This window comes from Microchirus variegatus, assembly GCF_963457635.1.
Source record: "Microchirus variegatus genome assembly, chromosome: 5".
Taxonomy (NCBI): domain Eukaryota; kingdom Metazoa; phylum Chordata; class Actinopteri; order Pleuronectiformes; family Soleidae; genus Microchirus; species Microchirus variegatus.
In genome coordinates, this window is record NC_139806.1 from 27855537 (window position 1) to 27909139 (window position 53603).

Genomic DNA, 53603 nt, shown 5'->3' on the forward strand with positions numbered 1-53603 from the left:
CACAGGAGCAACACGTACCAGGAGACAACCCTGGAAAGCGTCACTCCTCCTCTACCTCCTCGGACACAGTTTCTCATGGCTGGTATGTCTTTACTTCACCACCACATTATCACAACCGTACACAGAAAAACCTCAGCGCACATCTGCCATTTGACAATGAACAAACATGAGTTCATCACTGGTCACAACTGTCTGTGAACTGGACCCAGAGTTAAGACCAAACCACATGTGTGTTTTTTGTGCTCTTGTTACTAAAATAGATTCACTGTCAGACTTTTATCAGCACATTTCAACCTAACATTAGCAGTGGTTGTTGTACTTCCTTTAGATATTTTTGTTAATTCAGTGTATGGTATGGACATCTTAATGCTTTATAAAATGTCTTTTTTCTTCTCCTTATGTGTTGTTGAGTCAAAGATACGATTCATTTTAAAAACAAGGTTAGCGATATTGGATTTAAGCATATGAGACACTCTATACTGCACATTCTTATTATGTATTTTTAATGGTTTTTATTCTAATGATATCTGTTGTTTCAGAGGCACAAAGCTATGAGAACCTGGCTGACACACCTGAACAAGGAAAGACCAAGAAGACTAACGACAATAAACAGCTTGTTGATGACTACGAGCAGGCCCTGAATGACAACCAGGAGCCTAAGGATGACTACGAGCAGCCGCAGGAGGAATATGTGCAGCCTGTGGATGATTATGAGCAGCCGCAAGAGGAATATGTGCAGCCTCTGGATGACTACGAGCAACCTCAGGAGGAATATGTGCAGCCTCTGGATGATTATGAGCAGCCGCAAGAGGAATATGTGCAGCCTCTGGATGACTACGAGCAACCTCAGGAGGAATATGTGCAGCCTCTGGATGATTATGAGCAGCCTGAGGAGGAATACCTTCAGCCTCTGGACGTTGGCTTGCAGTCTGAGGATATCCTCTCTCCTCCGTTCAATAATCCAGCTCCATCCATGGACAGTGTTTCCATGGACGACTACGACGACATCGGAGTTGTCGACGAGAACCAGAGTGAAGAGGACTACGACGATGTTGGTTAAACAACCAACGAGAGACTGGGAGTTTGACCCGAGTGACCCTTTGTCATCGAGATCCCGCAAGAGCAGAGAGACGAGGACGACTTCACCTATTATTTATGAACGAGTTGAAACGACTGGGGAGAAAAGCACAAAGAGCTGCTTTGAAAAGAAAAGAAGCACTAGATTGAAATGTGCAACCGGAATTCAAGCCATATTTGTTTTTATAAAGGTGACCTTTGAGTGAGCATTCAGGTTGTTATTTAGTAAAAGAATAAACCTTATTTTTGCCTGATGAATGCCCACTGACAGCTGTAGAATTCTTCTACTGGAGAATCTGCCTCTGAATGAGCAAAGACTGCTGAGAGAAGCTCCTGTGGCAGCTGCCTGGTTGTTGTTTTTTGTTTTTCATTGAAAAGGAGCATTGTTCGTTAATTCACAAAAGTGCATATCAGAACAAAAGTGCTTGCTTTTTGCCTGACTTAATTTTATTACCACTTTATTAGTGGTAGTCACAATACGAACAAAACAAAAACAATTCAACTGAGACCAATAGCAATGATACAGTGTTTTTTTTATTTTGTTTGTATTGTGTACATATATTATTATTGTGTACATTTTATTATATACATATAAATTTACATATATATATGGTATAAAAAAAATATTTAGTGCCGCCATTTGTTGTAAAAACTAATATTTGCAAATTGTGAGAAATGTTACAGTTAAGTACAAATGTTTCCCTAAAGTTCAGTAAAACAAAACAATTATGTATATATATATATCTATATATATAGATATACTACGTAGTCTGTAAGCCTGAAGTCTGAAGTAAGAATTTGAACTTGTACTTTCCAGGAAAGTTGATAATTAAATATCATAATGCTCACTGGAGGATGTGGGGATCGATCCGACACCCAGTAACTTCGCTAATACCTAAAGTAAGCCCAAAGTAAGCCCACATTCGACCAATCACGTTCCTCCCTTCATCAAAGTAAGCCCACTTTCGACCAATCACGTTCCTCCCTTCATCAAAGTAAGCCCAGACCTGTATTTCGCCACCTGCGACAGAGAGAGATAAGAGGAAAAGCAGCAGACAACCACAGAAATAAACTCTCTATTCTCTAAATATACTAAAATAATAAACTAATATAACTATTAATAACTAAAAGTAAAAAATAAATTAAAAGTAAAAAAAAAAACTGGAGGATGCGGGCATCGATCCCGCTACCTCTCGCTTGCGCTAAGAGCGCTCTACCATCTGAGCTAATCCCCCGTCGTAGGGCAGATCGTCGATGATGATTATCTCTGTAAATCAAAAAAACCCCAGTATTTCTCTTTTTATATTCAAACTAAGATCGTCACTGTCATAAAAACAGAGTCAATAAGTCAGTAAAAGGAAATAATAAGCCTATGCATCCAAAAACGTGTTTTTAAGAGTTTAATCTTGTAGACATATTTCTGGCTTGATTTATTTAAATACGACAGAAAATTCATTTTTAATAATAAAACAATACCACTTGTTCACTATTATTTATGTACAATCTTTCTTCCAAGCATATTTTCACTATCTTCTTCACAATATTTACCTTGGGTGCCCCCTAGTGGCTGTGAGAGCCCACATAATACTAAGACTGGGGGGGTTTCAACAATTATTTGGTCAAGTTTTTTTAAGAAAAACACCCAAAGCCAACAGTTTGTTGACCTACATTCATGGAGTGATTCCTCACACAGAGACCACATAATAACATAATATACAACACCATAATAACACAGTGTCTGACGCTCTCTCTTTCTCTCTCTGTGTCATCGGCTGTTTTCATGGAAGGGATCTGGGTTTGGATGCAGGGACTGAGCCACAGTTTAGGTTTTTGTTGTGAACTCAGACGTGACGATGGCCAAAAAAGTGGGTGAAAGTTGTGGGGGAATTTACACCCAAAACAGCTTAAATGCACAAAAATCAGATCAGCAAAAAAGAAAAGAAAAAGAAAAAATCCAACGTTCACTTCTTTGACCTCGTTTTTCACTTATAAAACAGTGAAAATAATGAGAATAAACAGTTTATTAGCAGTTACCTTTTTATTTATTGAACTGCTCGTTTAATAGAAGCTGGCAAATTGCTGTATTTGCTGCCTTTTAAATCATAATACTGTTCTTTTATCTTTAAGTGACCTATTATTATTTTGTTGTTGCTTGAATTAACCATTTTATATACGTATTTGTAACGCAAGGGGTCATTGAAAAGATCACATTTCCTTTTATTAAATTGACTTTAATCATATTACCTTAAGTGCAGCTTTAACTATGTTTTTTTTTATTTATCACTATGTTACTATTCATACACTTTATGATTGTTTTGTTAACGTTTCTAGTTACATGTTATTATTATAATTTAGTAGAAGTAGTAGTCGTTGTTGTTTTAGAAGTAATAGTAGGAGTAATAGTAGTAATATCAAAAGTTCTACCATGGGTAAAATGTGTGTTCTTATTGTGAAAGAGTTCACCGGAAGTACAACAGTTAACTGCATCCGCCGGCTTGACTCTCCATGCGGACACTTCGCGTCTCGCACTCCGACGGCAGCGGGATGTAACCGCTGTTGACTTCATGTCTCCGAGCCGCGTTTTGAAGGAATAAAATGTCACTGGTGAAGGAGTCCGGCTCTTGTCCTGACGGTTACCGGGCTCTGAGCACCAGTGAGCTGCGGGAGCTTCTCCAGGACGACGACAAAATGGACCAAATCATTCGACTGAATGAAACGGTGGGTTCCGCTGCTCTGTTCCCCCCCGAAGAACCCGGGGTGTCCGGAGGAATCTGCTTGTTATTAACGCTTAATTACGTCCCTTTTATAGCCTGTAACGACACAGTTCCTTCGTTTTCACTCTGCGTATTTTGTTAAAATTCTCTCTCGTCGCTGAAAATGAGTGTTTATGTATTTTGTGTCATATAACATGATATGTGTAGCAACGTAAATCCGCTTATTACATGGCTCATCGATCGTTTGCGTGGCGAGCGGTCGGCGTTTCCAGTCGGGTTTTTACGGACTTTTTTAATATTAACGTTAATTCAACAGATGCCGAATAGAAGATTTAAAGCATATGTGTGGGTCTGCCTAATATTTGCATGCTTAATTTGATCTACAAGTGTTCGTATTCGCACAAAAGGCATCGTGGTGTTGAAGCCGCTACGCGTTTGCAGTGCTCACGCCAAACTCCCTTTAAATATCTCGCAAAAAAGAGTTTTTCCATCTCCCTGCACTTTGCAGTACAAATTGGAAGATTATTTAAGAACCCGTTTTCCTTTTTATAACACATTTTTGATTTCGGCATCAATTGAATGTATTCAACATCTCCCATTTGAAAGAAATGTGAACTTTTTACAAGTATTCTTTTTCATTCAAAGGCTGTTCTGACGTGCTTATGTATCTTCAAGGAGAAGTGTCATGTTATTGCACTAGGTGAATACATTTGTGCCGAATTGAAGAGTGATGTATAAGCTTTTGTAAACAATGAATTTGTGTTATTTAGTCAACGTGGTTTTGCGTATGAGCATAGAAAGCCCCCAAAAATGAAGGTATTTTGAACGGAATTCCACGTGCATTACACTGCATTAGTCATGCCATTGATGTGTGTCTCAGGGCTACATGATAAGCTTCCTGTGTCAACCAATACTTCTGTACTGACACACACACACATGCATGGGCCACATTTTCATTAGGTGTGCCTTGGGGGTGTTCAAACAGAACAGAGTCTCTCCATCAAGATTCAGTGGGCTATAGAGTTTCATTGCTTTTCTCATGGCTGTGGGTGGGGGTGACAACAGCAGCAGTGTGTGCACTCAAACAGTACCAGTGTGTGCTCATCACCATCAATGCATGTTCTCGCCGTGTTAATGTGGAGCACGTTGAGAAATTGGAATGTTCGTGGAAGAAAGAGGTGCTCCTGGAAGACGACACCTTTTGAGTTGACGTCGTCCTGATACGTTGAGACAGCAAAGGCTGAAAGTCATGTGATATTGCTTAAAAAAGAAAGAGAAAGGCATGACTTTTGTTGGCGACGGGTGTGACATGTGAAACCTGGCTCTTGTGAGTGAAATGGTTACGATGGAGCCAGAGCGCTTGACTCTCCCAGAGAGGTCATACAACTCTTCCCCTGGGAGTCTGTTGAAATCCACCCAGTGTGCCATTAACCTGTCATTAGCTTATTATATAAAACCCTGTGGCATTTGCTTCCAGTGCTTGGTGCAGCTGTATTATACTCATGAAAGTGTATGTTCGCCGTGATCATTTCCCAATGTTTTGTATCCGTATGAGCTCTTGGAGCACAGCGCTTCATTAATCTCATGCAAATTACAAAATGTTATGTAAACTGCTGGGTTTAATCAATCATAATGTCATATATACTCTACAGCTTTCTTGGCCCGCGCTCCGTCTCGTCCTCGTTTGTAACCGTCAGGACAAGAAACGACATGTCCGCCGAGTACAATAATCTGACACATCAGGTTTTTGTCACCGGTGCCACAGCTGCTTCACTGCCGCTGCTTTGTTTTGATCCCAAACAGGCTGGCAGATAAATATCCATCCAGATAACTTTTATTTATGCAAAAGCACCAGTTTAGATGATATGACAACAACACACAACAACTCCGGAGAGCACTCATCAGCGGTAACGTCAGCTTTTTGCTGCCATGAACAATAAATAGTGGTAAAAATAATGGTGCGAAAAGAATGCATCAACTATTCTGTTTGATGAATGTTGAAACAAAGCTTTGCCATAGACCGACAATAACACACAACAGCAGGCGTGTTTGGCTCTTGATGGTCGTGGCGGCTTTTGGAAGTTACTCAAACAGTCGGCGTGTTTACATGCATGTTAAAAGTCCGATCTTGGTCAGACTAAGACATTCATTCAGGTTTTAGTCCAATCATAGTCAGACTAAGACATTCATTCAGGTTTTAAAGTCCGATCTTAGTCAGACTAAGACATTAATTTGGGTTTTAAAGTCCGATCTTAGTCGGACTAAGACATTCATTCAGGTTTTAAAGTCCGATCTTAGTCGGACTAAGACATTCATTCAGGTTTTAAAGTCTGATCATAGTCGGACTAAGGCATTAATTTGGGATTTCTTAATGTCCTGTTAACACGTTAGACAAACATCGTGCTAGTTCTTAGTCTGAATCTGGATAGTGCGATTCATAGTCCGATTACTCCTGCATGTGTACGCTTAGTCGGACTGGAGTTGGACTTTTGTGCATGCACCAAAATGTCCTGAAATTTTTTTCCTGTGACATAAAAGTCAACAGACTCAATACAAGCTAGCTCATAGAGCGATACAGCGCCATCTATGGAGGCAGAGTCAGACATACACAACCAATAAATCGATTTTCGAAGTTGTCCGATTGCCTCTCATAGTCGGACTACGGCCTTAGCTTGATTAAACTTAACATTTCATTGTGAGAGCTGCTAGTGTTGCAAAAGTGATTAGCCAAACTGCATCTCAATTTCATTTGCCAATGAGTCTGTATTCTATGTATTCTATAGTCTATATTCCTTTAATTCAATGCAGCTGCGACGTTACACAAAGAATTCTCTGTCATGAAAAAGACTTCTCTTCTTGTCATCTGTTTAATTAACGCATCTGCCTGGTAGAAGTCTCATTAGCTTTGAGTCTCACGTCAGAATAAAAGAAAACACCTATTCACTGCTATTTCATGTGGCCAGACACGACCACAGAAAACAAAGGTCGGCACGGGCGCTGCTCTTTTGTCTGGTCCAGGATCTGCGTCTCCTGCTCCCAGAGTGTCATTTATCAGCGACGATAAACAATATATCAAGTGTGTTTTTACAGCCTGTGCATTGCAATTCAACCAGCAGTTTAGCTCTCAACAGACTGTGTCAGTTGTTTGATGAGTGCTGTACACAAAGCAGGAAACGCAGTGTCCTGTTTAGGGAAACTTGACGCACGATTGGGTCAAAACACGGCGTGTTATTTTTATTCTTGTGAATCAGACGTGTCGTATCTCAGGCCCTGTAGGTTTTGACCACAGGGCACATTCTGGGAATTCCACTGGACTTTGGACTTGTGCGTCCCTTTTTTGACGACAAATGACATAAAATGTGAGCCCTTTGCGTCCAAAGTGAGCGACTGCTGAAAGGAGAGCAGTTGAAAACCCGAAATGTATCCGGCTGGGCAGAGTCGCAGGAATGCTGAGTCTGATGGAGTGTTCAAGACAAATTTTTTTTTTCCTTTGTGCAGCGCTGGAGTTCACAGAGTGGCTTTGTGTCGGAGTGTTTGAGACACTTTAACTGTTTCTGTACAGTGATGCTGTGACTCTGCGCGTGTTGGCAGCACTGAGCTGCTGCTGCTGCAGCTCATTTGAGTAATTTATAGTTTTCCTGCGGTCTTGTGACAGTGTGACTTTCCCAACCGCTCCCCCGCACGAGCATACCTCACCCAGCGTGGTGCCTTAAAAGCCATAAAAGCTCGGAAATGTGACTTTCCCCAATTTAAATTGTATGAGTAAAGGTTTCATCGGTATATAAAACCCATTTTTGATTCCATCCCATGCAGTTTTATGATGTCAATATTCATTATCATGAGATAGATGTTCCACGATATCTGTATGTGTTCACAACATAGAGAACTAAGTGCATTAAGGCTATTTATCGAATGTGGATGGGCAGGTAACCAGTTTTCCCATTAGATTAGATTAGATAAGGTAAACTTTATTCATCCCCTTTGGGAAATTCAAGTATGACAATGAGATTCTTCCAGATTTGTGTGGAAATAGTCTAAATAAAGTAAGTGCTGCAGTCCTGCAGTGCAGTTTTTCCCTCCCAGGTCCAGGCAGAATAAACATGATCAGACACCTCACCTCACTCTAGCTGTGCCAATCACCTCACCTGGTGCTGAAGCTGCAGCTGTGTCTTTAACAGCTGACAGAATTCTCATTTTTAAGGCAAAGTTATTCACTGTTATTTTGTGCAGCTTCTGAATGTCTTTGGGTGAGTCATTTATCAACATTTATCACTGTTTCATTGACATAAGGATCAATTAAGGTATCGACTCCCAGATTAGGGGATCTAGAGAATATGCAGTGATATTCTGGAGTTGTCTTAGAGGAGTCCACCTTCCCTGCACGAGAGGAACAGGAAATAACACAACACAACTTTCCGAAAGCCACGCGATGGCTCGTAGAACATGAAAACACAGGTGGTGCGCTGCAAATATTGTTCCATTGCTCAGGTGTTTAAGCAACGCCCTCGTCCTTCATCAGGTGCTGTTTCACCAGCAGCAGAGCGTGGAGAAACACAGCTTTCACACACACAAACACACACACTTTTTGTTATATCTCAGTGAGGACACATCATACACATTCTTTAGCTCCTTAACCTAACCCTAACAACTCTAACCCGAAAACCAAGTCTTAACTCTAAAAAAGCCCTTTAAAGTTGTGGCGACCAGACAAAATGTCCCTAACTGTCCCTCACACATGTATAAATACATCTACACACACACACACACACACCTCGCCTCTCCTTCACCCGCGAGTCCCTGTGTTCATATGAAGTCATGCAGCTGTGGTGGGTGTAACCCCTGTGCTCCCTGCACGTTTGAACACCATGAGTCATTGAATGCACCACGATAACAAACACGTTATGTGATTTCTTCATTCCGGAGCTTAAATCGGCATCTGTTTTAAAATTGTTGACAAAGTGATGGTTTTATGGTGAGTTCCGTTTATATCCGAAGTTAAAAAAAGTTTCTACGCCAGTGACGACCGAATTTGTAAGTTTGTCGACCTCATGCACAAGTGATGACGAAGTTTCTCTAAGCTCATCACACCGTGTTCCTTGCATTACTTTTACTTGCTCTCATGCACTGGAGTTTTGAATATACAACAAATATTCTTCTTATGGCAGTTTGCATTCAAACAGTGTGGGAACACCTCTGCAGTCATGGCAGCTTGCTAGTTTCATGGATTCATCTCAAGAGAATTATACATTTATTAACGAGGAACGGAAAAGAATCTTCTAATCAGAGTTTTTCCTGATTTTCTCTTCAGTTCCAGGAGCTTCAGGTGGACAGGGAGACGCTGCTGACCTCCAACCGCAGCTTGGCTGAGGAGAGCCTCGCCCGGCGACCGCGTCTTAATAACGGCAAACTCCAGCTGGCGGATAAATACCGGGAACTGTCCAACCTGGCAACCACGTGCTGGGAAAAACGGAGTCGGCTCGGTGAGTGGACGAAAAGGGAGGGTTTGGGTGGGTGGGTGTAGATCGGGTTCTGGTTTCATGCTGGTAAGCGATCGCTATGGAGACACAAATCAAAAAAAAAAGTGTGGTATTGGTGGTGGTGGCAAGGTCACCGGTTCAAATTCCAGGAATGGATTAGTGAAAAAGTCCTTGTTTTCATTTTGCCAGTGACAGCGTTGCTCTGCGTCTGACCTGAAAACAGCTGAGCATCAAACTCACGTGGGCCTCACAGCAGCCTGTTTTTCACGAGCTGCAAATTAAAATAAACAAAAGAGGAAGAAGAAATCACGAGCAGTGTTTGCACCCTCACCTCTGAAAGTTTAGAGTAATTACACATGAGATCCCACAGTGGCTCCTCATTGTCTTCCCCTGTAATTGCAGTAAGACTTTCCCTGCTACACCATCTCAGGCATAGAAAGCAAAAAAAAGAGACTCCTCAATCACCTTTGACTCGCTGCAACACTTTCCGTTCACTCGCAGCGTTTGAGGGAAGTTTCACATCAGAGCTCAGGAATAAGGCTTTCGGGGTGTCAGCAAGACGAGGCTTCGACTGCTCAGCGAAAGCCTCAGCGTGACTGTGCTTTGGTCATGGGAACGAGACGGAGCGTATCAAGTGCCAGCAGGAAGCTTCCAGCAGTTGTCAAGGAATTTGCCGGGTGGAAAAAAAAGGGGGCCTTGTCTTTGTTTAGGCAAGTCAAGCTTGTGACGACGCAGCCACAGGGCAGCGCCGGAGGATGTCGTCTAAGCCTGATCGGCCTGAAATCTGAAAGCCTCACAGACAAACTGCAGAAATTCCATCACTTACAGCAGAGCCAAGCCGAGAGCAGGTGATAAAGTAAATCTCTCTGCCCTTCATTTCCCACGACACATTGTCAACTGCTGCTTGCGTTAAACCGCGAGTGCGAGCTTTAACGGAGCAGCTCTAAGTGCCGGCTTCTACCCTCGTGAAAGGGCATCGGCCACATTTCTGCATCAGCTGCCGGGCCACTGATGGAAGTTAGGAGGAATGTTAAACTTCCTGTCAATGTGTGTGTGTGCGCGTTACACAGATGCTGTCCCACCATCCCAGCAAAGCAGGATGGGCGGGGGTCCGTCCTTCCTCTGCTAAACATCTGATTCTGGTTTGGTGCAACGAGGAAAGAGGAGGGTAAAATAAGGGGTGAATGAAGATGGTTTTGTGAGCGGAGTAAACCGAACAGAGACAAACGTTGGAGTGGATCAAGGCCGACAGCTGCATTGTTTCATACATCCTGCGACCAGTGAAAGCTGGCAGAGTGAGTTGCGGCTCCCAGGTGGTGTCGAGGCCTTGAGTTGTTCTTGACATCCACTCTGAACAGTTTCTCACAGATTTTGTTGGCATCAGAGTTTCTCTGGTTCTTCCTGCTGCTGCACTTTTTATCAATCACTGGCTCCGACTTTTAGACTTTTGAATAGGGACGTCAGCTGAGTTCCTCATCAGGAGTCAGGACTCATACTCTTTTCGTCCCAATTTTAAAATGTAATTGTCTGTGTTGTAATGATGACTTGTCATTTTTATACAAACAGACATTGGATGATTTATTACAAATGAAGCATTTTTGTTTTCAGGAACTTGATAAATATAAGTCGCGAAAACTATTAGTTCATCCTATTAGAGTTGCAGTAAAGACCTCAGTAAAACAGCCAAATCCAGCATGTATCCAAGACCATGACCAAGACCACAGTCGACCCAAGACTAAGACTTTTAGAAACCAAATCATGACCAAGACTAGACCAGATTGTACCCCCTAAACTAAGACTTTTAGGGACTGAAATCAAATCATGACCAAGACTAGACCAGATTGTACCCCCTAAACTAAGACTTTTAGAAACCAAATCATGACCAAGACTAGACCAGATTGTACCCCCCTAAACTAAGACTTTTAGAGACTGAAACCAAATCATGACCAAGACTAGACCAGATTGTACCCCCCTAAACTAAGACTTTTAGGGACTGAAACCAAATCATGACCAAGACTTGACCAGATTGTACCCCCCTAAACTAAGACTTTTAGAGACTGAAACCAAATCATGACCAAGACTAGACCAGATTGTACCCCCTAAACTAAGACTTTTAGGGACTGAAACCAAATCATGACCAAGACTAGTCCAGATTGTACCCCCTAAACTAAGACTTTTAGAGACTGAAACCAAATCATGACCAAGACTAGTCCAGATTGTACCCCCTTAAACTAAGACTTTTAGGGACTGAAACCAAATCATGACCAAGACTAGTCCAGATTGTACCCCCTAAACTAAGACTTTTAGAGACTGAAACCAAATCATGACCAAGACTAGTCCAGATTGTACCCCCCTAAACTAAGACTTTTAGGGACTGAAACTAAATCATGAACAAGACTAGACCAGTGTACCCCCAAGACTAAGATTTTAGGGAGCGGTAAACAAAACAATCAGGCAGGCCAATATTTTCCATTTGTACTCCACAAATTGTGCCTTTTTGAGGGTTAAGACCTGGTTTAAGGGTTAGAGTTGGGTTTAGGTCAAGTTTAGGGTTACAGGTTAGAGTTAAGCACTTAACCGAGATGGTTGAGGTCAGGGTAAGGGGCTTGGGAAAGCGTTATGTCAATGAGTTTCTTCACTAAGAAAGAGTATCTGGTAATCTGGTAAAGTCTCACAGAATATTCTGCATTGCTGCTCTGTCTCCGTCGACACTGCAGATGGAAAAGGCTTTATGTGGGCTTTAAAGTATGTTCATCATTTTTGAGGAGGCTGCACATCGAGTTATATTACATTATACCGTTTTCATTATTTCATCCCTTTCGCCTGCCTGTGCGTCTGTGATATCCTAATACAAACACAATTTCTCTAAAGCACAGAGATTTAATCTCGGAGATACTCAAACTGATAAAAATGCGTGAAGATGACTTGCTTAGTCGAGGCCCACATACATATTTTTCACGCTCCAATGGATAAGGACAGCAGATCACTGTGAGATATTTACAGCGCAGCTGCAGTGCTATTTAAAACATCAATACATGCTGTCAAATTGAGTGTCACTGATAAGAAATCAAAGAGCTGCTTTCCAGACTTTTTTTTGGCTCTTGATGATATCCAGTTAAACATGTACAGTATGTTAAGAGGTTCAAAGCAGACGTCACTGCAGCCAGTGTTTTTGAGTCACGTCCACGATCAATGGCACACACCGGCGTTCACTGCACTGTTTTTGTATTCCCATGCGGCTACTTAAGATTCCTCAGTGGGTGTTAAAAAGCAGTGTGTTACTCTGCTGAAGTGGATGTAGGCGAGATGTGGAAGCTAAACTACATCGACTGAAACAGTCGGAGCTCGGCAGCAGTAACCAGACACCGTGTCAAAGTCTGCATTTAGAGGGAAATATGCATGAAGCTGCAGTAACGGAGTCAACAATACAGAATAGTAACACACAAGATGCATCTTGAAAATGATATTATAGAGAAGAGACAGACCCATTTACAATATTTCTGCATCTCCACCTGTTTTTTATTGGACTTACTCACATTCTTTTCCACTCCAGACATCTTCACTTCCTGTGTTCTCCCATCATTGACTTGACCTGCTCCTCCTTAATTAGGTTCAGCTGTGTCCAGTTAAACTCACCTCAGTCGATAGCCACCGCTACCCTTTCAGAACCCCCTCGCGCACAGCAAAAGGAGTCAGGAGAATAATCACTATTTGGCTTTTTATCCTCGTGGAACCAGCGTTTTTGGGAGCTCTAAAATGCTATTTCTGGAAACGTGTCCCAGCCTAAGAAAAAACGAACGTCACTCTTGGAAAACTCATGCGCTTGCATTTCCGGTTGCCATCTTCATTATCTTTGTCTTCTTTTTGTGTTTGGAGTTGTTATATATTGCACAAGCTTTAGCCGTACTTCTTCTCCGTGTTTGGTGTATTTCTATGTTAGCGTTACAGCGCCAACTATGGGCCTATACTTACACATACATAAAATTAGGGTGCATTTACACAAGCCCTTCTTAATCGAAGCCTTTCTTAGTTCGTTTGCTTGGAAAGTCCGGTTTCCCCATATGCAGGAAGCAGACTGCAACGCAGGGTATTGTGGGTAAACACACCCTATACGTAAACACACCCAATACATACGCGTGTATAGAAAGATAGCCAGGAGAAATTGCGGTCAGACGAAAATATATTACAACTGTGAGCTCTTTTGTAGCGGAAACAGAAGTCGCCCTGAGTGACTTTTCTTGTTCATTGTTTTGTCTTGTCTTCTCCTTCAGTAATTCTTGATGCAGCGCCGCCTCAGGCAAGGAGGGGAATGCATTATTCAAAAGGACCGGCTGAGTGTTGCAACCCCCCAAATTGAAGCAAGTCCCCAATCGTACCCAGTCTAGCGTACAATTAGAGGTCCTTGTGTGGGGGTTTGTGTGTATGAAGACATTCTTGAAAAGATGACCCCTCTTGCTCTTCCAATGTTGGCGTTTAGAGATTTTTTCACTTTCACTATCACTCCCAAAATGCCCGTTCTGTGAAGCCAACAAGGCACAAAACTTCAGCGGACTAGCTTTCTGGAGGTGCTATCAAGAAGGTTGCTGGGTTGAAAGACTGACCTTGAAGGACTTCAGAGATATGCATCTATGGCAACTGTCATTAAAACTTCAATCCACTGATAACGTCAGTGAACCTTTGATATCAGTGTCAGGTTGAAATTTGAAAGGAAATCAATACTTGTACCATCATGAAAAACACGAGCTACGCCTTTGGCAGCTCTGTAACTGATTCAGCACCATGTGTCAGTTTTATGAGAACGACATCCTGGCATCACTTTAGTCAAAGCATTGTCAATTGTCTGACTGTGGTTCAGCGTTTGATGTTGTTTAGCAGCTGTTGTTTGTGGGCTGTTATGTCTGTGTGCAACACCCAGACTGCACCCTTTGTCTGTTACAGTTCTTCTTTAATCTCCTGTAATCCACAGACCAATCCATGTTGCTTGTCAATTGTGTTCAAAACAAATGTTAATAATAATTTATAACAAAAGAGTTGAACTCTCACCCCCGGGCCACACAGTAACTTCTCTTTACACCCACGAGTTCGGCACAAACGTGGGTTCGGCAGCTGAGGAGCGTTGTACAGGACTGTACTTGCTGTGTCTTATTGTCACACCTTTATTTGCCATGTCAGGTGTCGTCATCAAATCGAGATGCTGGACTTTGTTTTGACTCATCGCACCAAAAGAAGAGGGTTTTCATGCTCACTTCCTGTGAGATTGTATCTGTCCACCTCCTCTGTTGTCAGAGAACAAAGTGCATATGTGTCTGTGATGAAGCGTTTCTGTCTGGGACTTTCCATAGTCGGAGTGAAATAAAAGGGGATTACACCCCTTTGAGTCAATGTCAGCAAGTCACTTGTGGTTTCTGAGGGTCTAAAAGATCTGAATGATACGAACATTCATGATGTGTTTGTGCTGTCAGGGCAGATTCAGAAAGTGAGCCCAGTGTGTGATACATATTTTAAGGATTCAGAGTGAGAGAAGATGCTGAGCGAGTTGCTCACAGTCGGTAGCAGTTCAGGCGAAGCTGTCAGACAAAACACGGGGTTAGAGTTTCCGTCTATACTGCGGCAGAGACACTTTCAGCTCGGCTGTGCAGCATCTCAGTGAACACAGCTGGCCTCGAGACGTTGCATTGCTTTCATTTGGCTGTTGTTTCTTTTTGGTCCCAAACCACCTAAGTCAATAGGATTGAAAGCATAAGGAACAAGAGCTCCATGTCATCTAAATACACATTAAAAGCATGTTCAAACAGCTGCAGTGTGGAATAATGAAGGCAGGAAGGAAGTCATACTACGGTCTGGCATTTGGCTCGCAGGGATTATATTTCCATATTCTTCTGTTAACCAGATTGAAACAATAGTCTGACTAAGACACGGCCACGTATATAGCATTTTCTGATACTTAAACTTGAATTGGTCATACTCCACACTCTTAATCATATTATGTACACATGTATATGTCTAATTAGATTATAATGTCCTGTGTATTGTTGTCACAGTTGTGGATTTTAATGTAGACATGAGTCATGATCAGATTAAGCTTGGTAATGGTGCTTTTGCACGCAGCAGGAAGCCATTTCATCGTCTCTGGATCGTTTATGTTTACTCTTGATAGTCACAGCCCTTTACTGCTCGCCTGTGGCGAATGCGACACCAAACCAACAACTGATGATGACTTTAATCAGGTGACACATTTTTGAGAATTACCAGGTAATCCAACTTCTTTGCTCATTTTCTTCCAAGCCCTTTCTTGAATTTGAACTCAAGTTTAAGTAATTACACCTGAGCGACTAAAGCATTTATGCATGATTCACATCAAAAATTCCATCTTCTCTCGTCTTTTCTCGACAATTTGACTTCCCATTTGGTGTGAATGCATGAGAACGCACTGTAACAGGATTATGGGTAAACTATTCTGTTAGCAACCCATGTAAACATAGTTTTGATCATGCTAAAACAATTACTAAGTGTTTTCTTTGAAAATTATAAACAAGAAATCATTAGAACTTATTCATTTTTGGTTTGTGGAGAATAACATTGTTATTTCCAGGTTCCAGGTCCAGGATCAACATTTTTCAAGATTTTGTACCAAACAAAAACTCAATTAATTGAGAAAATAATCAGCAGATTCATCCCCCGTAGTGTTTTAATCAAAATAAAGGTAAATAGTCTGATTTTTGGTGACCATTGTGTCTCTTTTTGACAAACCTTTGACCTTTTCCTATAGTGCCACCATAAGGTTGACATGCGTAGATTTGATTTGACATTCAGCTGATACGACGGACCACCCACTAATCAGAGGCTCGGTTGTTCAATCCTAGTCTTTAGTAAGACCCGGAACCCCAAAATCACCACTGATGTCTGTTCCAAATGTGCGATTGACATTAAAAGTCCAAAATTCAACCCGTCCAATACAAACTACATTGGATTACAACAAATTATTCAGCAAAAATATTGGCAGCCCGACCAACTCCAGCTGTATCTCATGTTTAATGCTAATCAGTGAATGTGCTTACTCTGAAATGAGCACTCCAAAAAAAAACGTGTTTGGCATCGTACACTGCATGCTTAGCATCAGCTTGTTAATATTTCCAAACTACAGCTTAACACAGCTGCTAGCATGGCTAATGCTCTTAGTCGCGTTTTTTTTTTATTTTACAGGAATTGCATTGAATTGTTTGCATGTTCCTAATGTTTAAATCTGTAGAGATAGAGTTGTCAGAATCGTCAGAATTGGCAGATGTTGTGAAGTGAGAGAGAGAAAAGGAAACTTTATAAATCCTCAAGTGTCAAGTGTCAATGTAGCATGAAAAAGAAGGGAAAGGATGAGTTCAGTTCATTCTCTACAGTCAAGGTCCAAGGATGTATTGGTTGGACCGATATTTGTCATTTTCATTCATCGGCATTGACTGATTATTATGTATTACATGGTCAATTCATCCAAATTTCATCCCAAAAGATCTTTGTTTTGCTTATAATTAAACTGAGGTTAGGTGTCAATGTCTGTTCTTTCCCCCAAAATTTAAATCATAACCATAGAAAATTCCTTGTGATCTATTTTAGTCATGTCTGGTGTTCTGTATCAGATACACAGGTACAACGTCCTTGCACTGGCCTCAATGGACATCATACTTATGCAACATCAGCCCTTTCCTGACCAACTGCAGAGTTACGAGATGACACAGATGAAAGCACATGGTGACGAGTTCTTTTCCAAATGGGAAGAAAACAGGAAAAAGTCCCTTAAAATAGACTGAATATAAATCTGTCAGATTGTAGGAAATGTGGGTTCTGGCATTAGACAGCTGGTTTAATAGCAGAGTTGATCCCATGAGCAGTGCTGGTCATGACTGAACAGACACAGGAAAGCTCATCAAACCTCAGAACAACGCAACGTCAAAGGAAATAAGATGTCATGGTGCTGATCGCACGCTTTGATTTACGGGACTCAGGAGAGCGCTGCACTGAATATAAAAACAGATAAACGCTTCCATTGTCGTTTCAGATGAAGCTTTCTCGTAGGAGGAGAGTAATATTGTATTTAAGAACAACACGCTAACAACTTTAACCAAGACAAGGCAGGGGAGAAGCCAAGTCGAGATCAAGCCAAGAACACTGTATTTCATATGTCCTTCCTTTTGGTCACACTGCATCTAACAGCTTTGATCTTGGATACACTCTGGTCTTGGTCATAATTAGGTTCAGTTCCTAAAGGTTTTGGTCTTGGGTACAGTCTGGTCTTGGTTGTCGCCTTGACTTTGTCTCAAAATCGTCTTGGGTAGAATTTGGTCTTGGTCATGATCCAGTCTCATTCCTTACACATCTTGGTCTTGGGCACACTCTGGTCATAGTTTTGGTCATGATTTGGTTTCAATTCTTAAATCTTGGGTACACTAAGGGCCAATTCCAATTCCTATCTTAACCCTCAATCTTAACCCTCAATCTCAACCCTAAATCTTAACTAACCCTCAAAACCAAGTGTTGAGGGTTATTTTATCACTTAGAAATGGGACACCCCTTAAATGCAGATACGTCTTCAGACTGTGGGGGGCAGAATAACGTGAAAGCTGCATCCAGTCTGTCAACTCCAAAAAAGAAGAAGAAGAAAACATTTACGTCACGATTATTTATTTATTATTGTATTTCAGTCAAGTTATTAGGTTGTCAGTTAGTTATAAGATGATACTCATACAAATACCACAACTACGGACATATTCAGCTGACAGTTACCGCACACCACGGCTTATTGAAGGGTAAACGATAGCAAACGATCACTTGTCTGCACCGGCCGGCTATTGACAAACGATCGTAAAATAAAAATAAATGTTACGCAACAATGACGTCAGTAATCCATAATATGGGCCTAAACTAAGATAGTGTAGCGCATTCGTTTCGCTGCATTCGGCGCCATCTTTGTTATGACAAAACAAGCAATGCATTCTGGGTAGCCCTTGCTCCCAAGGGTGGTCTCAGAAATCAAGATTGAGGGTTAAGCAAGGAATTGGAATTCACCCTAAGTCTTGTCATGATTCAGTCTTGGTCCGTAAAGATCTTGGTCTTGGGTACACTGGTCTTTGTGAAGACTTGGTCTGAGCTGCTAAAACTGTTGGTCTTAGGTACCCTTTGGTCTGGGTCTTCATCACTTTCCATTTTCAGTCCCGAAAGGTCTTGACTTGGTCTAAGCCCCTACAATTGTTGGTCTTCGGTAGGTTTTGGTCTTCATCTCTTTCCATTCTCAGCCCTTAAACATCTTGGTCTTGGGTACACTGTGGTCTTGGTCACAGTCTTGGGCACATTCTTGGTTTTTTAAGTGCGGTCTTCACTGAAACTCGAGTGGCTAGTTTGGCTGATACCCCTGAATGACCTTTGAGAAAACGGCCAGTGTTACTCCCAGTTCACAGCTCATCACAGCTGTGAAGCTGTAATCACACTTGCTGTAGATATAACACGGACTCCCTCAGGTTTTTATGTGCTGACATAGCGGCAGAGACGACAAACGTGAGCGCAGAGCGCCGCAGGGTTTCAATTCACTGCTGACTCTCAAGCCTCGGATACATCCGTGCCCTGCGTGGCCCCAACTGTAAAACCATGACCTATGTGTGCATAATCGGTCGCAGAATGCTTGCCCAGCATGTTAAAGTACATTTATTCACTTGATTTTTCACAGCTATCCAGCACGGTAGAGTTGGCTGCTTTTCTTAGGGGGGAAGGAATGGTGTCTCTCATTCTTGAATTACAACATTTCCATGTTGGTGTTCTTTCCAGCTGGCTCTTGTTCAGTCAGTGTAGCAGCCTTTGACCAGGGACGATATTAGCCACAGGTGAGCTCATTGTTTACCTTTCCCACATCAAATATTTAATGTTTTCCTTCACTCACTGTTGAGTGAATAAATGAATGAATGAATTGTGATGTTTTCTGCTAAGACAGGCAGCAGTTTTTCAGCAACAAAGCCAGCAGAAAACCAATGTTTCCTTCTGCTGCACACAAACACAGTGTGCACAGTGAGGCAACATCGAGGAGCATTTAGCAGCTGAAGACGCAGATATTTCCCTCAGGGCTTTGTAGAGAACAAAAACAGGAGCAATATCAGATTGAAGGATGATGTGTCGACTTGTTTTTCACGACCCTAAAGGCAAGATCGCTCGAAAAACAGTCGAGAGTCTCATCCCCAGATCATTAAATGCTAACATTTTACGATAGACGGCGTCTATATGACGTGTGCTCTTCATATAGGACAGGCTTTTTCTCTCTGAACGTCTGCACACATGTGTTTAAGATTTTTTCCTTTCTTTTAAGATGTAGGTAGTTGTGAACAATGTTAAAATCGCTCTCTGACGTGAGCTGTCAAATTGGTCTTAAAGTCTTTTTATTATGCGATTATTGATCAATAATGCCATAAAATCTTAGCAGTAAATGGTCACAAATATGCAGGAGACTAACTCATTTTACAGTTTAATAGAAAGTGTCTTTAAACAAACAAACAAAGCAAAATCAGATTGGACACAAATTATTATTCAAAGCATATTTTGACAGGGACAGGATTTTTAAACGATGGCCTTTTTAGCTTTTAAAACTGACGCTTCTGTTAAACATTCATGTAAATATCTGACCTTTAGTGAGTGACACAAACCGAGGCATGATGTGCATATGAATCGAGTTATAAATAATGTACAAGGTTAGGCTTTGTTGCGTCGTATGTGACCTTTCAACATGGATTCCCTAATTAAGTTACGTAATGACAGAAAGTCTTAAGGGTCTACCATCAGCAGTACATGTGCACATGCAAAAATGAAGCTTTGCATCGTCTATACTTGAATTCCTTCGCTTATTTTGAATTCTCTGATCGTGTAAGATGTATAAAGGGACAGCTGTAACTATGTAAAGTGTATTTTTGCCCCATTTTTTAATGGACATTGCTCAATATTAATTTCTCTCAGTCTTTGGTGTAAGTAAAGGACAAACTGCATATAGAGATCAGGGCTGAGCAATATATCCATATTTTAGCTATTAATCTTAGATTTTTGAATGCCATCATATCATGATAAGGTATCTGTAAAGGATGTTGCAATACATTTGTGAAATACTCTAAATATTATAAATTAAATATTATATATATATTTTGATTGAAAAAGTACATGGACAAAAGGTAATAACTGTATTTTAAGCAACAGATATTTTACATTAGAGTGCATTTACAGTGTATTGTCACTCTTACTCGAAAGAAAACTTTCCATGAGTCCAGAGAAACAACCTGCAGCTTTATATCTCCACATATCTCGTAAATTTGGGGATATACCATTTAACTACATCAATACATTATTTGTTAGCCTTAACAGAGACCCTTTTACAACAGAAGCAGTGGATTAAAAAGCAGTGACGTGGACACAAATGGTCTGATTTCAGTGTTTGTTTAACCTCCTCGGTTAGAGACGTATCTCGGAGTTGACTGGGAGACTCTGGCGAAGTCCATTAACATGTCGACATCAGCTGTTTCGCTGGGAGGCTGCTGCTCAGCGCGCCGTGCTTTCACAGCGACTGTCACATCGATCAGCGCTTCACGCGGTGGAGACTCCGCCGAGACGATGTAGGTTGTGACTTCACGTTGTCTCGGCTCACGCATGAAAAGGTTCTGACTCTGACCCTGACCGGACCGGACACCTTGACAGTCGGGGATTTGAGGAGGCTTCGGTGCCCCGAAGGTGGATTCAATGATTTTGTCACCGGGAAGAGTGTCTTTGGTGTTTTTAATGACTGCATGCCTGTCACAGAAGAGTGTTTGATGTGTTCGGTCCAGGTCTGGAGCTGTGTCGCAGAGTGCAGGACTGAAACATGAGATCAGACCTGGCAACTTTACCTCCAGTCTATAAATATGTTCTGTGTTGAAAGAAATATACAACTATGGCTGGTACTCTGTCTCTGAAACTTGCGATACTAAAGCGTGACATCAACAGACTGTTGGCCACCTGAAAACGTGTCAATCTCCAACATTTAGCAAGGAAATATCTAAAATCTACTAAAGCTGATACATTTACCAGCTAGCTATTATAACATGCAAAGGACATTTGTCATGACGGCATGTTCTATTTGCTCAGTGAAGCATTCACTTCATGTTTATAAGTTTATAACTTTGAATCGCCTCCGTTAAAGGTGAAGTAAGTAGTTTATAGTGCCATCTAGAGGAGAGGCAGAAATTTACAACAAAGAACTGCTCCTCTGCTCACCCCCTCCCTTCCCTGAGCGCTACGGTATCCGCAGCTGGCCAAATGTCGTCCTCGTCGTCTTTCTCCGTGTCAGCAGATAAGGTTCGTGAGGCGAGGAGAGGGCGAGCTACGGCGGCCGTAGCAGACGAAGCCGAGAGAGTGGAGGCGGGACTTCCGCTGCAAATAAAGAGACGCTTGATTTGTTCCCTCGCGTTTGTCCTTACAGGCTCCGGTAGAAACATGGCGTCTCGCTGCTAACAGTGGCTATGCAACCGCGGCCCGCGACCATGTTATTTTACATGACTTTTTGAAACACTACGAAAACGAAACAAAAACTATTATACAGCGACTAGACAATGCAGGAGCACATAATATGTATAAAAAATTGGATTTTGGGTTATATAAACCCATAAATACTACACATTGTCCCTTTAAGCTAAGTCAACCTGCGCAACACGGGAATCAACGGTGTGTAAACTGTTATGAACGTTTAACAACAGAGCACAGGATGTGTCCACGTGCATCATAAGGATGTAGATGTGACTATGAAAACAACTTGGGCGACTCCTATGTCCTGTTTGTAGCATCAGACATGACGAGCTCTACGGCACTAGACGTTGCATTTGCAGAGACGACCTGTAACCTGGACAATGTGATACATGCAAATGCACACAACAAGAACAGAAAAATGCTCGTGACACAAAGATTCACGTTTGGCGTACAAGCGCAGCATCAGCACAGTCACGGCGACACGACCGCCCCGACTCCTCATTGTCTCATATCTGCTCGCAGACACAGTTGCGTTACACCAACAGCAACACCATGCTCCTCGTTCGACCCCTAAAGGTTCTTCTGCCATCTCCACCTCCTCAAATGTAGGGCAAACGTGGCTTCTCTGTTTGCTCGGCTGTCACCTCACATTACTCCCCCATCTCCCAACAGCTGCAGAGCGGGGTCACGGAGAAGACCACTCCTTAGTGCATGCTTGCGTTTTTTTACTACATCGATTGTCCACCACGCAAGACACATGGATTATTAATGTTGAGGTGTCTGAACCTAGTGTCCTTTTCAGCCTTAAACCAGACATTTGGTGCAGCCATTATTTCCTTTTTTTCCAGTCAGTCTGAGCTCCAGCTGACTTATTTGATGGCCACACCACATCATCGTGCTTCACTGACAAGCAGGGAACATTTAGAGTGAATATCTTGAGGTGCAGCCGCCTGCACACACTGTCCATTTCCTCTGAATCTTTCAAACGGGGGGGGTAGAGATTTCCCTGGAGGGTTCACAGTTTATTGGAGTCGTCACTGCGACCTTTCTTTGCCCCTCACTTTCCACTGAACCCACTCAGACTTGCAGGGATAGGAGGGGTGGGGTGGGGGTGGGGTTTTAGCGTGGCTGTCACAGCGTCTCTTCACAGGGACAAGACGCACTTTCCAGTCAGCTGGGTCAGATTTGTTGGTAATGATGAGCGACCGCCGTTCCCCAGGAGGTGAACAGATGCTGCGCTTGTGCTCTGTGCTGAATGCATATTTAGACAGAACAGGCACAGGAAGTGCTGCGTTCCTGCTAGTTCACATTAGGCCTTTTTAGCACATAGCTTTAGCTGCATTTCCTGTATGTAAGCAAGTGTTTATGTTATTTTTCAACAGGAAATTGCGTGTTCTCCGTTTTGTTAGTCACCTCAGTGGACATTGTTCTTGCTGCCTGGAACTTGAGATGTCCGTTTGAGCCAGTATTGGCTGATACGTACAGTAATGCGCCACCTACTGGCAATGGCAGTTTTAGCTGTTATCCAAACCGAACTATACAATATTTTTCTTTTTTGCACTTAAACATGAAGAAATGTCTTCAAACACACCAAAAACAGAGGAAGACATGGATTATGCTGAAAAAGCTTTTTGTTAAGTGATGTGTAGCGGGATTAAGCGCTAGACAGGTGGGGCTATGACCTTATCGTTTTCTGAAATAGTATTTTAGGGCTCCTACAATAAAAGCTGATAAGATATGAAACCCAGGCTTTTAGCCAGCAGGGCATACTGAAAATAATCAGACACCCTACTTTTAGGCAGGACGCCCTAAAGACGCCCTATTTTTCCCCTGGTAACCAGCGAAACGATGTTGTGATGACTCGGTCACAAAAACTATGGCCAGCTCGCGCCTGTCTATACCCGCGCGTATACCACAAGATGTGAGTACACGGTGGAACAGCACATATTAAATGCTGGAGTCTCTTTTCATAAAAGCGAAACTTGGCTGCAGTGCAGCGCGGATTATGAACTCCCCGCGACAGGACTCTCTTCTCTCCCTCTCGCCCTTTGAGCAGTTAACTAAAGCGATCAGCTCATCTGATGCATCTGTTATTCCCTTAATTACAGCGCTAAAATGTATTCTAAAGAAAGAATGAGACCACGGCGTAAAAGGGGGGCAAGGGGGGACAAATCCTAGCTAAAAGCCTGACGAAACCTTTGCGGATTCTCCTCAACTCTTTCTCTTGGATACACAGCGTCAGTCTTTGACGTCCTCCTCCTACCAGGTTGAACAGATAGAATCTCATATTTGGACAAAATCACCTTCAGACCCTAGAGATACTACTTAAAAGTTGTGTTTGTGTTAAGTTGTCGTAACTTAAGTATAAATTGTCCAAACTGCCCCAAACGTCACTTTGTACCAGAGTTCTAGCCCAAAGTTGTTAATATTGTGACACAGATATCGTGCCACAGTCCCACATAGTGGACACAGGAAGTGTTCAACGTGTGCATCCTGTGGTTTCAACCACTAAAACTATGACAAATCAAACCAAATATTGTGATGTTAGCGTCATCGAAGGCCATGTTGCACCTCTTGTTGTTTATTGTAATTGTTGTGTTCCAAGGTATTTTATGTCTTGTTATCGGGGTTTCAGTGAGAAAACACTAGCTTAGCTCTGTTTTGTCAGTTACTCTCTCTTCAGTGATAGAAATGACCAATATATATGTACAAAAATCAGTTTGAATAAGTGTTGAACTCATGTGTCACAGTCATGTTTTCTCAGTCATGTTGTCACGTTGGTTTAAATGTTCTCTGGCAGGTTTTATGACATGCAGTGTCTTGTGTGGGTTTTTTTTTACGAGCTGCTGCCTTAATCTTTTTGTTTAAGGCTCCCTGCTTTTTATTTCATTTCAGCAGATATAAATAATTCAACTGTGGCAGCTGTATGTATGTGTGTGTGTGTGTGTGTGTGCTCATGAATAGCGCGCTCCTGGGCGTTCTCGGCGAGGCACAAGGTCAAAGGAAGCTCGAGGAAAAGCATTTATTCTTAATTATTATTCCTTTGTTTTTGTATTAATGTGCTGAAGGCTGAGAATCTGGGACAGAAATATGAGAAGAGACTTTAAAGCGAGTTTTCAGTCTCGTGGTCAAACACAACTAAGACCAGTTTCCCAAAATAGCTCAAAGTCGAGTATTTACAGCCCCCGTTTTCCAGAAACCGACCACCACCACCATCATCTTCAAGTCAGCACATACGCTGATGGCAAGATGGTTAAAGCTCTTCTTTGTGATTTGGAAAATAATTTTCTCTGCTGCGGTTTTCTGGGTGTTGTTTTTTTTTTTACAGTGAGGTCATACGTCCTCATCGTCCACCCCCCTTTTATTTTTCTTTCTGTCGTTTGCAGAGGCTCGCGTCCAGAAGCACAGTCTGCAGACGGCACAGAACCTCCTGCAGGAGGAGGTGGCACGCGCCGAGGAGCATTCAGAGGTAAGTCGCAGCCCACCCACCTCTGTGCAACCTGATCCCAGAAGACATGAGGAACATCTGAGAGAATTAGTCTTCACATGTGCTCTGTCACTGCTGCCCTCAGATGTTTGAAGCATCTACAAACATAAAGGAAAAAACAGCAGTCGCATCTTTTCCCTGTTCACATTCAAGAGCAGCTTCAGATTCTTCATGAGGTTGAAGCAGATTAGTTCTGCATGTGTGTGTGTGTGTGTCCCCCCCCTGTCGCAGTAAATACCGGGTCAGATTGTTTGAACAGTTGGTTCCTTCTATGAAGTCTACTTTTTGATTTAGTGAAGGAGGAAACTCAGAGAAGCCACAGCAGAAATAAAAATTGTTAGTTTGAAGAATATGTAGAAGCAGAAGAAGAACATTTTCTAATGATTATTTTCATAATCTGGACAAATTCATCAGTAGTTTAAACCATTAAAATGTCAGAAATTGTAGTGATTTTTCTCAAATGTCTTGTTTTGGCCACAAACCATGATGTCTTTGTTATATGGAGCAAAGGAAACCAGGAAATACTATATTTACATTTAAGAAGCTGAAAATAGCAGAAAACCAAACATTTAAACAATTATCTAAATCAGCTATTCTCAACCTTGGGGTCGCGAGATGATTTTTTGGGGTCGCCAAATTATTTTGGAATAATATCATTTAGATTTTTTTTTTTTTTTTATTAAAATTAATGTAGCGTCCGAAAGGACGTTAGAATGACGACGAGCGGTTGGGCCGAAAAAGTACACTGGATGCGCCAGCTTTTCACCACCTGACCGCACATTACAGACTGCTTTCCCCGGCATGCACACTGGAAGAGTTCTGGTTGTCAGGAGCAACAGAGTACGCAGCACTGTCAAAAGCTGCAACCGATGTACATTTGCATCCACGTATCTCTGTAAAAAGACTTTTTCTGCGCCGACACACATGAAAAACAAATACAGGCCCAGCCAACACATTAAATATTGTTTGCAGCTATTTGGCTTTGTGAAGAAAAAAAAAGAAGACATTTATAGTTAGGAGTTATTGTTAACTAAATATCTCTGCTTTGACAAGGAAAGGGGCCAAAGAAGCAGATTGACAGTCTTAAGTTGTTGTTATGACAGAATGTTAAGACGTTCTTTTTCATGTTTAAGCTCTCAGCAACATAGATGTTTAAAATGAAACATGGGCTGTTTTCTTCCCAGTGTGTTTGTACAAAACGATCAACAATCGACTTGTGCTCAACTCGAGAAAAAAAAGTTGAAATGTCACAAACACCTAAAGTTAAAGACCAACGGGGTTACAGAAGCTGTGCACGAAAAGGTGATCCTGCTGTCCAGGCTCCCTGCGCTCTCAGATGATGGTGCGCACGTTGCGGAGGACGAGTCACGGCCCGTTTTTGTGAATGAAATAGGTGAGGGCGGGTCGGTAATGTAACTATGGAGCTTCGGCCGCTGTCCGTGGTGCTCAAAGGCTGCTTTGTAGGATGAGTGTGTGACCAGTCACCTGTAACGTTAGCCTACATGGTGACAACAGCTGTTCTCTCCAGTGGCTGTGCGTGTCCAAGTGGGTCGCGACTCAAAAAGGTTGAGAACCACTGATCTAAATAGTTGCAGATTAATTTAGACCTTTTAGGATCGAACATTGTCACTTTGTGCAGCCTCTTAAATGTGAATGTGATGTGTTTTCTTTGCTTCTTAGTGACAATGAAACTGAATATTGTTCAAGGATGTTGCCACTTTGAACACTAAACAACCCCTTTTCACCATTTCTTTGACATTTTAAGGACAAACTAATTCATCAATTAAAGAGTAGGCAAAGGCGTATTAATTTGAAGAGCAGATTATTGCACACACAGGTCACTCAAGGTGTTGTACAGAAGTACAGGAGCATAAAGACACACATAAATGTTCAAATTTAGAGAACAGAAGCTCATACAAAACATAAAGTGAGGATCTTAAACATGTAATAAGATCTATTCTATATTTGGCTTTATTTTTATTACACTCTGCTGCTGCCATTGTTGCTTAAATTTTCCCACTGGGGGATCAATAACAGTGCATATCGTCTTATTAATCATTAATCACAAACTCCAGCTCGAGCTCGAGGACGCTGCTCCACGTTGGAGTGAAAACAGATTTTTTGTTCCTCTGCTACCAGAGGTCTGTCATGTTCCTTTGGCCTTAATCTGAGCAGTGAGGGAGTTTAGCTTTACTCACAGATGAAACCACTCTGCTGCTGCTGCTGCTCTTCCTCCTCTTCCTCTTCCTCTTCCTCTTCGTCCTCCTCCTCTGGCTGGAATTGATCTGCTCCCCCTTCTCTACATCTCACAGCTCCAATCAATAGCCTCCCCCCTCCGTCTTTGGAGCAGCTGTCTGCTGATTGATTAAGGAAAACCCAGCACAAGCCAAACAACGAGCAGCAGCTTGAATGAATGCTATAGAAAACACCTTCAACACAGGCGCGTTAGTAAATATTTCACTGAGGTGTGTGTGTGTGTGTGGTGTAGTTTATATCTGCCGTTAAAGCTGCAGTGGGCCAAGAAAACAGCTGTTTGTTGAGTCTCATGCCCCAAGTGGTTTTATACTAAAACCTGGTTTATATTCGCTGCAATGCATCCACAGCAAAACTGTTGTTTTTTTTGTATTTTGAGAGCCCGTCTTTTCATGTTTACAACCAACGCTCAAATTGGCCAAACCAATGAATCACTGGATAAGGCCTGATCCAGAGAAGGAGCAGAGGTTTACTTCTTGCCCAGATTACATAATTTACATTACACTGGAAGAAGAACACAGAATTATTGAGCGATATCTGCAAAAATATATCACATACTGAGATTCTAAGCGACCCCAAAACAAGCAGACTCAATTATATCGTGACATATTTAAATTTTTTCGTGAGTTTCTGTGATCTGATCTCATTTCAGATTGAACACAGTCTCTGTCGCTCGAGTAGAAAACCTTTCCCCCATTGTCTCGTTCTTCGAGTCCATATTTTTTTTTGTTTTTTTGCGTCAGAAGGAAACTCCAGCGTCTTCTTCACCTGTCGCCTGAAGTCAAACAGAACTCCCAGGTTTCCTCCAACGCCAACACAGAGAAACGAGCGATGACAGGAAACAAAACTGGAGCTTGTTGTTTTCCTCTAAGCGTGTACAAATCACTCACAACATGGTTTCTGTTGCTCAAACCCCCCCTGCAGCCTCCAAAAGAGCTCGTTTTATTTAATTTGAGTGGAAAAAGAGCTGAACGGGGTTCTCACACACACACATTCTCGTATTTCTGTCCATTTTAAGAGTTCCATTCATTTAAACAACCGTATCCAGAACCTTAACCTCACCACAATTCAAATCTTAGCCTTAAACTCAACCAGTACCTCAGTAGGACCAGGTTTTGGTCTCATTGAGGACTACTGGTCCTGAAAGGGTCATTAAAACACACATAACACACAACTCATTGCAGTGGTTCAGGTTTCAACTTAAAAATACCTGTAAAGTGTAAAAACTCTCTTGAGGACTTGTCCTCTCCTCCTAATGCACTCTCACTCACACATTGGGGTCCTTTCGCTTAAATGAGGACCAACGTCCTCTAACGTCACTGTTCTTCAGTGTTTTTTGCAGAATATTATCTTCAAAGCCGAAGTATGAAATTTCATAGTTTAACGACTATATACACTGTACACCAACAGAGCTGGTTTAGCTTCAGTCCTGCTCTCTGTCTCCCTCTTTGTGTCTCAGTGGTACTGCAGCCTCACAGCAGGAGTCTGTTCTTCTTCTCTACTGCTTTTCCTCATCTTTAAGGGGTTTTAAATAACATGACAGAGCTTCTCTTTGTGTAGTGATGTCCCGGCTGGCTAGCAAAACAAAAAGAGTGTCAGAGCATGTGTAGTTACTCATGAGTGAAAGGTAAACTGCTGATAAAGCTTGCTTGTGTTTTTATATCATTACAGTGTTTGCAGAGGAGCGAGAAACTGTTTTCACTCATTACTCCAGTCCTAATTTGTTCTCAGTGACTGTTTTCTAACATATATGATCTGCAAAGAAGAGAATCTCATTATTTGCTTTACAGGAACTTACAATTCATAACCTCGTTTTTCATCAAAGCTCGGAAGCTTCAAAGATTTCAGCTGTTTCACTGCATTTAGAAGCTAATAATTAAGGCATTTCTCGCATAAATCCTGCCATAACCAGATCATCTCTCTGTCTCTCTGTATGATGAGTTTCAGTGAATGGAGTAAACACTAGAGACTGCGGAGAAGGTAGAATTAAAGAAAGATTTTAATAAGGGTGAAGCTAACGAAGGCTCCCTGCACTAATCTAAATAAACGCAACCTCGGGGGAAAGTTTTACCAGAGTTTAATAGCAATTTAATCAGTGAATCAGACACAGATGGTGCACGCTCTTATGTTTGTTTATCTTGCTGAAGAAATGTATTAGATTTTAATTTTAAACATATTTGCTTAAAGCAGTTAGCGTTCCTGTTCAGTCACAGGCAGATACAGACGCTGATTAACCACAGTAACAGACAGTAACAGTGAGACCACACCAGAAGGAACACAACTCATATGATTAGTGTGCATTGTTTCAATAATCTTTTCATTATATTTCTTGTTGTTTGCTTCATAAAATGAGAGGAAATGGTGATAAATGTCAGTGTGTGTTTCCCAAAACCTCAAAATGTCTTGTTTTGTTTAGTGAATATTGAGAGCAAAGGAACCACAAATGTTCACATGAAAGAAGCTTAAATTAAAGACCACGTTTTTATTGTTATGAAAAATAAATAATAAATATTGCAATACATTTCAGGTCATTAAAAATGAACGTTTGCTCCTGAGTGACAGTTGTATAAACCAATTCATGTTGATTTTAAACAGGTTTTATTGGTAGAATTAAACAATCATGAACATTCTGGGCTCCACTGAAAGCTAAATGTATATATTGAATAGCCACCAGGGGGCGACTCAAATGGTTAAAAATCAACTCAGTTTGTATGGAAATCTATGGGAAAATGATCTTCGACCTCGCAATCTAAATTATGTCCCCATTTAGAGGAAAATAGACGATAAAGTATGGCACATATAAGTGCGACTGACCCTAAGTTTTATTTTCATAACTGATAACGGATTTATTTGACATGTGAAGCAAAGAAGACTATTTGCATTTATTCGTATAGAGTTCATTTTAATTATTTAAAAACACTCAAACGGATTAATTGATGATCAAAATAGTCAACGATTCATTTAGAAATCGATTAATGATCGACTAATTCATGAGTCTTTGCAGCCTCATTTTCTATATATGATGTCAAAGTGAAATATCAGGGCGTGGTGGCCACCGTTTGGACCTCCATGCTAATACAGAAGCCCACACTGGACAAACTTCACCTCTTTTGGGTTTTGATGCTAACTGAAGGCTACGTAGTTCCACTTGGAAGGGAATTGTGAGTGATTTCCAGTTGCAACGTGAGACTTCACCAGTAACCATTGCCAAATTCTTCATTCTGTATCTTTAACTCAAGACGTTTTACGAGACGTGAGACTTGTGTCCAAACACTGAAGAATGTTTTTCGTGGTGAAACCCCAGTCATGGTTTATTGTCTAATAAAGTGCATGACGCACAGAGACGCAGCATCGTTGTGGAGATCCATGTGTGTGTTTAGTTTCGCCGTCTCGTGGAGTAAGAACGCGACACGTCGGAGTCGGTCCGTTCGTGTTCACATGAACATTAACAAGCTCTGCCCAGTAACAGCTGCTGTCGATTGGCAGTCAGGCCAATAAATCCACAGCAACCTGAGGTTGCTTAATGGCGTCCGCGCCAGATGGAGAAGCGCTCGCGTCACAGTGGGTGAAGACACAGTGGGAGGCGGAGGGTAATAAAGCAGAAAGTCCTCTGATCACGTGGCAGTGTCGCGTTGACCAGGGGCAAGTGACAATTAATGAGAGGGCAGTGAACGAGTTTACCCTTCAACAAACTCCAATTTAGGCTTTAAAAACACCCAGACTTTTCAAGTGTCAGTGGATTACATGAAACAATCGAACCAAAATACTGTAAATCTGCAACGTTAGGTTTATTTTCTGCTTTCTGCTGCCAAGAAACAAGAGCAATAAATATTTTTTTACTCGCTGAATAATTTCCTAATAGCTCTTTGGGTGAATAACGTCGTCGTCTTTCTTTCTTTTTGGAGTGTTTTTCATCTTCAGTAGTAATTAACGGGCGACAGCAAGAAATATTGAGAATAAAGCAACTTTACTCTTTAAATCATGGGATAGTCTGTTTATTTGTTGAAAATTAATTTGGTTCAGAACTCATAAACACAAAAATTGGTCAAACAGGCAGCGCTAGTGACACAAAAGTTGTCTTAAAAACCAAGAGAAACTCTTTAATTTATTGATAAGTCCTTTTGTTCCAAGTATTTGAATGAGTATCTATTGCCTCTATGTAGTTATATATGTAAAACACTTAATTTAAGGAAAATTAGATTATTATTTTTTTAATCAATTAAATTCATTATATATGATTGAGTACATTTAACTACAGTGCAGATCATCCAGCTTCTGCACATGAAATGAAATAAACCAGGTCAGTGGGAGAAATCAGATTATTGTGGACGAGCACAACACGTCGAAAAGTGAAATAATCGATGAGTCGATCGACAGGAAAGCCTGTGCCAGCTTTTTCTCTATTTTATTGACACACATAACTCTGTTTTAAAGTAAATCTTCTGTAGCTTGTTTAGAACTCTGTTTTTTCAAAATGTACTCATACGAGGGCAGGAGCAGATTGCAAATGCAGTTTTAGTCAGTGGTTAATGTACAGCAGCGTGTGGACATTTAAACCAGGTCACACGGAGCAGCTGGGTTAACCACATTTAGAGCTCAAACAATCAACGGACAGGAAAACTCTGTGACCGACGTCGTCACAATAAACAAGGAGCCACATTTGAATGTATCTCTGCGCTTTATTCCCAGCGCAGTGTAAAACCGAATCACTCTTGACTTTTAAGCAGTCACTGTGGTTTTTCTCGAGGTTTTCTTTCTCGACAAATAAAACGTCTGCTCTTGATGTTCCGCTCAGCCAGATGAGGCTTGAACTGGGCTCCTCACATCCTGGGAACAAAATACGAGAGAGAGAGAAGATCACACGGCTTTTTCAAGCTCTGCCAAATGTAACAGTTGCTGCGCATGGACCATTGTTAGCCGTGTAAAATGTTCTTACAGTAAAATATGGTGCCAGAGTCCGTGGGTAAATATCCCAGAGCTTATTAAATCCTCTTTATACTTGGAGGAGTTTGTTTGAACGGCTCCCCCGCAGTCGGACCTCCCTTTGTGCCTCATCCTTCTTTGCTGATCCCGGTTTATTTTGTCTCCGCCGCCTCACAGGAGCTGCTGGAGAAGTTCATGGAGGGGAACGTAAGCCTGGACGAGTTCTTGGACTCCTTCCAAAGCTCCAGGAAGACGTATCACGTCCGCCGGGCGCAGGCGGAGAAGATGCAGGAGATCGCTCAAGCCAAGCGGCAGCAGAGCAAAGCCAAGACCAGCGAAGAGGGCAAGGTTCCCGAGGTGAAGAAGGACTCGGAGCAGCCCAAGGAGCCTCAGCGGCCCAACGGCTTTGTAGCACAGGGACCTTTGAGAGTGTTCCAGGTACGATACGGCCTCACGCCGGCCATCCTCCTCCCTCACTACCCAGTTTCCCCCCCTGCCTCGGCACCAACTCATCAAAACAGTACTCCGCCACCTGAACCCCACCTGGGACAGACCCACATTCTCAGCCCCAGCAGCGCACTCCCAGGACACGGTCAACCAGTCGGCCTCAGGGTCATCGGACAACTATCAGGGGGCTGGCCGGCGAATGGACGGCCGGTAAGACTGCAACAGCTTTACAGGCCGAACCCTCAACAGCCTGAGCCGCCATTCCGGTAAGCAACTAGAGGGGATGTAGGAGAGGAAGAGGAGGATATGCAGGAGGAGGATGAAAAGCCAAGTTTGAGAGGTCTTCCAAGATAAGGATTAACCAAACAGAGGCTGTCACGAAATCGTGATAGCTAAGACTGATCCAGAGGCAGAGAACTGTGCTGGTTTTTTGTTCTCCAAAACCATCCGAGCAGAGGCGGAGGGAGCGACAGCGAGAGCGAGGACTCGACACAAAAAACAACACACACACGCTTTTATTTAATTACAACTCAAACAAATCTCGCATCAAACCTTTTACGTCGCCTTGTTTGCTCATCAGGAAAGAGGAATGGAAATGTGCCGCGGGATGGAACTTTTAACGAGCAGTTTATCATTTATTTACCACACGCCAGACAAAGGATTCAAAAAGGAAATTCAACGAAACGCCATCGAGCCTCATCCTCAGTGTTTTTAAGATTTTTTTTATTATACTTAACAGTGAGGGATGTGATGCACAAGGTTGTGAAGCACACATAAATAACTGAAATCCTTATTGTTAATTCATACAGCGGAGGCTGGGCGTCTTCAGCAACAAAGTGATAACATCATTCAAGTGGTGTTTAATGTAAAGCGACTGTTTTTCCTTCAGGAAACGGCGCTCCAAGATCGAGAAGGCTGATTTCAAATCATCACAAAGTTCAAACAAAGACGTGCTGTAAAGCAGAGCAGGAGGTATTTATTAACAAGAACTATAGTAACATGTCAAGTGTATTCCCAGTGTCCTGTGTGTGTGAGTGTGTGTTATCGTCACAGACAATTACCCAAAGCCTTCTGCCTTCCCGTACATTTTTCGCGATCCGTGTTGCAGCTCACACACACCAGTGAGCCATTTTATTTATTCATGTAAATCCTATTTTAAACGGCTGACTTCAAAGATTCTCGTTTACCGTGCTAAATGAAGAGCCGCGTCGCTCCTTTTTTTTCCAAGGAATTTAATTCTCCCCACAACTGAGGTGCAGATGGAGGGGAGGATTTAATCTCTGTGAGAATACCAGCGCTCTGCAAAAGCCCCTGCAGTCGACCGCAAGGACGTTCTTACCCTTTTACTGTGTCCTCACCATCCATCCATCATCCATCCTTCAGCATTTAAAGGGAAAAGGCCTTGGATTGTAGTGATAAAGGTTCTGAACATACATTTTGCTCATTAATAACTCATATAAGTGCATGCTTATTTCAAGTACATGAAAATGCCTTTTGGAGGCCAGTGCCCAGTTGCATTAAGTAACTTAATAAAGTCTTTCTACTGTAAAGAAAAAGGAGTTTGGATTTGACTTGTGCTTATTTTTTCCATTTGGGTTCCATTTTGCTCAAAATCTCCATCAGATTTCATTTTTTGTTGGTACAAATGATGTTTTAACATTGTTTTTTTTTTCAAGATCACACCTCATTTTAAGTATAAATGAAGAAAAAACGAGACATTAGGTGTTTTTGATGAAGATGTGTCACAAAAAAACTGTAATCTGGATCAGTCTGGATCATAATTAATCATTAGGATTCGTGCTGGACCTGTGTGACAAACCTGAACAGAGTGGTTGAGCTCATGTCTGTGCATTTATAAATAATGAACTTAAAACCTGGAGACCGTTAGCTTTGTTTAAACAATGGTATCGGGGGGAAACCGCTAGCCTAGCAACGTGCTATGGTAACACTAGCATCTTTAAAGGTTAATATCTCCAACATGATGTCATGATGTGCTTTTTGTCCAACCAAAAGTCCAAACCTTGAATACATTGAGTTTAATATGAATTAAAATGTAATTATCATATACGACAGACACAGACTGGAAACGGCTTAAGTGTGAAGAATTCATTCGTTTTTTTAAAGCTTTAATGGGTTTTTTTTCTACATGGTGAGAGCCATGTTAGCTGTTCCTATGTACAGACACTACATGTTGAAGCTTAGCTAAGAGCTGCTAGCTGTAGTTGCATGTTTATAAAACAGACTCAGGACAGTAATCATTTGATGAAATTGGGCTATGCTGGCTGTTTCTATTTGTCTCAAGTTCTTAATACTTAAGCTAAGCTAACAGCTACTGGCTAGAATTAGGCCACACTTTCTATTCTTAATGGGTAGTTTAGCTAACACCTGCTTACTGTAGTTTTTTATTTACAGTACAGGATGCAAAGGTTTGATAAAACTGAGTCATGTTAGCTAAGCAAACAGCTGCTAGCAATAGTTTCATATTTATAAAACAAACACAAAATATTACACCTTTGATGAAAATTGGCCATGCTAGCTGTTTCTATTTGTCTCTGGTCTTTTCACAAACAGCTGCTGGATGCACTTTTTAGAGATTAGAATTGGGTCACACTTTCTACTCTTTCTGCTAAGCTAACAGCTGCTAGCTGTAGTTTCATATCACAGCACAGACAGTGGCTGTCAAACTTTCGACTCCTAATGCTAAGCTAACGGTTATTTACAGTGCAGAGACAGAATGGTAAACGTTGATGTAACTGGGCACAGCCTCCAACCAAACATGCAGTTGTGTATCCACTCAGGGTCTTTGGAGAAAAAAACAAAAATGTGTTGCTGTGTCTTAACCTGTAGCACAGTCTTGACCCTGGGATTTCGTACCCATGGATCTCATGTTGAAATAATCCCTAATCCCCCCTCATACACACCTTTTTACAGGTGCATGTCAGCGAGACGACCGTAACGGTGAAATTGTCAAAGAAAATCACCTTGAACATTCCATCGTTGCATTAAGATTTGACTGAATTTTGTGATAAATTGTTGTGATACTGTAACTTCCTGCTTTGTTTTAATGGCGCCACATTTTCCTGCTATTTTCCTGCTAATTTAACAAATTTAACAATTTGTTGTGCAAATTGGAAAAATGATAATTACTAATTAAAGAAAACTACAACCTCTTACAATTTTATATATTTCTTGGAAGTTTAAATTTACAGCAAAAGACAATGTATTTTTTTGGGGGAAATTATGAGCTTTTTCCAGGAAATTAGCAAGAAAACAAAGGACGTGTCCTTGTTTGCTTGTTTTTAAACAGTGCTGTCAAGCAAAATGCTAATTATTATTCTTATTCTTATTCAGGCTGGATGATTTATGTAACATTGGACACTTTGTGTGTTTTTAAAAAAATCTTTGAAATGTAAAGTGCTTGTTTTCTGCAACTGTGCTTTTGTTGGTTCAGTCTCTGTGTTTCTATTGTGCCGCTCTTTTCTGTTGGAGATGCACAGCAGCCTTCGTACACACACACACAACCGCAGCAGTAATAATAATAATAATAATAATAGGTGATTTCAGATAGAAATTCAAATAAAGTGCAGCCAAACATCACAGAGAGATGAAGAAGCTGTGGCTTCAGGCGGGCGTTTGTATCAGGTGATTACGAATGACGTCAAAGTCAATCACCGCTGCAGAGAGTGAATGTGAGCTAATAATATCCGTCTGTGCCAAGCAACATCAGCTCTGCGCTAAAGTACATGAGAGTGACCAACGTGTCTGTCCGAGTCTTTCAAATTCTAGAGTCAAAGGAAGGAAAAATGTCACCTTGAGGGGATTTTAAAAAAATCAGATTTTAAGGTGAATGTTTTAATCCTGAAAAAGCACAGATTAGATGAAGTCATGGCTGAGAAGATGAATCCAATCAACTTGGTTTATACAAATTTTCAACAAAAGTATGCAACACTGTTTTCCGGTCAACTCGCTCTCATTGGTTATTGGTAATATCGCGTCTGTTAATCCCTGTCGCTAAAGGATAATTTGGCCAAATAATCTGTTCAAATCAGCCTGAAATCTGGCCAATCATCCTCCCGTGTGGGGCAGACATAACCTAATTTCTCTCCAAGTTTGGGGAATAACTGACGTTTAAATAATGCATTGTGTTCTTCTGTCTTTCTTTTTGGGGCATATAATCCGTATCTGTCCCTTTTAACCAACTTTTGGAATAATAAAAAAAAAAGATGGTTAGCTAAACTGCATGTAGATTATTTGTGGATTATCGATGGAAAAAAACTAAAAAAAATATGGGATTAAATTGGTTGGATTTCCATGTGGAAAAAGAAAGCATGTCAGAACGCCACAATAAAGCACATTGGGTGGTTACAATCGCTTCCAGTGGCTATTATTAATTCATGATAAAGAGCAAAACGGCACAACGTCTCTTCAGTCTTTGGGGAGAATGTGTTCTGTCTGCATCACAACCAAAGAGACAAATGCAAATCTGTGTGTGTGTATGTAGAAAAACATCATTGGCGTCAAAACACGCTCTAAGAGTTTCAGAGCAGGCCGACACACATAAATAATCCTTTACATTGACAGAGCAGCTGATCATCATCATCATCATCATCATCATCAACAGTGTGTCTGAAATGAGGCAAAAACATGGCAGATAAATCCACCTTTATTTGGCTTGTGTTTTACTGTAAAGTGGGTCATAAATTCACTGGAGTCGGAAATTCCTCCAAGCAAAACAGAAGCAAATAAACATCTCAAACTAAAATACAGTTTTTAAAAAGCTATACACCTGATAATCAGCGTTTCCCATCGTTGGGATCTCGGAAGTGGCCACAGGGTTTAAGTTTTCCCCAGAAAGTTCATGGAGAATGGGACAGAGGCTATTTTACACTTCCTGCCAACATGCCGTTGTTTTGGCTCCAAGCATGATGCATGATCGGATTGTATGATGTCACTTACCACATCTCTAAATTTGTAAATTGGTCCAGATTATAATACCAAAGAAGTGGCCTGTGTTTTGCTCAGGAAAGTTAATGGGGAAGTGGAAAGATTTTCAAAATAAGACTGTTTTCACATGAATCAATCAGCTATTTTACACTTCCTGCCAACATGGTGTTGTTTTGGCTCCAAGTGTTGCATGATGGGATTGTATGATGTAATTTACGACATCTCTAAACCCCCAACAATGTCGTACTGTACATCAGCTGATTTTGTTTAACTTGAGCCTCATTTCCTCGATGTTTTCCAGATAACTTAATGAATAATTTCCTAAAGAATGACCTGCAGTCGCCCAAATTGGTCCTAATTATAACAGGAAAGAAGTGGACACAAGGTTAATTGGTTTGGACAGATTTTCAAAATAAGCAGCTATTTTAAACTTTTGTTGCATGACTACATTTAAAAAATCCTCAAACAAAGAGTTAAACATTAGTGTTTTTCTGTGAAAGGTCCAGACCTCAGACGCTCCGTTACAAGACATGATTCTTGAAATTTCTCACGTGAGAAAGCCGAAAACACATCACATTCAAATAAGACGACGAGGAATAAATCAAACACATCACTTGAAAACCTGCCTATTATTTCTTTTTTGTCACATAAGGGATACCGTAAAAGTGGAGTTAGAGGCTGAATATCACGTCGTAACTCACATAACTGACATCTGGGGAATAAGAATAAAAGCGCTTCTCCTAATGGCAGCAGATGGGTGTGACTGGAAGGTCACCGGTTTATGAAAGCTGGGAGAGGAAACCACAACCATTCACGGGCTCCATGTGTGTTTGATTTCATAATAAAACACTGTATATAGTGTGTTAAATGTGAATTATATACATCCAGGGCACCTCCTGTGGCTCAGTGTTCTCCACACAGTGAAGCTTAAATATTTATATGAAGTGCATTAGGCCAGACTCCGCTTCTCTGCATGTGGTTGATGTGCTGGTAAACCATAATGTGACGAGCATTTTAGCTGGCAGTCGACCAGCTGCTCAACTGAGACGCTTTCTGAACGTTTACCGAGACGATGAGCGACAACTGCCGCGTGTTTAGTATTCAACAGAGACATCATTTCAACCACCGTGTTGTCCGCGAGGATGTGCAACAATTTCAAAAGCATCAGATAATCTCCTCAGCGCAGTTTCTCACATCTGGGATTTTGTTGCGGACGAAGCACTGAACGCAAACACAGCTGCTGCCGCGCTGCCTTCAATCCATCATCCCCGGGAAAACTTTAAAGCTCCGTGTTTTCAGCTCGCACAGCGGTGTTGGCCACGGACACGGCAGCTGGTTTGAAAATTGAAATGTCTCAGGAAATGTCGGATGGACTGCCACGATGTTTTGCACAAAAAAAATTTCCTCGTTCCCAGAGGATGGAAAACCTCTGCTTGGAATAAAGAATGTGAATGTTTTGTTGAGCCAAAAGAAATATGTCAACGTTTGAGACAGACGATAAAGCTTGAACCAATTAACCAGCAAGCTAACAAAAAGCTAGCCAAAATATCTATCTATCTATCTATCTATCTATCTATCTATCTATCTATCTATCTATCTATCTATCTATCTATCTATCTATCTATCTATCTATCTATCTATCTATCTATCTATCTATCTATCTATCTATCTATCTATCTATCTATCTATCTATCTATCTATCTATCTATCTGTCTGTCTATCTGTCTGTCTGTCTGTCTGTCTGTCTATCATCTATATTAGCCAAAGGTTAGCTTGAAGTTAGCCAAAGGATGTGTTAAAAAACAAAAGACTAGTTTAGTGAGCTAAATGAAAGTCGCACCAAATCTCACAAAACTTGGTGGGAACAAAAATGTCCATTGGGACCATGGCCTCAACACAACAGGAAGTCGGCCATTTTGAATTTGGTGTCCCTCGTAAATGAACAAACTATCTGAGCGTTTTTAATTCCATTAAAAAGTGTCAGTTAGTATTATTATTATTGTCAGTAGTAGCATTGCCATCATTATTATGCAGTGTTTAAAACTGATTTATTTTTATTTTTTAATCAGCAGGGTATGCTACTGCATGTATAAAGGACAATGTAGTACTAATAATATAAATATGTTCTGGGTTTTAAACTGTAAAACAGTTCTAAACTGTCTAAACCTATCACTTGATACAGCTGTTGTATATTTTCTGCTCTGGAACTCCTGCTCGCCTCTATCTTTGCCTTTTCATTTGTCCTTTCACCACAACCTATCTAGGCAGATGCTGCACATTTTTGAGTCTTTTGCGGGGGGGTTTTCTGCGTAGCGTTTGCTGATTGTGGGAATTCTCCTGTAGAGAATTCTCTCTATAAGATTTCTGTCCGATATATATATATATATATATATATATATATATATGTATATATTTACAGTGCCTCGGGATGTTGTGATTTAGCGTTAAACACATATAATAGCGAGAACTCTCTTGTTCCTTCCTGTGGATGCACCATGCCTCTCGTCACCCTTCATCCGTGTCACCTGAGCTCGCGTCTCCACCCACTCACACACCTGTTTCCGTCTCCTTACTGATCCCGGTCTTCTATAATAAAGCAGCCGACTTCACCAGCTCCTGCTCACGTGTTCACACGCCTGTGTTAGTGTGTGTGTGTGTTTCCAGTTTTCCCGCCCGACCATCTGTTCCACTTGATTAGAGCTATTGAACTTCTCCCTCGCTGTGTCTCACACACTGTTCTTTCTGTATTGATGCAAAGAACAAATGAGACTTAAACTTGGCGGCCATTATTCTATTCCACTCTGAAAAGAGCTGTAACTGCTGCAGAGCCTGAAATCAGTGCGATTGTCCAGATCTGGCCTGTACGTCGTCCACCACGTCTCCATCACATAGAGTAGGATTGTTATCGCAGCAGCTTTCCCCTTGGCCCTGACAGATGAAGCACATTCCGCTGCTGTATCCTCTCATCTTTATCTGCCTCCTTTTACCCTCCTCAGCTGCCTCACACTTCATTGTCATGCAGATGAAGCTCCAGTTAACTCTGGAACTCCACAAATCCATTTGAAAGAAATGCGTGCATCTCTGCCTGGCTGACAAAAAATGTTCTTAAATGGAAGAATCTGACCGACTTCCTGCTCAAATATCCTCCAGAGAAACTGCTGCTGCTGCTTATGTCAGAGGCTGATTTCACTGCTGCTGCGTTTGACTGCCAGCATCAGTAAACTGCAGAGCACGAGGGAGAAAAAAGTGAACATTTTCAAACATAAGAAAGACATACTGTAGGAAAACTGGGACAATTTTGAGGGGAAGAATTTTTTTTTTATTGCAATATTAATTGCTCATTTTCATTCTAATCACCCTGAATCACAGCGGTGCGCTGATGCTCTCTAGTGGCCGGGCGAGCTGTTGCAGCAGTTAATTTTCAAATATAATTGATTGATAAACATGATGCTAAAGAAAATACTGCATTTAATTTATTATAATATGCAAATTATGTTACGTTACCTGCTGTATTATGTAGATTATCAACAGGAAATAGCTTTGTGAGGCTGTAATTAACTATTATTACTTGTAATAGTCGTATATTCAACACAATCCTTGAGATGCATTAAATTTTGAGTAATACTGCAGTAGTTTTGACTCTTTTATCACTCCTATTGTGTCAGCAGTGCACTGTGGCACTCACCGGTGAGTTGTCGTGCTGCAGCGCCACCTGCTGGTGCAACTGAGAAACGACTCAGTCATCAGGTTCTAAACACACAATGTTGTCCATGATGGTATAAAAGCCAGTTTGGCTGTTTAAATGTTTGAGTTTACGGATGAATAAGGGAAAAGAAAGAATTATAGATATAGATATACATGTATCACTAACCCATGTAGCTGAACTTTAGCCCCTTTAGGGATTAACAAAGGACTTCTTATGTTTATTAACTGGTACAAAAGTCCCTGCTATGCACTCCAGTTTGACTAATTTCCCAGTTAGGGGGTTCAATGTGAGTGTAGAGCGCCCCCTTATGTTGTAATTCTGTCTCCAACTCATTAAAACTTCTCATGCCCTGATTTCACAATCCAAGATGGCTGCCCTGAACACGTGTCCAGAGAAAAGCGGTAATTTGTCTTCTATTTTTTTTGCTGTTTATGGTACGTTCTGTCTTTGTTGTCCACACAGTGATGTCCAACTGACGTCTCTATCTCACTGTAATAGTTTTATGTATGAAATATACCATGCAGTGTGTGTGTATCATAGATTAGCCTGCTAGTTTGTGCTAAAGCCTATGTTGGCTAACATTAACCCACGAAACAATCTGAATGCTTAAAGGGACACTGTGTAGTATTTATGGGTTTATATGACCCAAAATCCACTTTTGTATACATATTATGTGCTCCTGCATTGTCTAGTCGCTGTATAATATTCTTTGTTTCATTTTCGTAGTGTTTCAAAAAGTCATGTAAAATAACATGGTCGCGGGCCGCTACTGCATTGCCACGACGCCATGTTTCTACAGGAGCCTGTATAGACAAGCGCGAGAGAACAAATCAAGCGTCGCTTTACTTGTAGCAGAAGTCCCGCCTCCACTCTCTCTCCGCTTCGTCTGCTACGGCCGCGGTAGCTCGCCCTCTCCCTCGCCTCACGAACCTCATCTGCTGACACGGAGAAAGACGAGGAGGACGACAATTGACTGCCTGAGGATACCGTAGCGCTCAGGGAAGGGAGGGGGTGAGCAGAGGAGCAGTTCTTTGTTGTAAATTTCAGCCTCTCCTCTAGATGGCACTATAAACTACTTACTTCACCATTAAGTCATGTGGCATTTCTGTCCCAGTTCAGTTCTGACTCACAACGTTCGAGGTAAATAAAACCCTGTGTTATCCCCTAAAGCAGTGGTTCTCAAACTGTGGTGCGTGTACCACTAGTGGTACGCAAGCTAGCAACGACAATGTCTTGTCTATTGAGTTTAAAGCTGCGAAATGTCACCTGGAACCTCCATGAGATTGTACGGCCTTACCGTCTATCTATTAACTGGCCTCCATCCCTATTATAAAATGTACAAAATGTGCTTTTTTTAGTATTATTTTAAGTTCTGGGCTTGATGTTAAATGTGTAAAAGACTTTTGAAGAACGTGAAGACAGTTTTCATCTACTCTACTTTTGGAGACATCTTTCCAGCTAGTGACAAAGTAATAGATGCTGTAAATGTGTTGAAGATGAGAGGAGGACGAGGACACTCTTCAGCTCTTCATTTTCATGCAAATGTGAGGCAGCATTGCAGGTTCGACGTGGCTCGTGGTGTTGGTGCTGGAGGGGGGGGGGTGGAAATGCAATTGAGGAATCTCTTTGTGAAGGCCTGACGCAAATCTCAAATGTTCTCAGGGCGGAAAACAAAAACAGCATGGGTGCCTCCTGCACGTTAGGCCCCTTGAATAGATGCACCTTCTTCTGCCACACAAAAGCTCCGAGGGCTTACTCGGGGGGGGGAAACGTGCCTCCAGAACTTTCCCCGTCAGAGGAGCTTCAGCCATCATGAAGTTACTGCTTTTACCCTGATACAGTCAGAGACAACTGACGTCCACTGGTGCTTTTCCCCCCCCTGTGTGTCTGTATGGAGTCAGTGTACATGGTGGCATGTGGCTGGGATTAGGGAATTTCACTGTGGATTAAAATCTTTTCCAACGCCTCGATGGCCACTTGCTGAAGGAAGGAGTGAGAAGTTGCAGGACCGTGAGCAGTCCATGGTTAGCAGTTAGCAGGTACGTTCACTTTCTCTTCAAACACAAAGTTTTTCTCCTTGTTTTTTGCAGAATTGACACTAAAAAAGTTTATATTCTTGAACTCTGAAGCTGAATCAAGGGCACATTTTCTTTTACAATTTAGAGATAAATACAGTTGTCTCTAGATGAATGCACAAAAGTCACTTTTTAATCACATAATACAACAAAAATACTGTACTTGTACTCTAAACGTGTTATTAAATCTTAATAAATAATGTAATTCTTAAGTAGCTGAAGAAAATTCTGTCTAGTGACCGGAGGGGAGGCCTACATGTGTACATTATGTACATAATGAGCATTTTCAATAATTAATTTTATTTCTCACAAGTACATAAAAACAGATTATCAGTAAGTTTATTTTATACATTTCTGTATTAATTTATAAGAAAAACCAGTTTGTGTTGCTGTTATGTAAGATTTAAATTGGACCACATGGTGCTTTTATTCTCCTCAAACAAAGGAAACAGTTCACCCGGCTTCATATCTGTCACAAATAAACAAACTACTGTGGTTGTAATTTCACAGCTCATTTCATGCTCCGTGTTCTTATTTGTGCGACACGATCGACTCATTAATTGTTCGGACAAACTTTTGCCCCAGAGTTTGTGACGACGACAACAAACAAACAAACAAGCACAAACAACAGGAACATTGTACGACTAAAGTGCAGATTATGCAATAAAACGTTCAAACAGTGTTTCCTTTATGGCTTCAAGCTCCAATTCTTCAGGTCGGAAAAAAGCCCCACTGTTTCCTGTTCTGACCAAGTTATTCTGTAAATACACAAAAAACCAGGAATAAGCATGTTTTAGTGTAGTTTTTAGTGATAAAGGAGACATTTCTTGTATGATTCATTAATTGTTATCTTTTCTTTGGCATATGTCACATTTAAAAAAAACCTTTCTTTTATTTTCTGTTTCACTGCTGTAATTTAAAATAAGATAATCCTACAAATTGTGGTCAAATTAGTCCCACAATGGGCAAATTTGGTGTGAAGTTGCATATTACTTGTCCAACACAGGGGTGTTGCAACATGGCAAGGCAAACGGGGCAGTTTCATGGGGCCCCCATCTTCGCTTGGGGCCCCCGAGAGCAGTTGAGAAGAGTTTTATAGAAGATTTATAGAACATTTTCAGGCTCCTGTGGTTGTACATATATTATGCTTCAGGGAGACAATAAATAAATAAAGTATGTAGAGCATCGCAGGTCCTTATAGCCCAGGGTAAACAAATTCCCTTGAGACAATCCTGATGCTACAAGAAAAAGAAGATTTGGATAAAATTTAATGTACAATAATGAAGGATATTTTGAGGGTTTAGTTTAGATTTGGTCTGGAAGAGATCACGTGAAAAACCCTACCTGTGCGCTAATTCTCACGTTTGCTCCTGCATAGCTCCAGAATGCTCCGGCTGCTCCAGGGACACCGAAGTTGCAAAACCCGTCTGGTCACCAAAGACGGGCACTGCAACATCGAGTTCGGCAACATCGAGTACGGCAACCATTTCGCCTACCTGGTGGACTTCTGGACCACCTTTGTGGAGATACGCTGGCGCTTCGTGTTCCTCCTCTTCGTGGCGTCGTTCACGGGCAGCTGGTTCGTTTTCAGCCTGCTGTGGTACTGGATCGCAAAGAGCAACGGGGACCTGAGTGGACAGAACCGCACAGATGGACATGTCCAGTGTATAGACAACGTTAACGGCCTCACAACGGCTTTCCTCTACTCTTTAGAGACCCAAACCACTATTGGGTACGGCGGTAGGGCGCTGACAGGGCACTGCGCTGGCACGGTGGCGCTAATTATCCTCCAGTCGCTAATCGGCGTCTTCATCAACTGCTTCATGTGTGGCGTCGTCTTGGCAAAGATCTCCTCGCCTAAAAAACGGGCAAAGACAGTGCCCTTCAGCGACACAGCCGTCATCTGCTTGAAGAAGGGCAGTCTGTGTCTCCTGATCCGAGTGGCCAACCTTCGCAAAACCTTGCTAATCGGCAGCCAGATCTACGGCAAGCTGATCAGGACGACGACCACACCGGACGGAGAGAGCGTCATTCTGGACCAGGTGGACGTGGACTTTATGGTCGACGCTGGCAAGGACAACTTGTTTTTCGTGTGTCCTCTGACACTCTACCATGTGATTAACAAATCAAGCCCCTTCTACGAGCTGTCAGCCGACACGCTCCCAAAGCAGGACTTTGAGTTGGTGGTCTTTCTGGACAGTACGGCCGAGTCCACCAGTTCATCCTGTCAAGTCCGAACTTCGTACATCCCGCAGGAGATTCTGTGGGGCTACAGCTTCCTGCCCATCATCTCCCGCACCAAGACGGGCAAGTATCGCGTGGACTTCTCCAACTTTTCCCGAAGCGTGCCGGTGACCACGCCGCACTGCGTCCACTGCTTCGAGACGGACGCAGACCAGAGAAACCACAACAGCCACAAGCAGCAGAAGACTGGCATCGACAATCTGGGCTTTCAGGCCATCGACATTCACGACTTTGTGGACGTCACCAAAATGTGAAAGGAGTGGAGATAAAAAAGCTGCTGGAGCTTTCAAGACGGAGTCCAGGGTCCTACAATGAAACAAACTGAAACAAACCAGTGTTGTCGGGTCAATCTAGGACTGATTCTAGGTACTTATGGCGGTGTATCGCTACATTACTGCGGGGTGGTGAACCTTTTCACACATGACATGCTCCACATGGGCGATGTTAACAATTCACATACTCACATTACCTGGTTTTACTTGATTTATTGCAGGATTGTTGTTTCAATGTTTTTAAAAACTTCATTTAATGAGACACAATGCAGGCGCTAGGGGGGCGTCCAATTTGTGCAAACTGTTAGAAGTTCACGATAGTAACCAAACCTGCTACGATTGTCATTACGACTGCTAACGGTCCTTGTTTTAACTTTACTCAAACAACCTGTGGACGAAACTCAACAATCAACCATTTCTTTCCCTCTGAAATCTCGTCTACTGCAGCTTTATTCCGAGTATAAATCATCCCGATTTCTCTCGGTGAACTTTTTAACATTTACTGTCGAGTCAAACAATAAAAAAATGTTCAAAGCTGTTAAAGCCGTCGGGATGAAACACTTTTGAGAGATGAGCGCGAGCTAAGCTGCTGCTTTCAATCACATAACGTCTCTGGGACTTTGTGCTGGTGGATGTGTGGACGCTGGAGGAAGAGGGATTGAAGTTTGGAACAGTGGAAGGCACAGTGTGTCGCGCAGAGGAAGATTAGAGACTTGAGCCTTTTCTAATGAAAAACCGTCGACTACAAAGGCTGAGCGGGGACAAAATATAGGACAGGCCTTTTGAGTTTTCTCATTATTCATATACTAATTTGCTAAAAACAACAACACAGCGAATGTTTCTTTTCCTCTTTTATCTCGTGTGCCTCGGTTATTAGGAAACTGTGACTGTAGCTGCTGTAAAATGTGATTATTTGAACTCTAAACGTGTCTCAGGGAAAATAACATCTTTAGTTGGGAATAAACTTTTCTTTTTCAAAATGAATTGGCTTCCTGTAAAAAAAAAAAAAAAAAACCAACAGCCTCATTTTAAAAAAGTGTTTAATAACAGACACTTTCCTTCTGTGTGGGAGTGTACCACTACTTAGCACAGTTTATATAATGTATTATATACATTAAAGTCTAAAAAACAAAAGCATTTTTCCCTTCCACACACAAAAATCAGGATTTTGGTCATTATTATTCTCGATTATACATGTAACAGCTTTTTCTCTTCTCTGTGCATTTATTAACATGAAGATAGTGTTACTCTGATGTGACAAACTGTTTGATTATATAAAAGTATCATCATTTACCCTAAGAAAGAAAATCCTCTTTGCAATTTTCAGGTTGTTTTTTTTTTTAAAACTACACGATGTTTCTTTCCAGCATTGGCTCCCGGCTCAGGAGTCGCCTGAAGTCGAATCTGCTCAGGTCCAGTGTTTGAAAACCCCCGTCCAGCATGAGCTCGGCCACGGCACAGCCCACGGCGGGGGAATGCTGCAGGCCATGGCCGCTGAAGCCCGTGGCAAAGTACATGTTGCTGATGAGAGGGTGGAGGCCAATGATGCCGTTCTGGTCGAAGGTGTTGTAGTCGTAGAAACCCGCCCACGCGCTGGTCACCTGGCGACAGGAATGAGACAAGGTCTTAAAGTAGGTGAGGCTACGTACACCAACCTAAGTCTACAATATCTTATTAGCGTGGTCTGCAGCTCCTGACAGATTAGATAAATCTTACAAGTGAGGAGGAAAAGTGTCTTCACCCTCACCTTGAGTTTCTCAAAGGCAGGAATCCGCTGGGCCAACTTTGGCCAAATCTTCTCCATAAAAAACTCATGATCCACGTCCAGATTCCCCGTGTCCGGCTCCTCCTCCTGAGGACAAAACACACAAAAAAAGAAATCACATCTCAAAATCTTTTGTGTGTAAATAATAATCAAGGAAACAAACTAAATTAACAAACCTCTTCTGGTGAAGCTCCAGCGATGTAGTTTCCTCCCAGTCCCTCTCTTCTGAAATAGACTCCAGAGTAATCGATGAGGAACGGCGTGTCCAGACCTGGACCGTCAGGGCAGTGGAACACGTACACAAACCTGGAAAAACACAAGTGCAATATTCTCACAATCCTGAATAAACGCTGTTTGCCTGCACTTAAAGCTACTAATAAAAACATTTCCTGATTCCATGAATTACACTTTTTACAGCATTAAACCTATTGATCCACTTCCTGCCCTCTAATCCAGGTCACTTTTAGTGTTACAGACATGATTATGTGTGTGATTTTGATTCATAATTGGTATTTTGTTGCATTTTAATTGTAATTTTCACAAAAAAAACATTAACATTGGCACACAATTTCATCATAATGCGGTTTTGTCTGACATTTTATTTTTAACAAATAATCAAAGAGTCTTTCCGTTTAAATGTTGCACTTGGTCGTGTCGCAATGTCATTTATTTTGTGAATTAATATGAGCCAGATGTCAATAATTAATCAACTCATCACGCTATAACTACAGGATTAAGTGTAATGACTAAAAACGAAGATGTATGGTTTGTCTTTTTTAAATCAGCATTTTACAGACAATCAAGAAGAATAAAATCCACTATATTCTTTTAAAATACTTATATTTAAACCATGTGGAGACAAAGACTGTAGAAGTGTGTCATGATGTTTTTGGACAGTGAGGTGTTTGCAGTGTGTGTTTGAGAAGCTTATGGTTTAGTTTGGCTTATTTTCACACATCTAAAGCTGACAGGAAGGAAAGGAAACAGACATTTCATGACTCATGAGTTTTAAAATCCAGCGACCTTTTCCGGGGCTCGACGGGCAGAGAGATTCCTTCGAAGGTGTCTTTGTCGCCGGAGCCGACTCGCAGCATCTGTGCCAGTTTATTTGAAAAGGCCCCCGCCGCGTTCACCACAATGGCACATTCCACCGGCTGGTACTCCAGGCTGTTTGGCATCTGCACCTGCTCCACACACAATCCACAACTGCTCAGTAACACAGGCAAGTCAAAGTTCAAGGGGGGTGGGGATTTTATTTTGAAGAGGTACTAGAAAACTAGAACATTCACTATCACTTTAACATGTAAGTAGCAATTAAAAGATGCAAACTAAATGTCTTTTAAATGAAGAAAACAGCCCAGCATGATGAAAATGTGCCTATATAAACAAATATATCAACTCATTGATGGACTTTCATCGTTTTTTGCTCAGTAATTTATCCATTTATGAATTCTTTTGAGAACTCTGACCCACTTTCTTATTATTGCATGTTTATAAACTAATGTTTCTATTCGTCTATATTGTATTTTGTGGGAATTAACTATTAAATAATAAATAATTGGATAACCAAAACGATACGAGGATAGAGGATGTCAACAACTAATATTAAACAGATATGTCAATCAATAATGTGAGTTACGACACATTTCCACTGCTGGTGGAGACGCTTGGGTTTACCGAGCCGTTATTGATTCATAAAAAAATTGTCACAGTCTCACTGACCTTCACAGATTTAATCCTCCTGATGTCCAGACTATCGCCGTCAGTCGTCATCACCCTGTTCACCGAGTACTGAAAATCTGTGGACGAGGGTAAAAGAAGCAGAAACACCAGACATCGCTGTGTTACTGATGTTTAAGTGAGTTTATGTAAAGCTTTACTGTATTTTGAGACACGTTACTATGATATAAAACATTTTATTTGAAAGAAAGTAAGGGGACACAATCGTTGCAAGTTAAGTTTCCCCTGAACTGACAGGCTTTCCCTGCCAAAATGGCGGTGAGAGCAAACTGAGTCTTGTGACATTTGGAGCTCTATAAGCTTCATTTTCAAGACTCGCTTCAGAAGAGGTAGTTTAGCTGAATTTGTCAGTTGTTGCTGAGACCAACCTGTAACCTCTCCACAGCACTGGATGACTCCCATAGACATGGCCTTCCTCCTGAAGGCGTTGAGCAGAGTCCAGGGGTCGAACCAGCCTTCGTTCTCCAGCCCTGGAAGGTGAGACGGCAGAATCTGACATGTACTGATAAGGCATAAAATCTATAAAAATTATTTTCATGCAGCACTCACCATACGAACCAAGTACCACGCCATCTGTGTTTATCCATGGAAATTTCTCCTTGAGTTGTGTGGGAGAGAGGAGTGAAACTTTGGCTCCAGCAGACCTGGAAGCAGATCATTTTTTACGATTATTTCTCTATATTAGCACTTTCTATAAAAGCACAGATCTGTGTTGTGAAGAAAACAGGATCCAGCACCTCTGTGTTCTGTAGTTCTCCTCCATGATGTGAGCCACGTCCTCACTGGCCAGGAAGAGGTATCCTGACTGGTTAAACTGCAGGTCTATGGGCTCTTCATTTAAGACGCCCAGGTAATCCTGAGAGGAGACACATGGAGAGAAAAGAGTGGAATAAACTCTGTGTCCAAGATCAGGACCAGGACTAAGACTAAGACCAAGCTACCATGAGCAGATGCCCCTTTTCCACCACAGGAATGTTTCTCATTTACCTGGGATATATCTGGAAAACCGGAATTTTGAGCTGCAGCTACAGAAACGTAACTAAATATGCACAAACACAATAATGTGTACTCTTCTTTTTTTAAGTAAATTCATCTGTGACTCATGTGTAAACAACACACCAACGTTCTGCAGCTTCAATAACAAAATAAACATGAGCTGACACAGAAGCTTCTCGTGCACTCACATACATGTGTCACTGTGACCCTGTGTTACTGTGTTAATGATTTGAACGCATGTCGTCCAGCATGACCTACATTGATGTTCCTCATGAAATCCGCAGAGGCCAGGGAGAGCTGGATGTTCTCGGGCAGGGAGAACTGCTGCCGGATCCCCCCAGCAGAGAGCACCGTGGAGGCCTGAGCGTACTGTCGACAAACACACGACAGAGGAAGCAGTTAAATGAGCAGAAACCTGTTATAACAGTGACAGCCAGCAGTGAGGTTTTGTAAAAAGAGCTGCAATCTGTTTACACTTGTAAATCTGATTTCCTTGGATCAAAGGATTAAACTCATTGCTGACATTAAGAGTCATAAAACTGTTTAATTTACTATCTCTTATGCTTGTTTCAGCATGGCCCAGGGGGGAAACCATTAAATCCTTGTCGATACAAATGAACAAGCAGAACCAAACTTTCATTGACATAGTTTTGCTTTGGCAGAAGTTACTTTTTGTTTTGTCAACGGAGAGTTGGTTTTAATGGTAACATGTTTTTATCTATTCCAGAGAAATCCAGACAAGGAAAATCTGATTTTAGAATCACTTAAAAGGGACAATATGTAGTATTTATGGGTTTATATTACCCAAAATCCACTTTTTTATACATATTATGTGCTCCTGCATTGTCTAGTCGCTGTATAATATTCTTTGTTTCATTTTCGTAGTGTTTCAAAAAGTAATTTAAAATAACATGGTCGCGGGCCGCGGTCGCATAGCCACTGTTAGCAGCGAGACGCCATGTTTCTACCGGAGCCTGTAAGGACAAACGCGAGAGAACAAATCAAGCGTCTCTTTACTTGTAGCAGAAGTCCCGCCTCCTCTCTCTCCGCTTCGTCTGCTACGGCCGCGGTAGCTCGCCCTCTCCCTCACCTCACGAACCTCATCTGCTGACACGGAGAAAGACTACGAGGACGACATTTGACCAGCTCAGGATACTGTAGCGCTCAGGGAAGGGAGGGGGTGAGCAGAGCAGCAGGTCTTTGTTGTAAATTTCAGCCTCTCCTCTAGATGTCACTATAAACTACTTACTTCCCCTTTAAAGTTGATATATTATACCCTATCTCGACCCTGCCAAAAAAGCCCTGTTGAGAACGGGCGGTTTTGAGTGCCTGTCTCTTTAAATGCAAATGAGACACCGGAAAGTTTCTGGCGGAAACTACGTCAGCCACTGAGGCTCCGGCAGCTAACAGCAATTAGCATTTGTAAAAGCTTCAATTTGCCGACTGGAGCCGGCAATTTGCCGTTGTATATAATTTAACTGTAGGCTGGAAGTTTGTGTGGAACTCTGTGTTGTACTGTGCAGCAAGAATAGAACACTTTGCGGACTTCCGCTCTTCCGGATACTATTGCCCTCATTGAGACGTCGCAATGAGGGCGGAAGTCAACATGGCGTGTTTTATCTCCTGTACTTAGAGTGAGGCGGACCACAAAAACATGAGAGTAAGTCATATTTTCTCCTCTGCCTACTCATATGGCCTCCAGAATATATGTATTCAAATTATTAAAAAATTAATTTCGCAACTGGAAAGTGAAGCTTGTGTCACGTTATGTCACTCACCGTAGGGTCCTTCTCACACACCACCACATTCAACGCTCCTCGCACCCTCTCCTTCTGCTTCAGCCAGTAGGCGATGGACCAGCCCACCACGCCCCCACCCACGATCACAACGTCGGCCCTCTCCGGAGGAAGACCCGGGTTGATCTCCATGGGATTCCAGCTGCTGCCCGGCAGTGCGTCCGCAACCTTCTGCCTCGTGGCTGCGAACTGAGCCTCCAAATCTGACCCGGAAAAGTATGAATTTTACACTCCTGCATCGATACATTCAAGATGTTGTCGCACACATTGCAACTCAACACATTTCCCGAATCTTTAGCTTCCACCCTCGAATACGGCATATATAAATCAACACATTCGTAAATAGAAATTGAAATTTATATTCGATTGAATAGTGTCGTAACTTGTGAGACGCACCCCCAAGTAGCACTAAATGTTGACAGATGAACAAATAACAATGTTGGATGATTTGATGTATGCCGAATTGAAGCGAGGCGTCTGAAACATAATTGAATCGGTAGGGGTATTTTGGAATGCAAAGTTGCATGGATGAGCATATGGGACATGTCACCGGATGTTCCCCCACCTTTGAAGAAGTCATTCCGCACAGGTCTGCTTGTGCTCAGGCTTTGACACAGCGGTAAGTGTCGGTGTAGCCACGTGTGCTGCTCTGTCACCAGCCGGGACGTGAGTAATCCGTGAGCCGCCCTCGCCTTCACATGAAGCCGTCGCCACGTTAGCATGGCTGGAGACTAACTAGCCAGCCAGCTAGCTAGCTCATACGCTAGCTAATCGAGCAGACCCAGGAAAAACGCTGTGTGAACCAGATCTACACTGGTGTGTCCACAAAGACACACGTATGTCCTGTTTAACATGGTACAGTGCATATTCCAGTGTAATCTAAAACTAAGGTCAACAAAAACCGAGATTACACACCGGATAGACAGTGTTGTCCTTCAAATTAAAGCACAGGTTTTGAAATGGCTCCAAACAAAACTATTGGTCTGTTTAGGACAATTTAGTGTTGTACCGAACATATTTCCACGGTTGGTAATCTGATTATTTTAATGTAATAATGCGTTTAAGTATGAAGTTAAGGTTATTAAAGGTACAGTGTGTGAAATTTAGCAACATTTATTGGTAAAGTTGCGTTTTGAAGCGTCAAAACTCAAATTATGTTTTGTTTAAAAACATG

At 41.8% G+C, this 53603-nt stretch overlaps 3 protein-coding genes across 3 annotated transcripts; 2 read left to right on the top strand and 1 right to left on the bottom strand.

The window, feature by feature from the left end:
- Nucleotides 1-3624: 3624 nt before the first annotated feature.
- On the top strand, nt 3625-34862 carry vps37d (VPS37D subunit of ESCRT-I). Its single transcript, XM_083888881.1, has 4 exons — nt 3625-3795; nt 9100-9271; nt 25168-25250; nt 32622-34862. Exons 1-4 carry the CDS (start codon nt 3673-3675, stop codon nt 33159-33161), a joined length of 918 nt encoding a protein of 305 aa, XP_083745007.1. The 5' UTR covers nt 3625-3672; the 3' UTR covers nt 33162-34862.
- Nucleotides 34863-40323: 5461 nt separating this feature from the next.
- Nucleotides 40324-46186, top strand: LOC310927377 (ATP-sensitive inward rectifier potassium channel 1-like; the record flags this gene model as incomplete). The annotated part of the gene is made up of 2 exons (XM_083889672.1): nt 40324-40475; nt 44995-46186. 2 exons carry the CDS (start codon nt 40324-40326, stop codon nt 46112-46114), a joined length of 1272 nt encoding a protein of 423 aa, XP_083745798.1. The 3' UTR covers nt 46115-46186.
- Nucleotides 46187-47239: 1053 nt separating this feature from the next.
- foxred1 (FAD-dependent oxidoreductase domain containing 1) lies at nt 47240-53259 on the bottom strand. Its single transcript, XM_083888879.1, has 11 exons — nt 52995-53259; nt 52412-52632; nt 50892-51002; nt 50375-50493; nt 50187-50281; nt 50006-50107; nt 49620-49696; nt 48921-49081; nt 48074-48203; nt 47880-47984; nt 47240-47733 (listed from the first exon to the last, which is right to left on the bottom strand). Exons 1-11 carry the CDS (start codon nt 53149-53151, stop codon nt 47479-47481), a joined length of 1533 nt encoding a protein of 510 aa, XP_083745005.1. The 5' UTR covers nt 53152-53259; the 3' UTR covers nt 47240-47478.
- Nucleotides 53260-53603: the final 344 nt, after the last annotated feature.

Excerpts from the sequence above, each read along its gene's own strand:
- vps37d (XM_083888881.1), top strand. The coding sequence starts at position 3,673 with ATGTCACTGGTGAAGGAGTCCGGCTCTTGTCCTGACGGTTACCGGGCT. Across the intron at positions 3,796-9,099 it reads TCATTCGACTGAATGAAACG|TTCCAGGAGCTTCAGGTGGA; the intron begins GTGGGTTCCGCT and ends TTTTCTCTTCAG. Across the intron at positions 25,251-32,621 it reads GCGCCGAGGAGCATTCAGAG|GAGCTGCTGGAGAAGTTCAT; the intron begins GTAAGTCGCAGC and ends GCCGCCTCACAG.
- foxred1 (XM_083888879.1), bottom strand. The coding sequence starts at position 53,151 with ATGCTAACGTGGCGACGGCTTCATGTGAAGGCGAGGGCGGCTCACGGA. Across the intron at positions 50,282-50,374 it reads GAGAACTACAGAACACAGAG|GTCTGCTGGAGCCAAAGTTT; the intron begins GTGCTGGATCCT and ends ATCTGCTTCCAG. Across the intron at positions 47,734-47,879 it reads CTGCCTTTGAGAAACTCAAG|GTGACCAGCGCGTGGGCGGG; the intron begins GTGAGGGTGAAG and ends TCCTGTCGCCAG.